We start from the raw sequence: 60,948 nt of genomic DNA, 5'->3' as shown, positions 1-60,948 counted from the left end.
GTCGTGTGCAAAAAAATAGCCATTTTGCTACAAGTTTCATACAAGATTTTTTCTAATTTAGTTATGAAAAGAGAAAAGCACACATTCTAATTAAAATCCTATTTAAATCTGCTATTTCAATAATTTTCCGGGATAATAATACTAATGTCACTTTTTATTACTAGTGATAATATAATGTCACTCTTTTGATTAGTCATTAAATGAAGCACGTTTGACAACTAAATTGACATATCACAATGGTTACTTTTCGTAACTGAATTAGAAAAAAAATAGTACACAATGTACATAATATCATTCAGAGCAGAAAGTCTTTTTATGCCCATTTGCGATCTCGACTCGTCTCGGTCTTCAATCTCTGGGCTTAGCACAAAAAGACTCACTTCTACTCTTAATGATATAATCTATATACTATTATTATTAGATACACCATTGTAAAGTTCACAAAATAACAAAAACCATTAAGATTTAAATTTTAGTTTTGAATTTTTTGAAAATATATCAAGAATGCAATAACTGTCTTATCAATTTTCATTTCTGACGTGTATCTATGAGTCATCATAAAATTAAAAAGTAAACGTTGGTTTTTAACAACTATTTGTTGATAATATATCGTTCGCAATATTAACTATAAAAATTTCTATAATGAAGGCTTCGGTTGTGTCATTTTCACTTCAATTTATTACTGTCTAACGAAAACAACTCATAGTCTTCGTTCACTATAAATATGGGTCGACTGTTAACAGTGTACTTACTGAGTTTAATAATATTTGCTTACATCCCTTCAATTTTAACATGTGTAAGTATTTTTGAGTTGAATAATATTCGTGTTGTAACTACCTAATAAGTATCGAGCGATCAAATTAATTTGTAATCGAGTCATCACGGATTTGAATCCGTATGTCTTTTTCAACTGATACAGGGTGTCCCAAAAATGGCATACAAACTACTTACTACCTTATCGAGGATGTTTAAATGTACATGAAAAAAATATGGAAAAAAGGTTTCCGACAAAAAAAATAATTATTTTTATTATTATTATTAACAGTAATACAATGTAAACAAAGATATATTCGTACATCATTACCTTGAAATGTTACCTTAGTGGATTTAAAATAATTTTTTCGATTTCCAAAGCTTCTAAATTTTCTATTACGCAAGATTAGATATTGGTAATAATAATGAAGAAAAGTAAGAAGCGTGAAAAAAAAGCTGTAGCGTGTCATTTTTTCACTCTGGCATTATGCACATACATGCACCAAAATAGCCGGATCATAAGAGTGCATTCATAACAATTGAAGTTATCTAGCGATTTTGCCTTTAGAAACGTCAAATTTTGTATTTATATTTTCATGTTTGGTTTCTTAGTTGCAGAGGATCGTAAAAAAAAATATTATGTGGAACTGATGCAAAAAGCGTCTTTTTAACTCGTGAGATTGCCGATCAAACCTTCCATTCTTGAAAAGTACCTACTCCTTTACGCATTGCGTAAATTAGATACTGTTTAGTACCATCTTTTAAAAAAATATTTTTCTGAATCAATTTAATGACATTTTTTCGTGTCGTAAAATAATAGTAGTTTATTTAACGAGTTCGTTTTAAAGGCCCACGTGTGTCAAAAACAACCCAATTTACACAAGAACGAGTTGAGTACAACGTTTTTTTGTTCGGCGAACCCCTCAAAGGTCCCAAATCGCTTAAAATCTTTAAAATTAACTTGACGTTTCGTTTTGACAAGTTGTGACATTTATCAAAATCCGTTCACACAGGAGAAAATTCTCAAATTCTGACAGTGTCGAACAAAAAATACTTTCTGCTCTATTTTTTTTTTGTTGGTATTTTAGTTCCTCAAAAGTGTTAGTAGTCCTTTAGGAACAAAACCACAGTCTACTGACTTAATTTATTGATAGTGGATTGTTACATTGACATATTGTGTCATAGTAACAATAAAGTAATGTACGAGTATGAAAAAGAAAAATTACATAAATACAAAATGATCAAAAGAACAAAAGTGAATACCTATATTTATTTCATACTAATATTTACATTTCTATTATAATTATTGCACCCACTTGTATTGCATAATGTTACGTTGACAAGTCAAGAAGAAAAATCTAGTGTGCCTTGTTTGCTTTGTCTTTTTGCACATTTTTCTTTTTCGATTAAATTATTAAATGCTTTAGGTCCTATCCCTCGTGTAATTATTGCTCTCGCTGCGCTTGTCCAATAAACTGACACTTTAAATCAAAAGTTACTCCCTTATCACATAATATACAGTATTTTACAGTTTATATTATAGAGGGTGATTCTGAAATAAGTTTGGAAAAAAACCCGGTAATTGGTGATGATGGGAAGAAGTCATAGACAAAAAAAAAATCTTATAAAAGTGTTTTCGTTTTCGAGATACAAATGATTGAAAATTCGCTTAAAATTGCTAGTACACTGCTGAGATAAAGGTGATAACCTGATTATCTTGGTAGTTTAGCAACAATAATAATCAAAGGTGCCCGTCAGTCACAAACGTAACCTTACTCCTCTTGATCATTTCCATAGAAACATTTACAAAGCAGTATGCTTGCACCTACGACTTTATTGTGGAGTTGATCTAACAATGGTTGCTAATGAAACTAACAAATTCGGACAAATTTTCCCTATTCATAGGCGTTGAAAATACAAGGATATAGGGTAATTTCCATCCTTTTGATTTCACCTCCAAAAGTCATTTATTCACACAAATTTTGCTTAATTTGTTACAAAAATAAAGAAAATCCAAAAAGAATTTCAGATGAAATATCTGGCAGGGCTCACTGATCATTTTCAGTACATATTGTGTGGAAATAATTGTAAATATTTATCCAACACCTGTTTGTTATGAAGTCATAATAATGCTGATTTTGAATATATTATGAGGTCTATAAAACACTAGTGGACTTCTGAACCCATAATTAAATTGTTTTTATAAAATGAACAGATTATTGAACATCAAAAAATGTAATACGTAAAACTAGAACTTTTTTTTTGGCATTAACGAAGTAACCCAACAGTACGTCTTCGCTTATACTAGAAACATCATTTTCTTGTTTCCAGTTATTGAAATCATTTAATTCCTTGTAATAAGGATCTTTGGATTTCTTCGCTAGCAAACTCGATGTGACTTCTTCAACATCTTTCGGTGTTGGATAAAACTATGTGCCTTTTAACAGCAAATAAGTCACTCAAGAAAAATTAGCCCACTCGAGCAAGCTCTCGTGGCTAAACATTTCTTTCGTGACTTATTTGCCTTGACACTTGTATAATAAATAGCTAAAAAAATTTACTTTTGTCGCCATGACTTTATTTTACAGAGACAATGTATTCGGAATATTATATATGACATATAATTACTGTTATGTGCATGTTTACTAAAAGCTTTTGCTTAATGACCAACTAGTGTGATAAGATTATTAGAAAAACTTTCAGAAACTGTGGGCAAAAATAATAATACCTAGTTATTCAATGTAACATATTTATGTAACCTTGGAATCCATATCTTGTTAAATGTAGGTAATAAAAGGAAATACTTGTTATTATCATATTTCCTACAATGTATTTGAACCAGCGAATAGTACCATCTTTGGTTCTTTTTTGAAATAATTCACTCTGAAACTGAACCAATATTTTGCCGTTTTTATTTATTCTTATATTTTTCCAACAGAATGGCTACACTTTTCTTCTCGATGATCTGAAAAACTGTGATCCTAATAATATTGTTAATATTGAAAATGCTGAGATAAAAATGGATGCAGATTGCAACTTAGTCATGTCAGCTTCAGGAAGCTCCCAGGAAGGGTTTCAGAACGCAGAAGTAGGTATTTTTTATAAACGCTTTCTTCGTTTCAACATAATCTTCTTTTAAAGGGAAATTACACAATTACAAATTCTGAACGTGGGGACAAATCAGAAGGACAGAGTGATTTCTGCCAATCTAAAAAGTCGGATAACATATTTCTAAAACTTGCTAAGATGTTCATCACTTTAAATCAAAGTTGTCCAATTCCACCTGTAAGTTTACCGATTTTTGTAATACGTATATCATAATTCGATTTTTCAGGATTCGGTTGAAAATATTAAGTATGAAGCTAATGTCAAGAAATTAAAATATTTTTTTCCTTTGGTTTCTGGAAAGACAAATGTGACAGTTAATATTAATCATGGAGAAGGTGTTGGAAATACTTGTTTGGCTGTTACTTTTTCTTTAACAAAGAATGATTCGTAATATAATATTATGGTTAATAGAAACTATGACCTGTAATTATAATTACAATGATGTATGTACTATGAAACGAAAAATAAAACTAATAATTTAATGAAATAGTTATTGTGTCGACCACGTGGTACTTGTACTACAATTTAGTGATCAACAAGAAAACAAATCAAGAATGCTACCTCATCCATTGTTTTATCGAAACGTCTGTCTTAGCTTAATCGCACACATATCTATACTTCTATACATAGTCGTTTCATTGGTTGCCTAGCTCTTGAAAAATCAATTATTAATTAATTAATAATTAATGCTTTATCTTCAATGGTAAAACTCATTTTACCACTTATTTTGCGATAATTGCTGCTTACAATTATAGGAAACGTCTGCAAACTTTTGCGAAATCGAAAAGTTTTTTCAAGGTTAATATCAACACCGTTGTTTTAAAACTGACGTTTCTTTGACATTTCACCGAAAAATCTGCTTACCAGTGACATCACGTTTGGCAAGAAAGCTGGTAAATTACCGTTGAGGGTACTCTCGTAAATTACCAATTCTTACGAATGTAATGTGTTGCTCTTGTTGATTTTATAAATGTTGTCCATTATCTGATAATGCACAATTATAATTCCAACGTCTAAAATTAAGGAGGTATGATTTATTAGTGTTTCAGACCACAAATTGTGTACGCCCATTAATGCTTATTTTCATAGGATTTCGCTACATGACCGATAATTTGCAAGGTCTGCTCAGATTTGTTTTATTTTTGGTCACAAGTGTGATATGTTTTTGCCCAATCTTTTCAACTGGAAAAAAAGTCGATGAGATCGAATGGTGAGTATTTACAAGGAAATATTATGTTTTGTTTCATTTCTTGTCAATTAAGTATATTTGTAACCGCAGAAATGAAATAAGAAACATTTTTTTCTCAGCACTTTTATTGAATCATATTTCACATATTTTATATCAAATTGTAAAATACTATCAAAACGTCAAATGGTCTGATAATGTGTATGTATTACAATTTTTCATTAAGTGTAAAATTTGACTAAAACACCTACTTAATCATAATTTTTAAACGAACACATGTAGTACACTTATTTACTGTAATGATTTTAACTTCGTCTTTTTTCGTTTAGTGACTAAAAACTAATTATATAAAATTTCGTAAAAACAGAAGTCACTTGATATTAAGATGGCAATCTATATTTATATAATTGAAAACAACAAAAAGAGTAATACCTACATCTTATGATTATTAAAAATTACCATCTAGCTTCGGGAAGAAGTGTCTAAAATATATTTTCGTAACATTTACTCTGGGAATTATTCAACACACCTAGAGAATTGTCAATCTATTTTATTTACAGGCAAGAATTAAATAGTTTGTACTTTAAAAAATTAGTCCTTACGACTTTATGATTGTATCTGATCGTTACTTTGTGTGGTTTCAGTTCTCGTCAAACACTCCGTTGTTTTCGAAAATTCATTGTTGATTATCTTTATCGACCTTAGATCTGGTAAAGAATTTCTCAACATCTTGGCTTCTTTGGTATCCGACTTGCTACCCTTCCTCAATTTCTAGAAGCAAAATTGAAACAATCTACCTCTTCAGACAAATCAGACAAAATATACCACATTGCTAGTTTCGTAACTGGGGCAGCAATGACTCAGTTTGCATCCTTCACCTTGACACTGCATCAGACAAAGCGGTGTTAAATTTTGTGGAGTTTCAGCCTTCGTGTAAAATTCCGGTTGGATGGTTACTTGCGTAATACCATTTTCAATTAAGAACTCCTTAATGTCGTCCATGATTTTGTTGTAACTCTAAAAAGAACACTAGGTCATAGTGTACAATTATTCTCACACCATGGTGATGCAGACAGACCACACTGCATCTCCGTTGATCTTTACCTTTTGATTTTCGAAAATTATGTGTACTGTTGAGATGATTTTTGTTGCTGTCAGCTGCCACACGTGGAAATCGTGAACATTTACAATGTCAGGAAAATGATTTAACAGTTCTTTTTTTAAAACGTCTATGTTGATGGAGTCGGGTATGGTTTGAAGCAAGATTAGGCAGCTTTCTTTCACTGAAAAGATTTTGTTAAGTATAAAAACAAAATGAAATTTTCAAAATTTAAAAAAGCAATAATTAAAATCAATTAGGGAAAACTTTAGTGTTATTTTTGGGCTTTTAGCAGTATTTTGATATGTCATTAAGGATTTGCTTCCGGGATCCTCGTCAAATGTGTTTTAAGTGTTCACCTTCTAAAAAGAATCGGTTGAGTGAAAATCATGCAGTCCACTACTGTAGTTTCTAAATGATATGTGCATTGATTTAATTGACGATGACAACAGCAACAAGCGGTACATATTTATTGTTTGCGTCAAGAGTTTAGCAAACCGTGTACTGCATAAATGATGGTAGTTTTAGCTTTAGACCATGAGCTCAAGTGTCTTTACATAACTTAATGCATTACTAAAGCGGTACTGGTCTTTGTAAATTCATGACTTGTAATCAAGATTAGTTTTATGACCTAACAAAATAAGATTTTAAAGTGATAATTAAGCCAAATACTGCGCATCTTATACAACTTCCTTATCCAGTTGTTGTACTTACTGTGAGGATAACTGAGAAACATTAGCGAACCAGCGGAAACTAAAGACATCAACGGGTCAACATATTTGGCGATATTTTTATCTGTGAAATACACTATCAAGGCACATATAATAACGTAAACACAGCCTAAAAAAATGAAAATTACGTCGAGAAAGCCGTTTTTGTCGCAGAACTGGTACCTATAATATCCCTACACATTTCTAAAAAGCCTTGTCTTTGTCTTTTTGGCGGGGGTGGTACCGTTCTCGTTCTCGACAGTCTTCTTCCTCCTTGCTTCACTAAATCCGGTACAACAACTCTGTCTAAAATCACGTCGCCACTTTCTGTGACGTACAAGAAACTACCTTGATGGAAGGTGTATCCACCAATCAATAAATAACAAACGCCGTTTAACAACAAACCGGCAGCACCGATGAACAGCACTGATAACGGATGATGCATTTCGTCGAAGTGATCGATGTGGACTAGAGTCTGTAATGCTTCGGCGAATACGGAAAACGACAAAGATGCCATAAAAATACAACATATCAGGAGTGAAATTACGTCTATTCGGGCCCATCCAAATGTATTTTTTAGTTTGCTTTCTTGATTGGCTCGTGTGGGGGATTTTTTCGTTTGGTTTGGTTTCTTGTCTGAACAGCCAGTGGGATTTGTCGATAGCTCTTCGCCGGTTACACTGGATTCGGTGCTGACGTCTTTTGTGTTGCATTCGTTATCCTTAATATTGCTATTCTGAAAACAAATACAAAATTATGAACACACATAAATTCGTCTGTAATTATTTATTATCATTTTTACTCTAAAATTATGAATTACGTCTGAATTAGAATATCACCGAATGAATTCACTCGATTTCTAGTTTACAAACCTGATCTTTTTGTTGTACAAATTATGAAATCAATTAGCATATTATTCAATTTAAATCTAAAGTGAAAATTGATATGGCGTGTAGAATAAGTCTAGAAGGCTGAGTTGATTTAGGATGTATCCTGAAGGTGATCTAGGATATTACAAACTTTAAAAGGACAGCTAATTTATGCGCTGTACAAAATGCTTTATTCGAAAAGTTGACCTTACAACATTAAAAAGATCTTCGTTCCTTTTACGAATACATAAACTTGACATGTACGTTTGTATCTATTGTGCATTTAAAATTTCAATGTCACTTAGGGGCATTTTTTACCTATTAATAGCCTCATCAAATGATTAAAATTAATAATTTTGTATTATAATTCAAAATATTTTTCTTGAAATTATGCAAAAATTTTAATTCAGGATCTGTGTTGAAAACTGAACAGACGATTTAATTTAAATAAGTTAAGAAAAAATCATTAAAATTATCTGAATAAGTGAATACAATAATTGACACTATTGACAGTTCACGCCACATTAGAGTTATGTTTGTATAGAGCGGCAAAAATTTCAAACACGAGCATGGTTTGCTTCGACTAGAATCATTTATAATCATCCTGTGGCAATTGTTAACAAACTGTGACTAGAAAATTTTTGATAGAATATTCTAAAAATAAGTCAGTCAGATATTGTTTTATAAAATAAACTGACAATTTCTATTGTTCTATAAAATAAAAGCTGATTTGGTGATTAATTACTCTAGAAATGCGTCAATGTAAATTAATGTTTTTTATTTAACGCCACAGTGAACACATTTATTTGTCTTTTAGTCTTTTCTTTTTAAATTAATATTCTACATAATGACAACACTAGAAAGTAAAAGCAACATGTGCCACTGCAGCCATGTATTAAACATTTTTATTGTGTGTAAAACTGTTAAAATTTTAAATAATTCAAAAACACGCTCATAAAAATTCATCCAAAATATTTCATAACACGTAAGTTAACCATTACCATTAAATTTCACTTGATGTTTCACCCACTTAATTATATAAAGAGAAATTTAATGATATGGTAAATAATAAAACAAACAATTATCGCAGCTTAAAAAATGTTTATGAACGACGATTCATTGTGGTCTGCTAGGACGCAGACAGTACTTCAAGTTCATTATTTATTTACTTGTACTAGTTGTAATCTGCATTGTAATTGTTTCATTGGGCGTAACATGGTGTATTGGTGTCTGTAAAACACCACTTTTTTACAAAAAAAAACAAGGTCATAAACGGTACTTAAAAACATTCAAGGAATATTTGTTTACGCAAGTGTCCTTTAAATATCTATTAATTTTATGCAAAAATTTTTGATACAAGTGATACAAGATCTAGGATTCAAATTAGGAAGTGTCATCATCTTAGTATACCAACAAATAGTTGTCAAGGTTGAAAATGACATTTCTTATAATTATTTTGATTTTGGAGGAAAATGTGGTTGACCCAGTAGAGAAGTTCTAGTTCAGGTACATTTCATTTCAGAAGTTTTTGGAGAAAAAAATTTATCATAATTTGAATGTGAGATAAAAAACGTACAGTTTTCCTAACTGCAAATCAATTAATTTAAATAAGTTTTCTCCAGATTCCGCATTATTATCGGTAATTTTTGCATTGTAAATCAAAAATGTTATGTAATTGATAAAAAAATGTATTTTTTCAAATTACATATCCTGTCGCGGGATTAATTTATTGTAAAACATTAAAAATGGTTATGCATAAATGAGTGTTGCTGTATGTAAACACCGTTCACGTTGTTTTCGAATAATGGGAGGCCATGATTTATTTTTTAACGTTGGACACACTGTTTGATTTACAATCACTAAAGTGCCTGACGTGTGGACCTATCAAAATGAACAAAATGTTGCTGAATTTCCCGCAATGTCTGTGCAATCTTCTATTGCAAACTAGTAAAACTGACAACAATGCATTAGACATTCACGTTATTTATAACCTCAAACTTAGAAAAACATAACCTAATTCAACAGACAGCTTTACTACTCCATCACCTCCCATTATGCCCAAGCAACGTGAATGATAATGAAAAAAATATAAAACGGATGCTCACAATCACGTACAAATTTTTTGAATGATCATGACTAAAACAAGCCTTTGTTCGTAATTTTTTAAATGATGCAGGTAAAATGAATTTTGAAATGTTGATGCATAACTCGGAAAAAAATGTGTAGAAGAACGTTAATAATACAAGAATGAGCACGAATTACATACCTTAATGGTTATAATACAACCAGTCAACGCTAAAATATTGCACAGCATATGATAAGAGTCCATTAGAAGTGTTAAAGCATGTGTAATGTGACTAAAAACTAATTCTGTTATAAAAAACATCACAGTCAGGATTAGAATAACGTAAAGTTGTATGGGTTGCAGACTCCGAAACCATTCTTTCACCGGCATGTTGGTCTGTGTTCTGTAACAAAAAAATTAAGATGTAAATCATGTACACAGGAAATTGTAAAGTCGGGACTATTACCTAGAGTCGCTAAACATGTGGTATTTAATTATTAATCACGACTAAACTAAACTATTTCATATCTCATACGCTACTAGTACGGCAGTGATGTCGGTTTTGTAATACACATACCTATTTAAAATTACACAGGAAGTGCGCCAATTGATCATATTAGTTCTTTAATTGAACCTATTTTCTATTGTGCGGTGGTTCAGATAAGCTCATTGAAATTGCAAAATTATTTTTATGCCATGTTGGGGTAAGATAACGGCTTGCACAGTGAGTAGCTTGATACATAATAAAGTAGCTTTCACAATAAATTAATGCCACCGACAAGTATTTGCGTTTACTGTGGAAATGCCATATCTTTGCTTTAGCGGTCCAACAGGAGTTTTCTTTTAAATATCGAAGAAAAACATTTTGGAATATTTTACTTTCGATTTAATTGAATGGCACATCTACCAAGAACTTCTATCAATTTAGAAACAAGAAATAAACATACTTACAATAAGAAAAACAATTAGGGGAAAGGAAAATAAAATTTCTGACAACGTACCTCGTAACTTAATAATCTGTCACTTGTCAATTTTGACATTTATGCAAATTTTATTTAAAAAATGCGTGTGGAGAAATAAAGAAGAAAAAAGTCTTTTATTAAATAATTTCACAAAATATCGTATAAAAATTTTCCATTGGAAGAATTGCCTATATGCACGCCATTTTTCTGTAGCGTGTGGTTTAATCAGTCAAGAAACGTTGAGTAGTAACATTGGAATGAGGACATTGAGGAGAATTTCCTCATTCTGTTGGTGCTGTTGGAATTCTTTTTGGTTTATGAGATCGAAAATCAATTTTACTAGGAAATTATTTTTAAATGTTTGATTTTCTTTCTACGCAGTTTGAAAAGTTCGTTAAAATCCTTTGCGTCATTAGAGGCCATAAAGTTTAATGTCAAACAGATCATTAACTAATTGTAATAGTTTATTAATGGTATCAATTTAATGCATGTAGAAATAAATATTTCTGGTATGCAATTGTACATAAATCCTTAATATTGTTTTCATTTATTGTTTTCTTTGATATAGTGTTCCGGGAAGTTGCATGTAGTACATTCTTATTTAATGCAATGATTTTGATTTAGAGGACACATGAAAGGCAAGGGAATAACTTGTCCTTTTTAATTTAATTTAAAAAATGTTAATTTCAGGATGTTTTGAATATTTTTAACGTTGTTTATTGTATTTAGAACTTCACAATTATTTGACATACATTGAAACACACTGACTATTATCAATTTGATAACGTGACATTTTAACAAATAAATGCAATTGTCCTTGAAATCAATAATGCACTGCGCAGGCAATATACAGGGTTATTCTAAATGATTGTAGTCGAAGTAGGCGTGAAAACTGAATGTAAAATTTATGGTTGCCGCTTCACATAAAAAAACATCAAAATGATGTGAACAAGTGAGTACACACCGTTCACACACAGGAGTTAAATTGAGTGCAAAACAACTTCATATTTTTAAAATTGATTGCAAAACAACTAAATATTTCTGTATTCAATTGTTAATTTAACAAAAATAAAAAAAAACCTCATCACCGCACTTTTCACCTAAAAAATGACAGTGACAGCGACAAAAATGTAATAACATGGGCATGGGCATGGCCTACATTGACTACAATCATTTAGAAGAATAACCCTGTATAATTTATTCGTGAACATCATCTATTGTAGTTTGAAGGGTAGTAGTCACATTTATTGTTATTGTTATTTGTGTTAATTCCATAAAGTAACAATTCTTAACAAACAAGCGTAGTAATACTTAGAACACATACCTACATATAAAATGTCTTTTCACAACTCGTTACCAGTAATTTATCTAGACTTTATTTACCTTACCTTGATTAGATTTTTTTTACTACTGGACTATTTGTGTTATCTGTTATTTGTAAATTACTTAGGCCCGGTTGCATAAAGCTTAGTTAACATCGTGTCAGCTAACAACGCGTCAAGTCGGAAATCCGTCCATTTGATTGGCTGATTCAAATTCAATGTTAAATATCCCCCAATCAGATCGCTTGACAGTATGTTAACTTTAACAACGAATTGACATCGATTTATACAACCGGCCCTTAAGGTATTTAAGTTGACGTGTCCTGATTTACAATAATTAGGTAACGTCTATTCAAATATTTCTCAATATTTCAATATTTATTTATTTTGTACAGAGAATTTGGGTGGCAAATAACAATTTTAGATATTTGTTAGATATTAACAAGTAAAAAATATAAACTAAACTATAGTTTAGTACCCCGACTCTACACCCTTAGAACCCTATAGCGTTCTAACAGGCCAAAAAAAAATCTCTGGTAACATCTTCAAAATTGGATTTTACAGCTTCTGCTGTTGAAGAACGAATTAAAAGTTCTACGGTGAGATCGAAAAAACAATTAGAGTTGGCTGTGATCAAAAATTTCAGTTGGCAATTCGTTAAAATTTCAATTATCAGATGTCAGTCTTAAAAGTTAGGTTAGTGATTTTGAGAACGTTGAAAATTTTATTTTCATAAAGGTGTGCATTATGTGTGACCTGTCGGTTGTAAAAGAATCATGAGGAGCTCCAATCGTATTTACGAACTAGAGTAAATGTTTGAGATGTCTTCCTTCAGCTTCCAAACATAATGCTACTATCTTCGCTTCATGTTTTCAAATGACCTTCGCAAAGTCGGGACACCAATTAATTTGCAGTTATCAGTAATTACTTGCATTAATTCGGGAATTGTGCCAGGCCTGTTTTTGAACACGTTGTTTTTCAGGTATGGAAAAACAAAATAATCAAGGCAAGTTGTTGGTAAGTGCCTTGAAAGTCCGGAATGACAGTTACTATTGTAATTAATGACATCTGATTACATTTGAATTAAATTTTTACGTGCTGCCAACTAATCATGGCCATCTCGATTTTTTTTATTTTAGATCGCACGGTACCTATAATATACTGCCGTATTATCACAATTTTTTTATTTAATTTGAAAAATTATGTTGTAAAATTGGTACACATTGTAATGAAGCTACTAGATTTTATATGGATAATTTTGTATTAATAACAAAAATTATAAGTAAAGAACGATTTGATATTAATTTTAAATGTTTCGCTTTTTTTTTTGCATGATATTCATCAGTCTTAATTAAATTGAACATTAAACTTTCCCTACATGAATAAAAATGTTGACAATTATCATAACGAATTGGACAGTGACAACTGTAAAGAAAATCTTCTTATTCTTCTCTTGAAGTGGTATTTTAGGAATAGGAATATTAAGGTTTACATCAGCACAAAAATATTTGACGTGACATGTTTACTGTGGAGATTTGTTCGATAATACTGTGTTATACAGGCTGTCCCAGAACTGCCTCCCCAGAGAAAAAAAAGGGAGGATTTGGGTAAACGTGATAATCTAAATTTTAAAGAAAAAAGTTCTATCTCAAGCGATAATCCAGAAAAGACATCCTAAACTTGTCCAATCAGAGTTTAGCACCGACAAGGTAGGATGACCATAATTTTGCGTTGCTGGGGTTTGGAAATCAAAATTTCAAGTAAACTTTTCGTTGATTGTTGTGATATCAATAATTACATTTTATTTTTGCTGTCCGATTTTTAGTAATACCTTTATTTTTTGAACAGCAATTGTAAACTTAAAATAGTCTTCACTTTCTTGTACAAGAATTTGTAAACAATACTTTATTACTACTTGCAAGACTTATTCCATTCTATACAATTGATAATGAATACAATAAACAAATCTGTTATTATCAAGTATTTTCATGTAATTAACTTCTGTTTGTAAATATTTTGTTATATCAAGTGAAAGTTTACATACATACTCGTAATACGACAAAAATAATTTATTACATGTAAATAACATTACTGGGGTCATGATTTAGAGAACTTAAGTCTTTTATAATCTGATTAATTGATTAGGCCTCAGTTTTGAGTATATGTATTTGATACGTATTTGATAGTTGTTACCTTTGCAAACACCATTTCGGACACCAAAGTCCGTAATTATCTTATCGTAACTTATTTCATGAATTTTTAAATACCACCACTTGATTAGTGGCGCTGCCCCCGCGTATTTAAATTCGAATTCTTGTTAGCCTTATCTGTGAAGTATAAAGGAAAACCGTAATATTTTTTCCTTTCCCTCATTCTGTATACTGTTATTTACATAGCCAAGCGATTTGAACTAAATCAACGAAACACTAAATTAATAAATGAAAGTCAAACACTATTTTTCAGGATCAATTCAGAATAAATATTACTTAATCAAATAATAAAATGTTATTATTATTTCACTTTATTATTATTATTATCACGCTCCTTACAAATAAATATCTACTTTTATATGAATATAGAGTTGCAGTAGTTTCTTTTGATTAAAGGGATAATTGTCTTTAGGTCGATTTTGCTGTTTTGCCCCAAAAATCAAAAATTTATAACTAGTCAGGTTACTAATATGAAATGAATATCAAAATCTCTTTACCTTAAGAATTTAACTTTTTCTAGTTAAGTTAACACAAGAACAAGACACTTTATTTCTCCAGGACTAACTGCTGTACTTTGTGTTGGAACACTCATCAGTAAAAGACCGATTGATACATTGTACTCACCGATAAGAAAACTTTAATTGTTTTGTAAATACTATCAACCGTGGAGCTGCGTGCAGAACAAAAAAAAAATCTTAGAAACTGTAAAATGGAATTCATCAACATATGTGTAAATCACAGAAATCGTAATAAACTACGGTGGGTGCTTATATTTGCCGATAAACCAGCCAATGTTTATTTAATTATAATTTTTCATGTTGGTATTTACAAAATTATATCATTAAAGCAAGGAAATGAAATTGTTTGTTTAGCGATAAGATAAAACTGGATAACCCAAATGATTGATTTGTGTTCAGATTTTGTCTTCAATAAAGAGCTTTAGATTAATAAAATAGATTGTATCAGACAGAGTAGCAGACGTCGAAATCTGATTAACATTTTTTTTAGATATTGGTTCAGCAATAAAAAGTTAAAATACAAGGTCCTTTGACCATTTTTGAAATGCAAAATGGACTGTTGTTAATTATACCACTCACTAAAAATAGGACCAATGACTTAAATTAAAATATTATTAAGTTTGTTATGTAATAATTGAAGATGATAAAAATGCGATCTTCGACATCCATCAATAGGACAACGAGTTTCCAGTCTAGTTAGTTTATCAATGTTCTAAAAAATTAAAAAAAAACAACACTATGTACTGCGCTACACAGCTCTAATATAGGGTTATTTTATTCCATTTTATTCACCATAGAGTTCCAGGAAAATTTAATGTTATGCAACACAAAATACAGCTTAAAAGAGCGTCTAGATTTAATTTTAAATAATTTATCATTTGCAATCCATAATGGCAACAATGTTATTATAGAGTCTGACATAGGTAATAAAAAAATTTGTACGTCAGTTTTTATGCGATTTTATCATGTATTCAAACGATGAAAAAATAGATTTCTGATCTTTGATGAGTGCCGTAAAAATGCTGTTCAACCTGCACGTGTTTACTCTTAAAGATACCCAAATAACGTTGATTTCTTACAATATTTCTCCTTATAACCTTACATAGAGAACAAAATGTCATTTTGTCTTTTAAATGTGTTTTGTGTTGCATAACATTAAATTTTCTCGGTATAAAGCAGGCTGGGGTACACGCATTGTAGCTAATTTTCCTTTTTTATCACCATACCTTCTATACTCATAGATAGGTACAATAAAAAGAGAAAATTTTAACGTGTGATTTCCTTTTGAAATCATTTTATGAGAGCGGTTGTGGTTGAAAAAGTGCAAACGTTTGTCATCACCAGCATGACAGAAATGTCATAATCTCCAGTTATATAATATTGAAATTTTGTTTTTATTTGATTATTTCTGGTTTAGGAGAAAGTAGACTAAATGCATTATCCCAAGATATTACGCTGGTGACTTCATCGATGGCCCATCATTATTTATTATATTATTGCTGCTGGTTTTTCCAAACAAACAAGCACGTTTTAAATTTATTTTTTCAGTTTTTGATGTAATCTTTTTATACTTTTAAATATAAAGAAATAATAATATGAAAAACACGAAAACATGTTTACTTTCACTAGTTCAACTATTATTAAATACTGTCGTCAAAAATGTAAGAGTTTATGTAAAAATAAAATACCAACTAAAATATATGCAAACGATTGTTGTACTTGGTATAAATAAACTTAATCACATAAATTACTGAGTGGGTACATGACCTCGGCGTCCTAACACTTACTACAGCAATAGATTTTCACGTTAATGTTGTTGTTGATGATAAATATGAATAAAAGCCAATAAAACAAATTTTGCTGAGGGCATTCATAATAATGCTATAATCATCTGTGGAAAGAGAGGGAATAGCATGATTAATTGCAATAGAAAGTGACGTTATAATATAAATTAGCTTTACAATTATGCCTTGGCATTGAGACAAAACTCTAGTAAAAAGAAAATTAAAAGACCTGCTTACAGTTAACCTACAACATTCTTATGAAAGTTTTTTTAAATTTTTCAGTCATTTATTTAATATTTTACCTAATTACCACTACATGTGATTAGATGACGTAAATCCAGATAGTTCTATAAAAGAGAAAAATTAAAACAATCTCATTGTGTTTGTTCACAGCCATTTTGTATTTTGCATTTGCTCGTTCTGGTTTTTGGCTCAATATAATAACATTCAGTATGCAAAACTTAACAGATAAAACGCGAAATGTACTATGATAATTACAGAAAAAAACTTTCGTTCTCATAATTACGTATTCTTCTTGTGACAGTTACAACATTTCAAGTAATCGAACAATTACAACTTTTGTCGGTTGTTCCAAACAAGTGGTCTTAGAACTACCTAGGTACTGATCGTTTAACTGTTTTTCTGCCAATGCTAAATGACAGCTAGAGACGCAGTCTCTAACATCTCAACGAAATCTGAGAAAACTGTGTATTAAAGCCTTGAACTAAATACAGTTAAGTCATAACTGACGACAACAACAACAATTATAATGCACATAAATATGAATGCACCGGTTCATTAACCTTTCTCTTTCACATTTATTGACAGCATTGTTTTTGTACTTTGAATCTATTTGTACTCAATTTTGTTAATTGATTACGTGAATTGTAAGTGATAATTTGATAAAGCAGAACGTTTTCAGTTATAAATTGTAGCTTTTTCAGCTGCGACGTCAGGTTCTTTTTTTCGTCATACAAGTGTGGTTCATCTTGTTCATTTTTCATAGACATTTAGTTAACAGTTAAAAAAATAATACACGCACTAAATGTACCTATAATGATATGTTATAGTAAGGTGTCAGATCCATAAGAGTTAAAAATATGTTACACATACATACCGGAAGCACACATGTAACAAAAATGTACAAGGTTAGATGAATTAAAGGGAACACCTTCATTTTTTGTTGTTGATGATGTGTCGTACACAAAATTGAGACTATTTATTTAATCAGATATTTCATTAATGGTTCTCTACAGATGAAACGGGAAATCTATTTACATTTTGTCTAAGGGTTTAGCTTCAACAGCATAATAATAATACAGGTGATAAAAAGGACACTTAAATAACCCATGCTGCATTAGACAGTTTTTGAAAGTGTGTCATATATAATTTCTTTTTAAATTTTTAATAATATATTTGAAGCAATGAGAAGGGAAACATACTAATCTGACCTCTCTCTAACTGATTCAAAAATAACATAATTAGTGCACTTTGTTTCCGGACAGCTCATTAAAGTTGTCGTTGAAAGTACAAAGCTAACTATTTTGATATGTTCTTGAAGCAATTCCGTGATGTTTTACGATTCCGCAAATGTTCGCAACTGTCACTTTTATTAACCACACTGAATGCTTAATTCAACGTGTGACATGATTTTTGCCACGGTGCTAAAGTACTATAAAATGGAGGTGCAGCAACAAATTGCGATCATTATGTAGTAGAATTTTAAAATTTTACTGATAACCAAATTGCGTATGCAAACTTTCAAAATGAATGCAAACTGATACCTATAAGTAGTTTGTCACATTTATGTGGACTGTTGGACAATTTAACCAAACATAAAAGAATTCTTACATCATTTTAAGGAATTGCTAAACACGTGGTTACCATGAAAAACTTGATTTATACTACATGGAAAAATACAGTACAAATTATAAACTAATCAAGAGATAATTAATAATTACAAATTTGTGTTCATGTCGAATCAATCATTGATACTTGAATTTTATCGATTTTAATTCTGTTTTAAATATGTAATGTTTAGTTAATTAAATTACGATGAATATATAAACAAGTTAGCTGTGTGTAATTTAATGCTTTAATTATATCGAGTGTTCAAATGAAATCCTGGGCTGGGAAGGCGTTGGAAACTGTCAATTGTTGTGCTTTTTTAAAGCGTCGATTAACTGGAGCATGTTGACAGCTAACCTAAAATTTTGAGCCAAAAAAAAATCTTTTTTTTCTTTTTTTGCCATGTTTTACATGAAAACTAGAATCACGTAACGATTCTTTTTCTCAAAGCAAATATCTACGGGCACCCTTTGCTGAAAACAAACATGGTCAATTATGTCCCGATTAAACAAATGTCATTCGTGTCAAACGGCGGGAAATTCAAACTTTACACTTTTCTAAACGGTTTAATTTTTCCAACGCCTACTCAGCCCAGGATTTCATTTGAACGCGCGATATTATTATTAATTTAATTCCAAGATCGTTTTGCACCAACTTGTCTTACTTTTTCTAGTAAAAGTGGAAACTAATTATTTCATTATTATAATTAATAAGCGAAATGTATATTTATGCCACGAAGAATCACTCTCTAGTATTGCCTTTTGTATGACTTTATGAACAAGTGATCAGAGTTAATGATCAATTTATATACGTATCTATTTTTCACGCCTTGACCCCAATGTGAGATTTTCTGCAATATTTAAACTGATATAAAACATGTCAATAAAAATAAGTGGGTTTATTTTTCAACAATGTAATTTATTCACATTCTTAATGCATTTGTTTCTATGTAACTTGTGACCTGACAATTTTTAGCACTGTGTTAATGTTACTAATCGCGTTAAGATTTTAAATTTTATTGCCCACTGTAAATAGATTTCAGTTAAAGTATAGTACATACAGGGTGTTTCTGAAATACGTGTGTTAATTTTAACCAGTGAAAGAACTCGCCAATTTATGAAACTTTTCTCTATAACATTTTGTAAAATTCGTAAAAGTATTCCAAGATTTTTTGCCCCACAATTTTTACCAAACGAGTCGTTTTGTGTGATTAACTAGTTTCTATTTTTTGTAACCATGAGAATCTAAATTTTGATTATTTATTCTTTTCTATAACAATGGAACTTTTTAACAAAGCTCTGTTTCTATCACAACAGAAAATTTTCGCCCTTACCCATAGGCGGGTATACACTTTGATGGTTAATTTATTCCAAATTTTAAATCAATTTGTATTGCTTTTTCGTAAAAATGTTATAAAGAAAAGTTCCATGACTTGGCGCGTTCTTCCACTGGTTAAAATTAACACACGTATTTCAGAAACACATATGTAATTTAACCACAATAGTTTTCAAAGCTGTTTATTGTTTTTTTTTACAGCATCTCCTACAGTTGTATATTTACATTATTGTTATAGATTGCAATCAATTAACATTTTTATTTAACTCTATTTGTTTATAAGCATGGGCTACAACTGTTATTGGATAACAATTTCAGGCAGGATGTAAGAATATGGATTTGTTATTTAATATTTTTCTAATAGCCGGTAGATTAAAGAAACAGGAAAAAAGCGTAAGTGAAATATGTTTTATTAATATTTTTTAATTCTCTGTAAATCGCGAACGCATACATGATTATTCTAAATTACTTCCGACTTTTCCATTGTTACTATTCAGTACTTTGGAACCGTTGGGAAAAGCTAGATAAATTGTCTTTCACGTAATGAAAGGAAATTGTTCATTTAATGGAAAGAATTATTTAAATTATCGACATATTATAAATAACAACAGTAACGTAAGAGGTTCATACATTTATGTAATTTTTTCTCCACCGTATGTTATTTAAACATAAATACACCTTTTGGGCCGTTTATAAATTTGTATAAATCAACGAGGTGACAAACATTTTTTTTTGAATAAGTTATTATAAAGGAATAATTTTGAATACAAAAAAGTATTATGTTAATAATGGCACCTGGATATTCTATTCCTTATCTTTAAATACAGGTTGCACTTGGTATTATTTTTCTACCTTGCTTGCCTTTGTTAATAATGTAGTCAGTGATAAACATTTTTACATATCACAACACTTAACTGCATGTCTAGTTTTTTCAGCGTATTTACATTCTTCTATCGGATTTTCATTTAATTTCTCCTCAAAGTTGGCGTTGAAGAGTCGATTGTGAACGCACCACGGATTACGGATCAGCTGTTTAAATCTAACCTCACTTTTTGCATTATTTGTGTTTTTACACGGTTTTTACCTTCGATGTTTTTACTCTGCGGAATGACGAGTGGTGCGTTCACAACCGACTCTTCAACGCCAACTTTGCATTGTTTTTAAAATTAACTGTTTTTATTTTACTTGCTTGTTAATTTCCAAAACCACTGGGTTCCTGTACCAATTTTTTGCCCAGAAATCAAGTAAATACTATGGAGTCGCTGTTTTCGAATGATAACGAAATATTGTCAGCATACGAAGAAAAAATTAGAGAAGGATAAAATAAAAATCTTTCATGTTTGTTCACAGCTTAAATGGTGATATTTTTAAATATCTTATCTCTCAATAATTATTTTTGATAGTTTTAATCTATCATAGCCAAAGGAATAATTCACCCTGTTAAATGTAAAATAGTTCTGCATCTTACGTTTACGTTAGATCAAAGAGAGCTCGTAGATTTTTTAAAGATGATAGCATGAAAAAATATGATTAGTAGAGAGAGATAACGTAAATTTTAATAAGCAACAGGTACACTTAAATAAAAAAATCTACTTTTGACTTTTACTGTTATCTTTATCTGATAAACATGTTAAGTCAGTTGGTAGTCTCTTCTACTTTCAAGTGTCTTAAAAAAGATACTTATTAAGCGAACTGCACATCGACACCTTTCTTCGGTGACCTCACTACCTATTTCAGATTCAAAGTGCGAAAACACAAAAGCATCAATTACTAAATAATAACTTCGAATGAATAATTCATACGTCAAAAATCTGTTTCAATCATAAACAATGTAAAAATCTTCACTTATTATTTAAATGTGACACATTGTTGTTCAACCATGTAAAAGCAATTACACGCATATTAAAAGGATTTTGCTTTTAAAAGATTGACATTATCAATTTGACAACAAACAAGTAATCCAACACGATTGTTGCAAAATCGCTCACAGTAGCTTGTCTTTGTTGTTACATGATTATTTTATATTATGTTTTGGATAAAGATAAAGTAATGTTTTGTTTCCGTCTGTCTTATTATGTATTTGACAATCTCTCTCATCATTGTAAGTAAAAAATAACTTTACCTTTTCCTCTTATTCCAGTTTAAGGAAGCACGGAACTATGTCATTCTTCGTTATGCACGAGAAAGTATATAATACGTAAAGTGTAAAAGTTATTATGCAACACAATAAATTTACTAAGCCACTAAACCGATTCCAATCAGATTATTATTTAACACCGCTTGGAAGCCTCTTGCTGGGATATAATTTTTGCATCCATAATTCATCAAAATTTCTCTAAAATTGATCTGCACTGCCGGATAATTTCAGTAATTTCAACATTTTGTTCTAAGTGTGTCAAGTAACGTTTAGTTCTCGGTGGTCACAACACAAACGCGCACATCACACTCACACAACAACAACGAAATTTTTAAAGCACGTGTGATATTGAACGTGAAAAAGTGAAAAGTTTTCTGACCGCTGCCACTATTTGAATAAGAATGAATGAAATCAGTGAGCATGGTGTCGATTCACCCACTCTCACAACATTTCACGATTGGAAGGTATGGGAGGTCGTCTCAAACGACTTTCTTATAAAATTAGACTTTGTCTTGAACTTCAATTGCTCGCTGCAGACTGAACTGTACACTTCTAGCCTACTTTTCAGTAAATCACTTGGATAGACAGCCATCAGCCAATTACCAGATCAGTGTTTAACAGGACGTGTGTGTACCAAATAAATTTAACACTTGACTGAACAATCAACGGTAGCAAAATACGCAAAAATAACTTTAAATTTATGCAAGGAATCTTCCAATTTGACCGTCAGCCGGTTCAAAAATGCGAGCAATGGATCGCGAAGAGAGGTCAGTCGATTGAAGAAATTCATTTTTCCTTGTAATACACATCGTAAATAAATCAATTTGTGCCTGGTAATAATGTTCTTGCGTTGTAATGTTAGCAATAAAAATAACAATAAATTATAGTTGCATTAGCGTCATAACGATATTTTAAAAATCATTTTAATTGCTTTCGCACTTGTTACTGCGCGCATTGTTAGTGATGTGGGGGTGTTATACGTAAGATAGATACAGGGTGTTTCAAAATCATCGGAGGAACTCCTTACAATGATCTGCTTTCAATAGGGGCGCTGTTGAAGTTTCGCAAAACAGTTCTCTTGTGCGAGGCTAGTTGTAGTTTGTTAAATTTGTCATATGTGAAAATGAAACGTCATCGCAAGAAGAAGAAGGAAATACATAGTAGTAAACTCATGCGAGCTTTTACAAATAGAGCGATTGAAACCGAGGAATGGATATAATGGGAGGCTTAGTTAACAACTGTTCAATTAGATTTTTTGGATCTGTGATCCAAAGATGAAATGTAACAAATTTACTGAAATCTGACGTGCAAGAAGAAGAAAGACCTGGTAGCTAACGAGAGAATAGAACTAATAACAAAACTACGAGTTTGAATCAGCCTTTAGGCTATGGTTCTCGACTTGAGTAAAGAGTATAGTGGGTTATTCCAAATGAAGTCTTTTGACGGGACAGAAGTTAGAGTACATAAGTATGCAGTTACAAAAAAATATACATAAATACAGCCAATACAAAAGAACGAATAGATATGCAATGATTGTTCAGAAGTAAACTGCTGTTATCGATTAAACCCCGTCAAGAAATGCTATTCTAGTGTGGTAAATCATAACCATTGTTCTCACAATCATGGTTATGATTATGAAGATTGTTATATAAACTCTTTGGACTGTTTTTCGGGCTCCATTTGGCACCCCCCATTTAATTTTTGTACTAATGCGGTCCACTTTGTTTCAAGCTTGGCTGTTTTTAATGGGTGGCATTTGCCAGTTATTAAAATATGCTCCTTCTCCAACGTCTGGACCATAATTTCTAATTACTGGAAATTGGTCTTATAGCTCCCTTTTTAACATTAGCAGAAGAACGGCAAGAGGAAAAGTATGTTTCAATTAAGAGTTCGCAAAACGTTTTGATAATAGCAATTAAAATGTATATACAATGACTAAGTTGCAGTTACACAAAAGATATAAAATTGTGTCAAAAGATTGTGTGTGTAAATAATCCCAAATATAAGAAGGGGAGGAAAAACGTTAAAACTGACATTGTTAGTGAATCTACGTTGGTGAAACGAAGAAATGAAACTACAAATCGGAATACTGTTACTTCAAGTAGTAAGCATTTTAATTTTATTAAAATACTTCTTTAATTTAATTTATTTTGCAACTATTTTAAAAATAATTCAGTTTTTATTTTAATATTAATGAATGCCGATTGCATAACTGTGTAGCATCAACCGTCCCTGTTATTATTGTATTATACCGGGTGTTATGGAAGTCCACTTAATAAATTTAATCACATATTATATTCCAAGTGCAAAATTTTTTATCGGAAATTTTTTGCTAATGAACGAAAACATCCATAAATGAGGTCAGAAGACCAATTATTAGCAAATAACAGCACGAGACGAAGTCGAGGGCTTTTATTTGATAATAATTGGTCTTCTCATCGAATAATTTATGGATGTTTGAGTTCATTAGCAAAAAATATTTCCGATATTAAAATTTTGCATGAGGGGTATACGGCTTATTATTTCCGGAATTAAATGAAACCAAACGCATTATTTCCAATCCTTTTTATTCAAAATAATAAAAAAAAAAATCAGGTACCGACATTTTTTATCAGATTAATTCCTTCATATGTTTAGCAACCAATTGCGTGACAAATATTGACCAATCAAAACGAGAAAACAAAAAATTACCCGACAAAATTTCTCTAAAATGCACTGTGCAATAATCTGATAAAAAATGTCGGTACCTGATTTTTTTTTTAAATAAATTATTTTGAATAAAAAGGATTGGAAATAATGCATTTGATTTCATTCTATTCAGGAAATAATCAGCCGTATACCCCTCGTGCAAAATTTTAATATCCGCAATTTTTTTGCTAATGAACTCAAACATCCATAAATTATTCGGTCAGACGACCAATTATTATCAAATCTTATTTGATAATATGTCTTCTGACCTCATTTATGGATGTTTTCGTTCATTAGCAAAAAAATTTCCGATAAAAAATTTTGCACTTGGGATATAATATGTGATTATTGCATATGTGCATTTTAGAGACATTTTATCGGGTTATTTTTTGTTTTCTCGTTTTGATTGGTCAATATTTATCACGCAATTGGTTGCTAAACACATGAAGGAAATAATCCCAATAGAACTCGCGAAAATAAATATTTTTTACATATTGATCTTTTTTAATCGAGTATTTTTTTTACATTTTTTGTTCGACACTGTCAGAATTTCAGAATTTTCTCCTATGTGAACGGATTTTGATGAATTTGACAACTTGTCAAAACGAAACGTCAAGCTAATTTTAAAGATTTTCAGCCATTTGGAGCCTTTGAGGGGGCTCGTCGAACAAAAAAACGTTGTATTCAACTCGTTCTTGTGTAATTTGCGCTTTTTTGGCACTCGTGGACCTTTAAAACTCTCGTTTCACTCGAGTTTTAAACTGGTCCACTCATGCCAAAAAAAGCCCAAATTACACACGAACTCGTTAAATAAATAACTATTTTCTAACCGTCTTCGTCCATTATAACAGAAAAAATAATAATTTTATTGTTGCTGCAAAAATTGTATGTGGTCCTCGATTTTTTTAGAAATGTTCAAAATATTGGAATCTGACTATTCTGATGCATCTTTGGTACAAAATGTATTATTAGCAACTTGCATAATTTGTGCACTCTTTATTTAGTGGATCCGTACACAAAACAAAAATTAAACATGTCCTTTTCCACTTAATAAAATCTCGATTTTGATTCTTGTTTTTGTCAATATTTGAATGTAAGATCTGCATAACCATTTCCTGCAGGTATTCGAAAATGGTTATTTGAACAGGTTTTTATTTAATTCACCTTTACATATATTTTTTTTTTAATTGAGCGTAAAACTTAAACTTGACTATTATACACACAACAAAAAACAAAAAATCTAAAATCATTTACTCAACTTCATTGGGAACTAGAAAATTTTATTTATGACATATTTGAAAGAAAATTGTCTTCCAATAAAGACATTTTTCGGTTTTGTACATATTAATTCGTATAACTGTGACAAGTCAGAGCTATAAATAGCAACTTCACCTAATACTGCATAATATTAACAATAAGGAAATTATGTAGCACAGTAGGATTTTGAATGAAACAAATATGTACATACAAGCGTAATCTGGGACAATAATTAAGTTCTTTATAAATAACAATTGCAATTTCGAATGTGTACCTACGTAACCTAAAAAAAACCTTCTCCCACCATTTTTGAACGCTATTTTAATAAAAATATTGTAATGATTTGAATACATTACTTTTTCCGCCAAATATTTGAACCTGCGCAAAACGGTAACAATTGTGGTCGTGATCGTCATCGAATCGGAGGAGCCCTACGTTGTGATTTTCTTTTGGCGGAAAAAGGTTCGGAATGCAAACGGTGAGGGTTCCAGTTGGAAGAGTGCCGCAAATAAAACACACATGTGAGGGACGAAAAATACCTTTTATTAAAAATGTCTGTAATAACTTTGATGAAAAAGAAATTGGAACGAATACAAAGGACAGAACTTAAGTTAACGAAGTACAAGAAATTAACTAGTTGAGTACATCACAAAGATAAACGACCAGATGAATGCAACAATATTTAACATAACAGAAAAACGGGCACATGACAGACAAAATGACAGTTAACGCTTGCAAAACAAGTAAACAAATTATGGTGCAGTTATTACAGACAGGGACGGATGAAAAACCCTCTTCAAAAACCGTATCCCAGGTATTACTCATATTTTACAAAATAAAATCTACAACATACCCTTACCCCGTGGTCCTGGTCCCAAAACAAAACACAAAAAAAAAAGCAACTAAAGTGAGATAAATTACCCAGGTGAATTAAAAACGTTGAATTCTTCACGGGGACACAAAATATCTACTCGGAACGGTAGTGTAATCGGTTCAGATGTAACTTACAGATTTTTGGAATATTGGATCGCTCTTCGCAAGGGCTGTTCGTTTCGAAAAACCAAACAAAAGTGACCTACCCCCGTCAACCACCCGCGCGGGCCCGTTTCACCCCCCGCTATGTTTCCGCTCGTAGTGCCTAGTCTAGCCGCTAGTACCTTCACATTTGGCGCGCTGTTGTGGCGGTACCGGAAATTTAAATTTAAATTTTAAACTGGGTCACTACAATATCAAATAATTTTTTAATTCACTTAGAGCCGGTTGTTATAATGGAGATATCATTAAGGTACAACGTACATTATAGACTTGATGTAAATGTAACTGAATTTTGATTTAATATTGACACACTCCTTTTAATATAATGCCACTGCTTTCTTTTTTTAATTTTATTTTAGTTGGGTTATATGAAATAGTTTAATTTTGAATCCTTGTCATCTAAGATTCAATAAATCCTTGAGAAAGTAATGACTTTTTGTGTCATATTAACATTGATTATTATTTCAAACATTTATTCACATTTGAGCTAAATGTATTTTAAAATGATCATGTAAATGCAAATAAGACTTTTGCACATTAGGAGACTATTTAAATATAACAACACGAAGATGCTGTTTAAATCTATTTTTATTTATAATTAATACACCACTGAATAACATCTCGAATGTGCCATTATTTTATGCATCTTATAAATATTTATATTGTAAAAAAAATTTGTTGCAACATACATCATAACATGAACTTTAAGCTATATCAACAAACTGACTAAATTTGGAAAGCTCATGACAATTATTATGGGTTAATTTTTGAGTAGTAGGTAGTTCATTCTAGAGAAAAAATAAGAAATTTGCAACGTATAATTCGCCTTAAAAAAATGATTCTATGATGTGATTTATTACTATTAAGCTATTTCAGATTTATATAATTCAATCGCGGGAATTAAGAAATTGCAACACGACAAATAGTATCTGTAACAAAAACCTACAATTTCCTCATCGTACAAACGTTACAGATGCCTCTGCGGTATTAAACCACCTTTTGAAGTGCCCCCTTGAATTGCCTTGCAAGATAAATCAAACGAAGGACTTAAAAAAATGCGACAATACAAATGGTAACTGCAATGGAAAACAACAGTTTTTAAAAACTATAGTATATAAAAAAATAAGACCAGTAATAGACCAACGACAAAAATGTGCTCCTGGATTGCCTTGCAACGCTAATGAAACCAAGAAAGTCAATAATTGTAACGCTGTAGATGGTAACTGCAATGGACTCTACCCTATTCACAAGGGGGAGAATGAAGTGCATTTAAATAAATGTAATAGTTGTAACGTAAGGAATGTCATAAAGTTCTGCACAGAAAAAATTTTTCGCACTAGGATGTGTTTAACAGGTTTACAAGAAAAGGATCGTAATAAATATATTTTCATTTCACGCTCAATAAATTGTAAAAGATACGACAAATGCATTTCGCAATATCTTCGTAAAGGGTATAGACAAAAACAGTATAGGTGCCCTTTTAGATACGATTTGAAAACACCTGGAAATTGCTGCAGTCAACAAGTTTGTAATTCAACCAGTCAAAGATCAAATATAGAAGCGTTGACTTCAAATTTTGAAATTTTCAACATCAGCACTGAAACATCGCAAACAGTTGAAGTTAGCATAGCTGTTAGTTCAACACAGCTTAGAGACAGCACTATTAGTAGAACGCCAAGTTCAGACGGTTCTACAATTTCAACACCATTTAGTGAAACTTTAGGGGTCAAAACATCAAGCGCATCCGAATATGGTGCATTAAAGGAAATCCTTTCGACGTCTACTACTACTTCACAGGCGGATGACGTCAACAGTTCCAACGGAATTGTTTCCACTACGCCATTGTCCTTTTCAATATTTGATGAAGTAACAGCAACTGCGGTGGAAACGACAAGCAGTAATAAATATAGTTCTTCAATTATTACCAACGAAAAGTCTTCCGCGACTTCCATGATCGAAAACGCTGGACTAAATCCTACTGCGTCCATCGATTCTACCACATCATCAGTTAAAATGTCAGCTCAAACAGTTGAAAGCACTACCACTAAACCGTCATTTGCAAACGAAGTTATAATTCCCGACGAATCTGTTTCTGCTATAATTGACAAGTTGATATTGACAAATCAGGAAAATACAACACAAGCAACAAGCTCAGTCGAATCGGTTACACCATCACAACGCGACTTCTCATTGGGTTCTAAGTCTGAATCTTTTATGATCAGCGGTGTCACAGAAACATCAACCACTAGCACATTAGCCAGTTCCACATGGATTGGAAGGAGTACTACTGACAGAAATTTAAGTTCAGACAGTTCTACAACTTCAGCGCCGTCCAGTTCAATAGTAGATGTGAAAACATCAAGCGTACCCGAATTTACAGCTTTAAACAAAAGAATTTCATGGTCTACTACTATTTCACAAGAAGGTGAAATCAATAGTACCAATGAAGTTCCTTCGACTGCGTCATCTGTGACGAACAATAGAACTGTTACACAAATATCAGGTAGGTACAACAAATCAAATGATAATTTAAGTGGCATATTAAGTAGAAAAGAATCTACCTTTAAAGGTTTTACGAAAAAATCATCAAGTCCGATTCGATTAACAAGTGGGTATACATCTCTCTCCACGTTAACTGAAGTAATAACAGAAGAAATCATAGCTACCGCTGAAACGTCCAGCAGTACTAGATATAGTACCCCAATCATTATCAATGAAACGTCTCCCTTGATTGAAAACACTACCCTAAATCCTACTGCACCAACAATTGTTACAGCGTCATCAACTAAATTTTCAGCTCCAATAGATGAAACCCGCAATGCTACCCAATCTTTAACCCCAAACGATTTTGTGGACATGAATAGGAATTTTTCTATTTCGGTTGGCAATTTGGTAAAAGGATCAAACACAATCGAATCGGTTACACCGTCAAAAGTCCATTCGGCTCTGGTCACAAATTCTGAATCTCCCAGTGTCAATACTAAGGCAAATACTCCAAAGACAGTTAAATTTAGCACAGCCGTAAGTTCGGCACATACCGGATACAGCACTACGAGCAAAAGTTCAGATACCTCTACAACGTCAACATCATTCGGCGAAACTTTAAGTGCATTGGACGAAAGCACTTTGTCGTCGATTACAACTTCAGATTTTGTCGAAGTAAACAGTACTAATGGAATTCCCTCTATTACGCCATCCACGACCGGCGAAGGAATTGTTACAGAAATATCAGGTATAAAAAAAATCAAAGGATAATTCAGTTGTTACATTAAAGGCAACAAATTAATTTCACAGGTTTCACGAACAAATCGTCAAATACGATCGGATTAATAAGTGAACCTATGTTTTCATCAACGCCGCGTGATAAAGTAACAACCGTAAATTCAACAGTTGGCGTTGAAACATCAAGGGTCCATAAAAACAGTTTTCCAACCACTAACAAAGAAGAATCCTCCACTTCCATGATTTCTACAATGGAAAATATTAATGTAAATTTCACAGTGCCTATTACAATAGGTGGAAGCATTTCCACAGATCCGTCAGTTTCAAATGATCTTCAATCAGCAAGTCCAACTAAATTAACAAGCGAATCCACACTCACCCCAAGAGTAACTGTAGAAGTAGAGCCTCTAGCTTCAACAAACGTCGTTGAAACGTCAACCATTAACGAATATAGTGTTTCGACCATCATTAACGAAACATCTTCAACTTCGACCCCACTAAATTTCACTGTGCCCATAATTTTTACCTCATCATCACCTACAATCTCAACTACGACGCAAGAAAGTATTCCCACGGAGAATAAAATTGTTTCATCACCTCCTGCTAATTTGATTTCGACTGAATACAAATCGACCACGGAAGGACCAAACGAAACGTCTTTGCTAATTACTAGTTCATCGCAGGTTGCAGACAGCGCCACAACCGAAACGTTAAGAAGTTCAAAGAGGTCCACAATTTCAACACAATTCAGCACAACTCTAGTGGCTGAAACGTCAAAAATATCAGAATCTACTGTTGTAACTGAAATCATTTCATCTTCGATTACACCGTCGAAGAACAATGAAGTAAACAGCACCGACAAAATTTCCTCTATTACACCATCCACGACCGGCGAGGAAAGCGTCACAAAAATATCAGGTATAAAAAAGCAAACGATTATTCAATTGTTGAATTAAACGCAACATATTTTAATTTTACAGATTTCACAAAAAAATCGTCAAGCACGATCGGACTAATAAGTGAACCTATTTTTTCATCAACACCGCTGGATAAAGTATCAATTGTAGAATCAACAGTTGCCGTTGAAACATCAAGCGTCCATAAAAACAATTTTCCAAACAATAACAAAGAAGCATCCTCCACTTCCACGATTTATAAAATGGAAAATATTACCCCAAATTTCACCGTACCTAATAATTTAAGTTCAACATCAACTGAAGCTTCAGTTTCAATAGGTGGAAGCATTTCCACCGAACCGTCAGTTTCAAATGATCTTCAATCATCAAGTGGAACTAGATCAACAAGCGAAACCACACTCACCCCCACGATAACTGAAGTAGAACCGTTAGATTCAACAGACGTTGTTGAAACGTCAACCAATAATGAATACAGTGTTCCGACCATTAATAACGAAACATTTTCAACTTCGACGCAACTAAATTTCACTGCGCCCATCATTTTTACCTCATCATCAGCTACAATTTCATCTGCGACGCAAGAAAACATTTTCACGGAGAATAAATTTGTTTCGCTACCTTCTGCCAATTTGATATCGACAGAATACAAGTCGACCACGGAACGACCAAACGGGACGTCTTTGGTAGTTACTAGTTCAACGCAGATTGCAGACAGCGCCACAACCAAAACGTTAAAAAGTTTAAAGAGCTCAGCAAATTCAGCACCATTGAGCACAGCATTAGTGGCTGAAACGCCAAAAATATCTGAATATACTGTTGTAACTGAAACCATTTCATTTTCGATTACAGCTTCAGAAATGAATGAAGCAAATAGTACCGACGAAATTCCCTCCATTACGCCATCCACGACCGGCGAAGAAATTGTTATAGAAATATCAGGTAATAAAAAATCAAATGATAATTATACAATTACATTGAAGGCAACATATTTTAATTTTACAGATTTCACAAAAAAATCGTCAAGTAAAACCGGATTAATAAGTGAAACTATGTTTTCATCAACGGCGCGTGATAAAGTAACAACCGTAAATTCAACAGTTGCCGTTGAAACATCAACCGTCCATAAAAACCGTCTTCCAGCCACTAACAAAGAAGCATCCTCCACTTCCATGATTTCTCTTATGGAAAATATTACCCTAAATTTCACCATGCCTATTAATTTAAGCTCAACATCAACGGAAGCGTCAGTTTCAATGGGTGGAAGCATTTCCACCGAACCGTCAGTTTCAAATGATCTTCAATCATCAAGTCAAACTAGAGCAACAAGCGAATCCACACTCATCCCAACAGTAACTGATGAACTAGAGCCTCTAGCTTCATCAGACGTCGTTGAAACGTCAACTAACAATGAACACAGTGTTTTGACTATCAATAAAGAAGTATCTTCAACTTTGATCCCACTAAATTTTACTGCACCCATCATTTTTACCTCATCATCATCTACAATTTCATCTACGACGCAAGAAAGCATTCCCACGGAGAATAAAATTGTTTCATCACCTCCTGCCAATTTGATTTCGACTGAATACAACTCGACCACAAAACGACCAAACGAGGCGTCTTTGGTAGTTACTAGTTCAACGGAGATTGGAAACACCGCCACAACCAAAAAGTTGAAAAGTTTAAAGAGCTCAGCAAATTCAGCACCATTGAGCACAACACTAGTGACTGAAACGCCAAAAATATCCGAATCTACTGTTGTAACTGAAACCATTTCATCTTCGATTACAGCTTCAGAAATGAATGACGTAAATAGTATCGACGAAATTCCCTCCATTACGCCATCCACGGACGGTGAAGAAATTTTTACAGAAATATCAGGTATAAAAAAAATCAAACGATAATTCAGCTGTTACATTAAAGGCAACATATTTTAATTTTACAGTTTCCACAAAAAAATCGTCAAGTAAGACCGGATTAATAAGTGAACCTATGTTTTCATCAACGCAGCGTGATAAAGTAACAACCGTAAATTCAACAGTTGCCGTTGAAACATCAAGCGTCCATAAAAACAGTTTTCCAACCACTAACAAAGAAGCATCTTCCACTTCCATGATTTCTCAGACGGAAAATATAACCCTAAATTTCACCGTGCCTTTTAATTTAAGATCAACATCAACCAAAGCCTCTGTTTCAATAGGTGGAAGCATTTCCACCGAACCGTCCGTGTCAAATGGTCTTCAATCACCAAGTGGAACTAGATCAACAAGCAAATCCACACTTACCCCAACAATTACTGATGAAGTAGAGCCGCTACTTTCAACAGATGTTGTTGAAACGTTAACCAATAATGAATATAGTGTTTCGACTATCAATAACGAAACATCTTCAACTTCGACCCCACTAAATTTTACCGCACCCATCATTTTTACCCCATCATCACCTACAATTTCATCTACGACGCAAGAAAGCATTTCCACGGAGAATAAAATTGTTTCATCACCTACTATCTATTTGATTTCGACTGAATACAACTCGACTGCGGAACGACCAAACGAGACGTCTTCGCTAATTACTAGGTCAACGCAAATTGCAGACAGCACTACAACCGAAATGTTAAGAAATTCAAAGAGCTCAACAAATTCAGCACCATTCGGCACAACATTAGTGGCTGAAACGCCAAAAATATCCGAATCTGCTGTTGTGACGGAAACCATTTCATCTTCGATCACAGCTTCAGAGATGAATGAAGTAAACAGTACCGACGCAATTCCCTCCATTACGCAATCTACGATTGGTGAAGAAATTTTTACAGAAATATCAGGTATAAAAAAATCAAATGATAATTCAACAGTTTCATTGAAGGCAACATATTTTAATTTTACAGATTTCACAAAAAAATCGTCAAGTACGATCGGATTAATAAGTGAAACAATGTTTTCATCAACGCCGCGTGATAAAGTGACAACCGTAAATTCAACAGTTGCCGTTGAAACATCAATCGGCCATAAAAACAGTTTTCCAACCACTAACAAAGAAGAATCCTCCACTTCCATGATTTCTAAGACGGAAAATATTACTCTAAATTTCACCGTGCCTTTTAATTTGGGCTCAACATCAACCAAAGCCTCTGTTTCAATAGGTGGAAGCACTTCCACCGAACCGTCCGATTCAAATGGTTTTCAATCACCAAGTGGAACTAGATCAACAAGCAAATCCACACTTACCCCAACAATTACCGATGAAGTAGAGCCTCTAGCTTCAACAGACGTCGTTGAAACGTCAACCATTAACGAATATAGTGTTTCGACTATCATTAACGAAACATCTTCAACTTCGACCCTACTAAATTTCACTGCACCCATCATTTTTACCACATCATCACCTACAATCTCATCTATGACGCAAGAAAGCATTTCCACGGAGAATAATGTTTCCTCACCTACTGTCAATTTGATTTCGACTGAATACAACTCGACCACGGAACGACCAAACGAGACGTCTTTGTTAATTACCAGTTCAACGCAAATTGCAGACAGCACTACAACCGAAACGTTAAGAAGTTCAAAGAGCTCAACAAATTCAGCACCATTCAGCACAACATTAGTGGCTGAAACGCCAAAAATGTCCGAATCTACTGTTGTGACTGAAACCATTGCATCTTCGACCACAGCTTCAGAGATGAATGAAGTAAACAGTACCGACGCAATTCCCTGGATTACGCAATCTACGATTGGCGAAGAAATTTTTACAGAAGAATCAGGTATAAAAAAATCAAATGATAATTCAACAGTTTCATTGAAGGCAACATATTTTAATTTTACAGATTTCACAAAAAAATCGTCAAATACGATCGGATATGAAACAATGTTTTCATCAACGCCACGTGATAAAGTAACAACCGTAAATTCAACAGTTGCCATTGAAACATCAAGCGTCAATAAAAATAGTTTTTCAACCACTAACAAAGAAGCATCCTCCACTTCCATGATTTCTGAGATGGAAAATATTACCCTAAATTTCACAGTGCCTATTATTTTAAGCTCAACATCAACTGAAGTCTCAGTTGCAATAGGTGGAAGCATTTCCACCGAACCGACAGTTTCAAATGATCCTCAATCATCAAGTGGAACTAGATCAAAAAGCGAATCTACACTCACCGCAACAATAACTGATGAAGTAGAGCCGCTACTTTCAACAGATGTTGTTGAAACGTTAACCAATAATGAATATAGTGTTTCAACTATCAATAACGAAACATCTTCAACTTCGACCCCACTAAATTTTACTGCACCCATCACTTTTACCTCATCATCACCTACAATCTCATCTACGACGCAAGAAAGCATTTCCACGGAGAATAAAATTGTTTCATCACCTACTATCAATTTGATTTCGACTGAATACAACTCGATCATGGAACAACCAAACGAGACGTCTTTGGTAATTACTAGTTCAACGCAAATTACAGACAGAACTACAACCGAAACGTTAAGAAGGTCAAAGAGCTCAACAAATTCAGCACCATTCAGCACAACATTAGTGGCTGAAACGCCAAAAATATCCGAATCTACTGTTGTGACTGAAAGCATTTCATCTTCGATCACAGCTTCAGAGATGAATGAAGTAAACAGCACCGACGAAATTCCCTCTATTACACCATCCACGACCGGCGAGAAAAGCGTCACAAAAATATCAGGTATAAAAAAAGCAAACGATTGTTCAATTGTTGAATTAAACGTAACATATTTTAATTTTACAGGTTTTACAAAAAAATCGTCAAGCACGATCGGACTAATAAGTGAACCTATTTTTTCATCAATACCGCTGGATAAAGTAACAACTGTAGAATCAACAGTTACCGCTGAAACATCAAGCGTCCATAAAAACAATTTTCCAACCAATAACAAAGAATCATCCTCCACTTCCACAATTTCTAAGATAGAAAATATTACCCTAAATTTCACCGTGCCTTTTAATTTAAACTCAACATCAACCAACGCCACTGTTTCAATAGGTGGAAGCATTTCCACCGAACCGTCCGTTTCAAATGATCTTCAATCATCAAGTCAAACTGGATCAACAGGCGAATCCACACTCATCCCAACAGTAATTGATGAACTAGAACCTCTAGCTTCATCAGACGTCGTTGAAACGTCAACCAACAATGAATATAGTGTTTCGACTATCAGTAACGAAACATCTTCAACTTCGATCCCACTAAATTTCACTGCACCCATCATTTTTACCTCATCATCTCCTACAATTTCATCTACGACGCAAGAAAACATTTTCACGGAGAATAAATTTGTTTCGCTACCTCCTGCCAATTTAATTCCGACAGAATACAACTCGACCACGGAACGACCAAACGAGACGTCTTTGGTAGTTACTAGTTCAACGGAGATTGGAAACAGCGCCACAACCAAAACGTTAAAAAGTTTAAAGAGCTCAGCAAATTCAGCACCATTGAGCACAACATTAGTGGCTGAAAGGCCAAAAATGTCCGAATCTACTGTGGTTACTGAAACCATTTCATCTTCGATCATAGCTTCAGAGATGAATGAAGTAAACAGTACCGACACAATTCCCTCCATTACGCAATCCACGATTGGCGAAGAAATTTTTACAGAAGTATCAGGTATAAAAAAATCAAATGATCATTCAACAGTTTCATTGAAGGCAACATATTTTAATTTTATAGATTCCACAAAAAAATCGTCAAGTAAGACCGGATTAATAAGTGAACCTATGTTTTCATCGACGCCGCGTGATAAAGTAACAACCGTATATTCAACAGCTGCCGTTGAGACATCAACCGTCCATAAAAACCGTTTTCCAGCCACTAACAAGGAAGCATCCTACACTTCCATGATTTTTAAGATGGAAAATATTACCCTAAATTTCACCATGCCTATTAATTTAAGCTCAACATCAACGGAAGCCTCAGTTTCAATAGGTGGAAGCATTTCCACCGAACCGTCAGTTTCAAATGGTCTTCAATCATCAAGTGGAACTAGATCAACAAGCGAATCCACACTTACCCCAACCATTACTGATGAAGTAGAGCTTCTAGCTTCAACAGACGTCGTTGAAGCGTCAACCATTAATGAATATGGTGTTTCAACTATCAATAACGAAACATCTTCAACTTCGACCTCACTAAATTTTACTGCACCCATCATTTTTACCTCATCATTACCTACAATCTCATCTACGACTCAAGAAAGCATTTCCACGGAGAATAAAATTGTTTCATCACCTACTATCAATTTGATTTTGACTGAATACAACGCGACTACGGAACAACCAAACGAGACGTCTTTGTTAGTTACCAGTTCAACGCAAATTGCAGACAGCACTACAACCGAAACGTTAAGAAGTTCAAAGAGCTCAACAAATTCAGCACCATTCAGCACAACATTAGTGGCTGAAACGCCAAAAATATCCGAATCTGCTGTTGTAATTGAGACCATTTTATCTGCGATTACACCTTCGAAGATGAATGAAGTAAACAGAACCGACGAAATTCCCTCCATTACGCCATCCACGACCGGCGAAGAAATTGTTACAGAAATATCAGGTATAAAAAAAAAAATCAAACGATAATTCAGCTGTTACATTAAACGCAACATATTTTAATTTTACAGTTTCCACAAAAAAATCGTCAACTAAGACCGGATTAATAAGTGAACCTATGTTTTCATCAACGCCGCGTGATAAAGTAACAACGGTAAATTCAACAGTTGCCGTTGAAACATCAAGCGTCCATAAAAACAGTTTTCCAACCACTAACAAAGAAGCATCCTTCACTTCCATGGTATCTAACATGGAAAATATTACCCAACATTTCACCGTGCCTACTAATTTAAGCTCAACATCAACTGAAGCTTCAGTTGCAATAGGTGGAAGCACTTCCACCGAACCGTCAGTTTCAAAGGATCTTCAATCATCAAGTGGAACTAGATCAACAAGCGAAGCCACATTCACCCCAACGATAACTGATGAAGTAGAGCCGCTAATTTCAACAGATGTTGTTGAAACGTCAACCAATAATGAATTTAGTGTTTCGACTATCAATAACGAAACATCTTTAACTTCGACCCCACTAAATTTCACTGCACCCATCATTTTTACCTCATCATCACCTACAATCTCATCTACGATGCAAGAAAGTATTCCAACGGAGAATAAAATTGTTTCATCACCTCCTACCAATTTGATTTCAACTGAATACAACTCGACCACGGAACGACTAAACGAGACGTCTTTGCTAATTACTAGTTCAATGCAGATTGCAGACAGCGCCACAGCCGAAACGTTAAGAATTTCAAAGAGGTCCACAATTTCAACACAATTCAGCATAACTCTAGAGGCTGAAACGCCAAAAATATTCGAATCTACTGTTGTAACTGAAACCATTTCATCTTCGATTACACCTTCGAAGATGAATGAAGTAAACAGTACCGACGCAATTCCCTCTATTGCGCCATCTACGACTGGCGAAGAAATTGTTACAGAAATAGAAGGTAATAAATATCAAACGATAATTCAACCGTTTCATTAAATGCAAAATACTTTATTCGGAATTGTATTGTAATATGCACATTCCTAACCTTATACAAGGGCGGAAAGTTAACAATTCCTTTTTATTTTTACTTCCCTGTCTTGGTCAGTAATAGGCGATTTTCCGCCCTATTATAAGGTTTTTCCAGTGGCGTACTTACTGAAAGTCGAAAAACAGTAGAAATGAAACTGCATCAAATTAATTGTTTATTTGCTAAAAATGTAATGATTCCAAATAAAATAGTATACAAACCTCGGTGGAATGTGTTTCATTCCTGTCTCGAGCATTAGTTCACCTCGGCTACGCCTTGGTAAATTATCTTAGCTCTCGACAGGAATGAAACTCTTCCCACCTCGGTATGTAATCTACTATTACTTTTACAGATTTCACAAAAAATTCGTCAAGCACGATTGGATTAACAAGTGAAACTAAGTTTTCATCAACGCCGCTTGATGAATCAACAGTTGCCGTTGAAACATCAAGCGTCCATGAGAATAGTTTTCCAACCATTATCAAAGAAGCATCCTCCACTTCCACGATTTACATAGTGGAAAATACTACTCAAAATTTCACCGTGCCCATTAATTTAAGCTCAATATCGAAGAAAACTTCAGTTCCAATAGACGAAAGCATTGTCACGGAACCGACAGTTTCGAATGATCTTACACCATTACAAGTTGGCTTGACGTTGACTGCTAATTCTGAACCTTCCAGTGTTAGCAGTGCCAGAGAAACATCAAACACACTTAAATTTAGCACAGTTGTTAGTTCAACCGAGATTGAAGAGAGCACTACCACCAGCAACACTTTAAGTTTAGATACTTCCACAGTTTTAACATCACTCGGCGAAACGTTAATGACGGAAAGATCAAATATATCCGAATTGACAATTTCAAACGATAGTATTTCACCATCTATTATTACGATAGACTTGGAGGAAGTAAACAGCACCAGCGAAACTCATCTAACTACGTTATCTTCTACTCGTCAAAGAACTGCTACAGAAACATCAAGTATGAACAATTCGAATGATGGTTTACCTGACATGTTAAGAACGACTGAATCGTTCCCCACAATTTTCTTGAAAGAATCATCAAGTGGATCCACATTATTCTCGATGATAACTGATGAAGTGGAACCGCTAGTTTCAACAATTGTAGCTGAAACGTCAACCATTAAAGAATATAGGGTTCCGATTATTAATAACGGAACAGCTACAATCTCATCTACGACGCAAGAAAACATTCCCACGGATTTGATTTCGACTGAATATATCTCGACTACGGAACAACCAAACGAGACGTCTTTGCTAGTTACTAGTTCAACTCAAATTGCAGACAGCGCCACAATCGAAATCTTAAGAAGTACAAACAAGTCCACAACTTCAGCACCATTCAGCACAACTCTAGTGGCTGAAACACCAAAAATATCCGAATCTGATGTTGTAACTGAAACCAATTCATCTTCGATCGCAGCGTCAGCGTTGACATCCACAATCGGATTAACAAGAGAACCTATATTTTCATTAGCGCCACTTGATAAAGTAACAACTGCAGAATCAACAGTAGTTGAGACATCAAGCGTCCATGAAAGTAATATTTCCACTACTAATAACGAAACATATTTTATTTCGACGAGATCCACAGTGGAAAATATTGCTCTAAATTCCTCTACATCTATCATTTTTACTTCAGCTATAACAGATAAAAGCATTGTCACCGAAGCGCCGATTGTTAACGATGTTACAGATGAACAAGATACTACAGGAATCTCAATCACAGTGGAATCTGTTACACCAACAAAAACCGATTTGTCGTTGAGTTCTCAATCTGAAGTGAACAGCACTGCGTCAGAAATGTCGAAAACTGCTTTGTTAACTGAAACATCAAGCGTATCCGAATTTAGTATTTCAAGCGATGTGATCTCATCGTTGGTTACTGCTTCAACGTCGCCCGAAGAAAGCAGTGCTGAGGAAACCATTTTTTCGCCTAAGTTAACCGAAGAAGTGAAGACTGTAGAATCAATAACTATTACAAATAAATCTACCTCTTCAAGTGACTTGATTACCAGAACGTCGACGTTCATAAGTGAAACTTCCAACACAAATACAGATGTTACAACGAAAATGTCAAATACACCTCCAAATAATCAAGGTATGATCACTAAAACAGGTATTTATTTCAGGACTTCAATAATTGCAATGTTTCAGATAAAATCGCTTCTTTACAGCGAGCCACGAAGACCACGATCGACGGAAGCACCAATGTCGTTTCAAACACCTTTCATGAAAATGGTTCAGTTGTTAGTGAACCTACTCAAGTGTCACCACCTGTTTTTCAGTGTCCAGGCGTTGGACAATACCCTGATTTATCGGACTGCCGAAAATTCCATTTGTGTAAAAATATCATTTCGGTGGTGATCGACGTCAAAAAGATGTGTCCGAAGGGAAGCTTGTACGATCCACAAAAAAAGCAGTGCACAACAAGACAAGTGCAGTGTGCTTGTAAACATATTTTAAGCTGTGACAAGGCAGGAACATTTGAGCATCCAAATGACTGCAACAAATATTATACATGTGTTTGGTCAAGCAAACAAGATAGATACACAGCAAAGGAATATCGCTGTCCTTCCAGGCATAAATTCAATATAAAAAGGAAATTATGTGTGCCATCTAAAACCTGTGGTTCACCGAAAACCACAAATTCAATTGTACCATCGAATTCAGTTGGCGATATTATTTCTAACATTTTTGGTTTGGTAAGTTCGCAAGGGGCAATTAGTCAAAACAAGCAAAAAAACTTTTTCGCAATTTTAAATAACGTTGCTATTAATATAATAAGCAATTCCTCTGTACTGGCTGCTCCGTGTACGCGAGACTGTCGAGATAAAAATTCCGCATCCCTTGCATTTAAATGTCCAGATATTGGTAAACATCCTGATTCGTCAGACTGTGGTAAATTCTACCTGTGTAAAAATTCTCCGTCTGGAATGATAGATGTCAAACGATCTTGTCGAAATGGAACCTTCTACGATGCATATAAGAGGAAATGCACAACCACCCGGATCCAATGTCCTTGGAGGGACCAGTTAATTTGTAACGAGGAAGGTACATTTGCGCATCCGACAAAATGTAACGAGTATTATAAATGCGTCAGGAGCGGAAGCAATGGATATCAACCTAAGCAATATCGATGTCCCTCGAGTTACAAATTCAGCGACAAAGCAAAACTATGTTTGCTCTCAAAGACTTGTCAGTCTTTACCGAAAATATTTACTTCAACAAACCCCACGAACGAAGTGTTGGGTTCAAGTGAAATTTCGTCAGAATATGTACCAATTTGAAAACATACTTTATCAATTTAAGTATTGTAACAACTATTGTTAATGTTAGATACAATTTTATAAATGTAAATAATTATTATAATTCACTTTTTACTAGTTAGGTACAAGTTTTGTATTTTACATATATTGAATAAATAAATCAATGAGAAAACTTGATTTTTTTGTAATTATCAGACAATGTAGTAGGTAAAGCTTTTTGAGTCAAAAAAATTGACATTTCAAAAACTTTGCAAATAGAACAAATAATAGACAAAAATGATTTAAAGTAAAAATCAAAAGTAAGAAATAATATGTAGCACCATCTTTTGAAGACTGAAATGCTTCAAATGACCTTACTTTTGACTGGGTCGAACCGTCTTTAGACATTTCAACTCCTTGGATTTGAAGTGTTTCAAGTCCGGTTACAAAAAAAGCCACTTCAAGCGTTTCTATGGCGATACACAAATGCACGATTTTCGACCGCTTGAAGATAAAGGATTTTTTTTACGACGATGGCATTAACTGGATACTGTAACGAGATTAAATGTATTATGATTTTATTTTAATAATTCGTGTTCTAATTATGTACTCAAGATAGACCTTTGCTCCCGACAATGGAAAAAAGGAAGAAATGGGAAATTGTTAAAATTAAAATGTAAACGTTGTTTATTGATGAGCAAAGACAAATTTCAACCCAAATCCCCTAAGATTCGCAACACCTAATTCAGATAAGTGCCAGATAAAACTATATCACTCTTACACTTAATGTAAATGGTGCAAACTGTTAAAATATTTACGAAAAGATGACTCACACCCAATTATCAAGTTCTGAAAAAAATGTTTAATGAAAGAGGAATGTGGTGGGATTTTCGCAATTTACACACCAACACAACACAGAACGAACTATTTATAACCACAGTTTCAGTTTCCAGAGAGTACTATACTTGTCCAGTAGAGTCAGTGAATTGAGTCCGCTCTTGGTCAAGAAACATATTTAGTTTAACTAAAACTAATTTTACTATAAGTATAGAAATAAAACAGATTAATTATGAAACTGTTCATTAATTTCATTGTAGTTCTGATTCTGGTAAGTATCTCTTTGTGGTTGTAGTGTCGTCTAGTGATGTGCAAATTTTAGGTGGAAAGTCTTGTCAGCAAAGAAATAGCGTGTCACTCTAAAGAATTTATCTGCTACGATCAAACACGATTCCATCAGTGCGTGCAAATTGGAAACAATCGTAGAATAGTGATGGGGCGAATACAAAATTGTCCAAAGGGATTAGTTTGTAAAAATAACGCAGACTTCGAATGTGAAGACCCTGACAACATATTACTAACTTAACGTTTCTATGGATTTTTAACAATTGCTTATAATAATTTAAGGGCGTATTTTTTAAATAGTAAGTTTGTCATGACAATATTTTTGAACTGCATAAAACATTGTATTAAAATTTGGTACAACTACTTTTTTGTATGTCCATTATAAAAATGTTATTATAATGTCATTATAAAAATTAGGCAGAAACCGAGTTGAGCATTCTTTTACGTGGACTACGCTTATCTTTCCTTGAGATTTTTATTAGCAGAACACACGGTGTTGAGTAATAATGTTGATTAATGATAGCTGTCAGAAATTTCTTGTTCTTGATTTTTCTATGAACTTCCTTCCTATTTGATGGTTGATATGGTTACTGACTTCACAAAATAACTGTTGAAAAGAGGCTATGGGAGCAATAAATAAACTCAGATTACCGAATAAAATGGGAGATTTAATTGGCAGTAGTTTTTGAGTTATAAAAAATATGTTCAACACAACAGAACCATATTTTTTTTTAGGTTATGTTGATAGGAACTTTTCGCCCTCTCTATGAGCTCTTTAGAAACGTAAGTTGACGCGGCAAAATATGAATAATAAATTTAGTTCATTTCAATAATATCAACAATAACACATTGACAATATTTACTCTTTCACGGCCTTTGCCAGACTTGGAGCTGCGAAGTCTTATGCTAAAAATCATTCGTTGTTAGAAATTTCATACGTATCTGCAATTAACGTGTTGCAACTGGAAAGATCTAAATACTATTAGAGCTTGTGCCAACTGTCATGATCGATGACCTTGACAAAAGCTGCGCGAAGGCGGAGCCCAATTTTGATAAGTGAAACGTAAAAACGTCGGTCGTTTAGTTCAAATTTTCAGGGTGGCGGCAAATTTGCATTTTACACTGTTCAAGGATTTGGATTAGAATGTCCGACATTATCTAAGGACTTGTCGGCTTCTCGCCAAATAAATATCAACATAAATTAGCTCACAAATATGTAAAGCGTGACAAAATGGTACCGATGTTTTTAGTTCAAATAGTACAGACGCTTCGGTACGCATTTTGGTTTCTGCGTCATCGATCATGAGAGTTGGCACGAGCTCTACCACTCTGGAGCGTTCGAACTGTCGAATCCATCTTCGGGACCGGTGTCGATTTGTGGACCGATGCCTCTTCCACGCCCGATTGACTTTGGAAAGAGCCGGTTGGGTCCCGCCTCTCGAGATTTAGGTCGTTTCGAAGAAGAGCATCGTCTTTTTGTCCAGCTCGCTTTTGCGGAGCCGAAGTCTTTTTTGTAGAGGGAGAGGAGAGGGGTGAACGAAACGAATACGTTTAGAGCGTGAACGAAAGTGGGGCGAATTTCGACAGGCTCCACCTATTTATCGGAAAGTTGGGACCAAAGGCGTTGGTCGGCCAGTGAGCGGGCAGAGAACCCTGAACAAAACCGGAACGCGAACGATGTCCCGGTATCCATATGTGAAAACAATATATGACTATAAGTTTTGACTTAACATGCCACTTTTTTTATTACAACGAAATTGTTTGATATCGTATGTCTTGTTGATTTGTACTTGCAGCATCATAATATGTATTAGAAAAGCGAATAAGAAATTACCGATGACGCTTTTTTAAATATTTTTGAGCTCACAAGAACTAAAGCGCTCAGAAAAGCAATAGCGAAGACATTCCTAAGGTCAAACAGTATCTGCAATAAAGTGACTGCACAATATTTTTTATACGGAAATACTTAACGCCTAAAGAACGTATGTTTTTCTACTTCGACACTGCCTGGTGCTACCTTCCTCATGGATTACCACCTATATGATAAGAATGCGTGGGATTAAATAAATAAATACAATAAAAACGCAGTTAACAAGAAATATTTATATCCAAATGAAATATGAAACATAATTAAATGAAAGTAATTAGTCGACATAAATTTGAGTGGAGTTTTCGTGATTAACATTGTAAATTATTTATTCTTAAGTTATACAATGGAAAATTATGACATTTAATATTATCAAAATAAATATTAATTAGGAAAATTTTCCCAGTTGCTAAATAATTACTTAATTGTTTTCTGCACAGTTATCACAATCATAAAACGTGCACTTTCTTAACTTTTTTATTAATGAAAAAACGAAAACTCGTATATTTGAAAACACTTATTCTATATTATAAAAACGTTACATAATGTAAAAGGTAAGCTTCAGTTATGCAAAATATTATTTGTAATAAATATTTCGGAAGTAATTGGAATTGTACAAATTCACGGATATATCTTATGTTTATTGACAGACGCGGAGACACGTGATCACACTTAGCTATGGTACGCAATAAAAAGTAGAACGACGCGTAAAAATTCATCGTATTATTCATCTTAGAGTAAATAATTGCAACAACAGTTTATAACAACTAAAAAGATTTTTACCGAAAATTGCTTCAGACAAACCGCTATCAATCCATCAAGTAAACAACGTGCGCATAGGATTACCTACAAATGGCGCCAATTGTTCTGCAGGGCTACCAACGGTATACTGAACAATTTGAAACAATTAAGGTGCGTTTAGTATTTTTTACTGCGTTATGTTTTGGAACTTGAATTTAAAAACGTAAAATCTATCAGTGAATGGAGTTCGCTTTGCCGTCTACCTCATCCGACCAAAGATTTTGAACGATTTTTCAAACCCTTAAGCAAGACAATACTTGAAGAAATTCAATTTTGAAAAATTAAAATAGAACCAGTATCAACACATTACTATTTCCGTTGAGAATCATCGTTAAAAATCCATAAACACAACCAAGTTGTTCTATTACACAGCTTTAGATAAGAGTAGTTTGTGTTTTTTGCAGTAATGTATTCAACGATGTTACAGTCTCTTCGATTTCTTTGTAATGATGGGATATGTGAAGTGAAGGAGAGATAACAAGAAATTTCAGAGCAAACCGAGAGTTAATCTGTCAAGGTGAACATCAGGACAAATTTAGGCCCCAAGGATTTGCTGTAGCCCATGGTCAGGGGTCTTGACCAATAAAGGATGCCTTTTCCGTCCCAAGGGCTCAGCGAAAAAACCGTCTGCCAAAACCGACAAAAAATTGTGTTATATTTGAAATACTTAGATAAAGCTAACCTAGAACAAATGATGACCGTGATCCTTTATCAAATCATATTACAGAATCAAGTTCAGCTGATGTGAAAGTATGTTATTATTTATTTAAAAACTTAGGTGATGAAGTAATTTTCTCTAATCTGAATTTAGTGATACTCAAAATTTTTGCAAAGATGAAAGAAAACGTTTCTAACTGACTGCTGTGATTTATTGTACGAAACAGATGACTTTCAAATTTAAGTGTCGTCAAATTAAAAAAAAAAAATATGTAGCTATCAACTTACTTGCAACATTTAAATAAAACGATGTATTTACCAGACCTTCGCTTCATTTCTACTTAATCTTAATATTTTAATCCGGCCATAATTCATTTTCTATACCTCCTACATGTAGTGTTTACCAATTCTTCGTAATTTAGTTGCATATTTTACGTCAACTAAAATAAATAAAATGGAACTGAAATGAAATTATATAATGGATACAGACTATTTCAAAACATTCCTTTGCTCTTTTACCGTAAAAGACAAATGGATGCAACAATTCAGTTGCCAAGTCAATATTCTACAGAGAATTCTGTAAAAGTAACGTCAAGTAATTCCATTGAAATTAAGGATTTGCAAATGTAAGATAAGATACCATATTTATATACCATTTAAAAGGACTTAGAGATAACAATAGAAAATTGCTAAAAAAAATGGAATTATATTGAATAAACATAAAAAGTTTAATAATTCAAAAACTTGTTTAGTATCAAAGTGATGTGTGACGTGGTAAGATGAAACTAGAATGGGCGATAATATTACTTAATTTGGTAAGGTTTTCACAATCCAACTTTTTGAGATGGACTACCAGAGTCAAAATCGATAAAAACCAAATGTATCGTATTTGTTAACAAAATTTGTTTTGATGTGAAAATGACAGATGTTCATATTTGTAAAGATGTGTGATTTAGACTCTGGTTTTTAAACTGTAATGTATGCAATTTTCCAGAAATTAAATATATTTTTTAATCTAGGACAAGCAAAATTAAATCTTGAAGGTGCGTTATTATCTTGACACAATAATGCTCCTTATTAAAAAAAAAACTATACATATACATAGTTAATTATTGATAAATGTGCTATTATTGACGGGAAGGCTATATCAGTTATCTTCTCCCATTTACATTTGTAATTTAGCAAATCTAAATATACATTTTTTAAATAATTTGGAATAAGAGAGTTTTGTTATTAGTTCAGTTAACTTTTCAAGATTACAAATATTGAGGAAAGAGTATTGAAATAACAAAAGTAAACCAGTCAACAACATCAATTATGTATGCTGACTCGAAACATTTAAGTCCTAGCAAATTGTTTCCAGTTTTACTTAACATTAAATTTAGATTTTTAGACTACAAATATTAATCTAATTTTAGACGCAACACAATGCAGTTAAGACATTGCATTAATAACTTCCAAAACCTACGTAATTTATCTAACAAAATGTAGTTTCTATTCTGTATCCAAGCGTATTACGCTCTTACTGGTGTCTATGTTATAATCAACAAAAGAGACGCAGAAAACAATATCTAGGAATAACATTGATTATTGTCAATTTAACTCTCTTTTGTTCTAAATTATAGCACATTTAGATCAAATAATCGTTAATTGTAAGCATATTTATGTGCAAGATCGACAGTGTCGTATGTACAGCAGGGCCCCAGAGGCGCGCACTTCTGATGTGGGAGCATGCAAAAATTGGTTGGTCTGTACTCCCACCAAACATTGGTGTTTGTTGTCATTAGGTTTTTCGTCTTAACTATTAATTTAATTTGGGGGCGCAAAATAAGGTGCTGGGTACCAAGGTTATGACACTGAACCAACAACTGTGAACCGATTGTTTTTGAAACACGTTTCTCAGAATTATTTTCTTATCACTTCACGATATGAAAGCAATCTTTTGATTCTTCTTACAAATAAAACCAAATAACTTATTATTTGATAGTTTGCGATAAAGTTTAAAAAGGTTATTAAAGTCCAACATAAAATTCATTCATAAAGAAACTGAAGAGAAATTAAATTCAACTACACGACATAATCTACAGGATATAAGATGTGGTAAAAGTTTAACTACATCACGTGATCACTTCGATTATTAATTCCTAGACCACTTATACCTTCAGCAACATGGAAAATTCATCTTGTTTGTCTAAAGTGTTCTAGAAGCTATAACATTGCGAAAAAGAATATCTTCCGGTCTGGGAACTATATAATACATCCAGGTTGAAGATATTACAATGGATGAGAACAAGCAAATTTTAGATTTTGTAGGTACTGTTACGTTATTTATTTTCCCTTATGGTGAAATTTTCTCAAAATAACGATTTAACAGACATCGGGTCGAGATGTACTGGAGACTGCTCGAGAGTACAACATAAATGTGGGGGTGGGTGGTGATAACCGGAAGAAAGAAAACTCCGAGTGGTTTAAACGAAATGAATATATTTTCACTCAGTCCTACACATGTACAAATCTGATTATTTGATAACAAAAACGTTTCTCGCACTCAATAATTATGTACAAGAACGAAGGGTTGTGCCCTCGCCGCGACGAAAAAGAAAAGGAAAACTCTCGAAAAGTAAATTGAATTCAAAAAGTAAATTAAAAAAAAGGGGGGGAGAGCCGTAAGCGAAGCCCGATATCGTCATCGACGCTATTCTTCTACGCCGCCCACGATCGGCGGGACCGTTCCCTCGGGCCTCACCTCGTTTCCCAAAAAAAGCTAAATTCAAAATAGAAAAGGAAGTCGCGCGGCGTACGAGGACACAAAAGATAAAGAAATAAAATAAACAGGAACTCTTACAAAAAAAACTGTTATCGGCCTGACCGGCCGTTTGCAGGCGAGGTCACCAGCAGACCGATAATTCAAACCCGAACAAAAAAAAAAAACGTTCTGCCTAAAACGACGCGCTGGCTTCGCGAAAACTAATTTTTTTTTCTATCACCCTGGCCTTGATCGTCACGGGTCGGTCGACGTCTCTGGAGACCTGGACGTTCCTCGGGGACTTCCTCGGGCCCACGGTGGACGACGAAATGCGGGCGTGGAATTTGACTCCGCACTCCGGCGTTTGGTTCTTCACGAACCTTCCGTCGGGGTTCCGTAAATCCGCTCCTCGGCGTCTGGGTTTGGACTTCCTGGACTCTTCTTCCAGCCTCACCCTCTTCGGACACTCGACGTCTCCACACCCTTTTCTCGCCGTTCAACCACTCGCCGTTTCAGCCCCTTTCACAGTCCCGCACCGATCTCACGTCCCTGACCAAAGACCGAAGACCAAAAAGCCCTTCCCGGCACTCTCTCCTGTGTTTTATAGTTTCGCCCCTCTCAATTCGGGATTTTATTATTTCTGGCGGAAAACGGACTCGCCGCGAGTCGTGCGCACGATGATCGAATCATTGAGAAAATACGTGCATTTTTTTAAAATGTAACAGTACACATATGTTTTCACGAAAACACTAAATTCAGTCTAATCCTTTTTATAACAAAAAAAAATGCAATTTAAGCCAAGGCGTAAAGGATATATCCCAGAAATAATAAATGATAATTATAGCAGGATCTGGAACTACGAGGGTCAGCCGGAAAGTAAGGTTACAACATTTATGTAGGATCGAGAAATGCTTGTATTCAATTGAAATTCACAGTATACTTCACAAATATATCAAACTATTTTTCAAAGCAATCGCCGCCGAGATCGAGACATTTCTGCAGTCGGGGCACCAGCTTTTGTATGCCAGTGTCATAGACCTCCACCGCCAGCTCTTTCAGCCACTTCCTTGACCTCCTGATTGTTGGAAAAACGTTTCCCACCCATAAACTCCTTTAGTTTAGTGAAAAAGTGATAGTCCGAAGGCGCCAAGTCGTGTGAATACAGGGGTGAGTGACAATATCCCAACCAAACGATGTCAGCAGCTCCTGTGAAACTGGCGCGGTATGGGGCCTGGCGTTGTCATGCAGGAGGCTGACTCCCCGGGTCAGCATTCCCCTTCTGCGGTTCTGAATGGCTCTTCTGAGTTTTTTTTTAGGGTATTGCAGTAAGCCTCTGCATTTTTAGGCATAAAATCCACCAAAAAAACCCCTTACGGTCCCAAAAACAGATGACATGACTTTTCCGGCTGAATGGCTCGTCTTGAACATTCTGGTGGCTGGGGAAAATGAATGACGCCACTAAAGGATTGACTTTTGGATTCTGGGGTGTAGTGACACACCGACGTCTCATTCCCCCGTCACGATAGAATCCAGAAAAGCTTCTCCTTCCTGTGCAAAACGGAGGTGGCGGGAGCGCGCGACGACCTCTCCATCGGAAAAATTTATTGTGACTGAACAAAATGGCCGACAAACACGCAGGACCAAACAAACTGACAACTAAGATCCCCCCTACATGCCAGGTGTGCCAACTTTGAAACAAAAAATTTCCCCCGGCCTCAGGAGCCCTTGTAACCTTACTTTCTGGATGACCCTCGTATTAAGAGAAAGTTAAACACAAAACTTTAAGGCTAATATTAATTTTGTGATAATTAATCGTACGATATACACCAAGGTAGAGAACATATGTATTTTTCTAAGCCGAGCTAGATTATTACAATAATGTAAGCGAGGCATATAAAATGTTCTCTACCGTGGTTCATATATCAGTTTTTTCACTTCTAGATGCGTTAAAACCCTTTCTGATAATATTTCCCTCCACCACCCGGAGGCACGGCAATTTAGCCGGAGTACATACACTATTACGAATATTACTATCAAGTAATAGTGCAGTGCTAATCAACACAATTACCGGCGTTTCCCCTCCACATTTTGGAATGCATAATTTAGTGCAGTGCTAATCAACATAATTACCGACGTCTTGCCTCCACATTTTTATAATAATTATTAATAAAATTATTTTGACGAATGCGACGACACAAGTTACCATTTACAAACGGCCTCCATGAAAATCGTCTATGTCACCTATGAAATAAACGACTTTGCTTTCGTTCCTAGATGACGGTTGTTTACTATTTTTTAACCACTGGTTAATAATAAAAAATTATTAATCAGTAGGAGAGAAATTCTACTTCTGGGTTCGAATCAGGAGTAAATAATGACCCCTTCTAAGACCAGTAGTGAAAAAAATTATATATTACGTATTGTTCTCTAAAAATTCAATAAACCTTTCACCATCTAATCTATTTTGAAAATTATTAAATTTTTATACAGCTTAATATTTTTAGGTTTGCTTAGATCAAGCCAAAGAATTAATAGATTGCCACAACAAAGGTTTCATTTGCTACGATGAAACACGTTTCTATCAATGTGTAGAGGTGGGAAATACCACAATGATTATCGGATACCCTCAAGAATGCCCACCTGGACTAGTTTGTAATGATAAATCTGATCTGGAATGTGATGAACCATGGCCAGTTACAACAACAACAGAACATAGTGACACAAATTATACGTCAAAAATAACTGAAATTACCAATCCCACTGGCAAAGTTACAAGCTCAACCACAACAACTACGCTTTTCAGTGAAAGCACAAGCTCCGAAACATCGAGCTCCACTGAATCTACCACTCCCACTGGCACATTTACGAGCTCAAGCACAACAACTACGCCTGTCAGTGAAAGCACTAGCACCACTGAATCCACCACTCCTGCTGGCACGTTTACGAGCTCAACCATAACAACCACACCTTCCAGTGAAAGCACGAGCATCGAAACTACGAGCTCCACTGAACCTACCACTCCCACTGGCACAGTTATGAGCTCAACCACAACAACTACGCCTTTAAGAGAAAGCACGAGCACCGAAACTTCGAGTTCCACTGAATATACCACTACGACTGGCACAGATACGAGCTCAAGCACAACAACTACGCCATTGAGTGAAAGCACGAGCGAGGAAACTTCGAGTTCCATTGAATCTACCACTCCGACTAGCACAGTTACGAGCTCAACCACAACAACGACGCCTTCCAGTGAAAGCACGAGCACCGAAACTTCGAGCTCCACTGAATCTACCACTCCCACTGGCACAGTTACGAGCTCAACCACAACAACTACGCCTTTGAGTGAAAGCACGAGCACCGAAACTTCGAGTTCCACTGAACACACCACTACGACTGGCACAGATACGAGCTCAACCACAACAACGACGCCTTCCAGTGAAAGCACCAGCACCGAAACTTCGAGCTCCACTGAATCTACCACTCCCACTGGCACAGTTACGAGCTCAACCACAACAACTACGCCTTTGAGTGAAAGCACGAGCACCGAAACTTCGAGTTCCACTGAATATACCACTACGACTGGTACAGATACGAGCTCAACCACAACAACGACGCCTTCCAGTGAAAGCACGAGCACCGAAACTTCGAGCTCCACTGAATCTACCACTCCGACTGGCACAGTTACGAGCTCAACCACAACTACGCCTTTGAGTGAAAGCACGAGCGCCGAAACTTCGAGCTCCACTGAATCTACCACTCCCACTGGCACAGTTACGAGCTCAACCACAACAACTACGCCTTTCAGTGAAAGCACGAGCACCGAAACTTCGAGCTACACTGAATCTACCACTCCGACTGGCACAGTTACGAGCTCAACCACAACTACGCCTTTGAGTGAAAGCACGAGCGCCGAAACTTCGAGCTCCACTGAATCTACCACTCCCACTGGCACAGTTACGAGCTCAACCACAACAACCACGCCTTTCAGTGAAAGCACGAGCACCGAAACTTCGAGCTCCACTGAATCTACCACTCCCACTGGCACAATTACGAGCTCAACCACAACCACCATGCCTTCCAGTGAAAGCACGAGCGTCGAAACTTCGAGCTCCACTGAATCTACCACTCCGACTGGCACAGTTACGGGCTCAACCACAACAACCACGCCTTTCAGTGAAAGCACGAGCACCGAAACTTCGAGCTCCACTGAATCTACCACTCCCACTGGCACAGTTACGAGCTCAACCACAACCACAATGCCTTCCAGTGAAAGCACAAGCACCAAAACTTCGAGCACGACTGAAGCTACCACTCCCACTGGCACAGTTACGAGCTCAACCACAACAACTACGCCTTTGAGTGAAAGCACGAGCGCCGAAACTTCGAGCTCCACTGAATCTACCACTCCCACTGGCACAGTTACGAGCTCAACCACAACAACTACGCCTTTCAGTGAAAGCACGAGCGTCGAAACTTCGAGCTCCATTGAATCTACCACTCCGACTGGCACAGTTACGAGCTCAACCACAACAACTACGCCTTTGAGTGAAAGCACGAGCGCCGAAACTTCGAGCTCCACTGAATCTACCACTCCCACTGGCACAGTTACGAGCTCAACCACAACAACTACGCCTTTCAGTGAAAGCACGAGCGTCGAAACTTCGAGCTCCACTGAATCTACCACTCCGACTGGCACAGTTATGAGCTCAACCACAACAACTACGCCTTTGAGTGAAAGCACGAGCGTCGAAACTTCGAGCTCCACTGAATCTACCACTCCGACTGGCACAGTTACGAGCTCAACCACAACAACTACGCCTTTGAGTGAAAGCACGAGCGCCGAAACTTCGAGCTCCACTGAATCTACCACTCCCACAGGCACAGTTACGAGCTCAACCACAACCACCATGCCTTCCAGTGAAAGCACAAGCACCGAAACTTCGAGCTCCACAGAATCTACCCCTCCCACTGGCACAGTTACAAGCTCAACCACAACAACTACGCCTTTGAGTGAAAGCACGAGCGTCGAAACTTCGAGCTCCACTGAATCCACCACTCCAACTGGCACAGTTACGAGCTCAACCACAACAACTACGCCTTTGAGTGAAAGCACGAGCGCCGAAACTTCGAGCTCCACTGAATCTACCACTCCCACTGGCACAGTTACGAGCTCAACCACAACAACTACGCCTTTGAGTGAAAGCACGAGCGTCGAAACTTCGAGCCCCACTGAATCTACCACTCCGACTGGCACAGTTACGAGCTCAACCACAACAACTACGCCTTTGAGTGAAAGCACGAGCGTCGAAACTTCGAGCTCCACTGAATCTACCACTCCGACTGGCACAGATACGAGCTCAACCACAACAACTACGCCTTTGAGTGAAAGCACGAGCGCCGAAACTTCGAGCTCCACTGAATCTACCACTCCCACTGGCACAGTTACGAGCTCAACCACAACAACTACGCCTTTGAGTGAAAGCACGAGCGCCGAAACTTCGAGCTCCACTGAATCTACGACTCCGACTGGCACAGTTACGAGCTCAACCACAACAACTACGCCTTTGAGTGAAAGCACGAGCGCCGAAACTTCGAGCTCCACTGAATCTACCACTCCCACTGGCACAGTTACGAGCTCAACCACAACAACTACGCCTTTCAGTGAAAGCACGAGCACCGAAACTTCGAGCTCCACAGAATCTACCACTCCGACTGGCACAGTTACGAGCTCAATCACAACCACCATGCCTTCCAGTGAAAGCACAAGCACCGAAACTTCGAGCACGACTGAAGCTACCACTCCCACTGGCACAGTTACGAGCTCAACCACAACAACTCCGCCTTTCAGTGAAAGCACGAGCACCGAAACTTCGAGCTCCACAGAATCTACCACTCCGACTGGCACAGTTACGGGCTCAACCACAACAACCACGCCTTTCAGTGAAAGCACGAGCACCGAAACTTCGAGCTCCACTGAATCTACCACTCCCACTGGCACAGTTACGAGCTCAACCACAACCACCATGCCTTCCAGTGAAAGCACGAGCGTCGAAACTTCGAGCTCCCCTGAATCTACCACTCCGACTGGCACAGTTACGGGCTCAACCACAACAACCACGCCTTTCAGTGAAAGCACGAGCACCGAAACTTCGAGCTCCACAGAATCTACCACTCCGACTGGCACAGTTACGGGCTCAACCACAACAACCACGCCTTTCAGTGAAAGCACGAGCACCGAAACTTCGAGCTCCACTGAATCTACCACTCCCACTGGCACAGTTACGAGCTCAACCACAACCACAATGCCTTCCAGTGAAAGCACAAGCACCAAAACTTCGAGCACGACTGAAGCTACCACTCCCACTGGCACAGTTACGAGCTCAACCACAACAACTACGCCTTTGAGTGAAAGCACGAGCGTCGAAACTTCGAGCTCCACTGAATCTACCACTCCGACTGGCACAGTTACGAGCTCAACCACAACAACTACGCCTTTGAGTGAAAGCACGAGCGCCGAAACTTCGAGCTCCACTGAATCTACCACTCCCACTAGCACAGTTACGAGCTCAACCACAACAACTCCGCCTTTCAGTGAAAGCACGAGCACCGAAACTTCGAGCTCCACAGAATCTACCACTCCGACTGGCACAGTTACGGGCTCAACCACAACAACCACGCCTTTCAGTGAAAGCACGAGCACCGAAACTTCGAGCTCCACTGTATCTACCACTCCCACTGGCACAGTTACGAGCTCAACCACAACCACCATGCCTTCCAGTGAAAGCACGAGCGTCGAAACTTCGAGCTCCCCTGAATCTACCACTCCGACTGGCACAGTTACGGGCTCAACCACAACAACCACGCCATTCAGTGAAAGCACGAGCACCGAAACTTCGAGCTCCACTGAATCTACCACTCCGACTGGCACAGTTACGAGCTCAACCACAACAACTACGCCTTTGAGTGAAAGCACGAGCGTCGAAACTTCGAGCTCCACTGAATCTACCACTCCCACTAGCACAGTTACGAGCTCAACCACAACAACTCCGCCTTTCAGTGAAAGCACGAGCACCGAAACTTCGAGCTCCACAGAATCTATCACCCCGACTGGCACAGTTACGGGCTCAACCACAACAACCACGCCTTTCAGTGAAAGCACGAGCACCGAAACTTCGAGCTCCACTGAATCTACCACTCCCACTGGCACAGTTACGAGCTCAACCACAACCACCATGCCTTCCAGTGAAAGCACGAGCGTCGAAACTTCGAGCTCCCCTGAATCTACCACTCCGACTGGCACAGTTACGGGCTCAACCACAACAACCACGCCCTTCAGTGAAAGCACGAGCACCGAAACTTCGAGCTCCACAGAATCTACCACTCCGACTGGCACAGTTACGGGCTCAACCACAACAACCACGCCTTTCAGTGAAAGCACGAGCACCGAAACTTCGAGCTCCACTGAATCTACCACTCCCACTGGCACAGTTACGAGCTCAACCACAACCACAATGCCTTCCAGTGAAAGCACAAGCACCAAAACTTCGAGCACGACTGAAGCTACCACTCCCACTGGCACAGTTACGAGCTCAACCACAACAACTACGCCTTTGAGTGAAAGCACGAGCGCCGAAACTTCGAGCTCCACTGAATCTACCACTCCCACTGGCACAGTTACGAGCTCAACCACAACAACTACGCCTTTCAGTGAAAGCACGAGCGTCGAAACTTCGAGCTCCATTGAATCTACCACTCCGACTGGCACAGTTACGAGCTCAACCACAACAACTACGCCTTTGAGTGAAAGCACGAGCGCCGAAACTTCGAGCTCCACTGAATCTACCACTCCCACTGGCATAGTTACGAGCTCAACCACAACAACTACGCCTTTCAGTGAAAGCACGAGCGTCGAAACTTCGAGCTCCACTGAATCTACCACTCCGACTGGCACAGTTACGAGCTCAACCACAACAACTACGCCTTTGAGTGAAAGCACGAGCGCCGAAACTTCGAGCTCCAGAGAATCTACCACTCCGACTGGCACAGTTACGGGCTCAACCACAACAACCACGCCTGTCAGTGAAACCACAAGCACCGAAACTTCGAGCTCCACTGAATCTACCACTCCGACTGGCACAGTTACGGGCTCAACCACAACAACCACGCCTTTCAGTGAAAGCACGAGCACCGAAACTTCGAGCTCCACTGAATCTACCACTCCGACTGGCACAGTTACGAGCTCAACCACAACAACTACGCCTTTGAGTGAAAGCACGAGCGTCGAAACTTCGAGCTCCACTGAATCTACCACTCCGACTGGCACAGTTACGAGCTCAACCACAACAACTACGCCTTTGAGTGAAAGCACGAGCGCCGAAACTTCGAGCTCCACTGAATCTACCACTCCCACTAGCACAGTTACGAGCTCAACCACAACAACTCCGCCTTTCAGTGAAAGCACGAGCACCGAAACTTCGAGCTCCACAGAATCTACCACTCCGACTGGCACAGTTACGGGCTCAACCACAACAACCACGCCTTTCAGTGAAAGCACGAGCACCGAAACTTCGAGCTCCACTGTATCTACCACTCCCACTGGCACAGTTACGAGCTCAACCACAACCACCATGCCTTCCAGTGAAAGCACGAGCGTCGAAACTTCGAGCTCCCCTGAATCTACCACTCCGACTGGCACAGTTACGGGCTCAACCACAACAACAACGCCTTTCAGTGAAAGCACGAGCACCGAAACTTCGAGCTCCACTGAATCTACCACTCCGACTGGCACAGTTACGAGCTCAACCACAACAACTACGCCTTTCAGTGAAAGCACGAGCGCCGAAACTTCGAGCTCCACTGAATCTACCACTCCGACTGGCACAGTTACGGGCTCAACCACAACAACAACGCCTTTCAGTGAAAGCACGAGCACCGAAACTTCGAGCTCCATTGAATCTACCACTCCGACTGGCACAGTTACGGGCTCAACCACAACAACCACGCCTTTCAGTGAAAGCACGAGCACCGAAACTTCGAGCTCCACTGAATCTACCACTCCCACTGGCACAGTTACGAGCTCAACCACAACCACCATGCCTTCCAGTGAAAGCACGAGCGTCGAAATTTCGAGCTCCCCTGAATCTACCACTCCGACTGGCACAGTTACGGGCTCAACCACAACAACCACGCCTTTCAGTGAAAGCACGAGCACCGAAACTTCGAGCTCCACAGAATCTACCACTCCGACTGGCACAGTTACGGGCTCAACCACAACAACCACGCCTTTCAGTGAAAGCACGAGCACCGAAACTTCGAGCTCCACTGAATCTACCACTCCCACTGGCACAGTTACGAGCTCAACCACAACAACAATGCCTTCCAGTGAAAGCACAAGCACCAAAACTTCGAGCACGACTGAAGCTACCACTCCCACTGGCACAGTTACGAGCTCAACCACAACAACTACGCCTTTGAGTGAAAGCACGAGCGCCGAAACTTCCAGCTCCACTGAATCTACCACTCCCACTGGCACAGTTACGAGCTCAACCACAACAACTACGCCTTTCAGTGAAAGCACGAGCGTCGAAACTTCGAGCTCCATTGAATCTACCACTCCGACTGGCACAGTTACGAGCTCAACCACAACAACTACGCCTTTGAGTGAAAGCACGAGCGCCGAAACTTCGAGCTCCACTGAATCTACCACTCCCACTGGCATAGTTACGAGCTCAACCACAACAACTACGCCTTTCAGTGAAAGCACGAGCGTCGAAACTTCGAGCTCCATTGAATCTACCACTCCGACTGGCACAGTTACGAGCTCAACCACAACAACTACGCCTTTGAGTGAAAGCACGAGCGTAGAAACTTCGAGCTCCACAGAATCTACCACTCCGACTGGCACAGTTACGGGCTCAACCACAACAACCACGCCTTTCAGTGAAAGCACGAGCGTCGAAACTTCGAGCTCCACTGAATCTACCACTCCGACTGGCACAGTTACGAGCTCAACCACAACAACTACGCCTTTGAGTGAAAGCACGAGCGCCGAAACTTCGAGCTCCATTGAATCTACCACTCCGACTGGCACAGTTACGAGCTCAACCACAACAACTACGCCTTTGAGTGAAAGCACGAGCGTAGAAACTTCGAGCTCCACTGAATCTACCACTCCGACTGGCACAGTTACGAGCTCAACCACAACAACTACGCCTTTGAGTGAAAGCACGAGCGTCGAAACTTCGAGCTCCACTGAATCTACCACTCCGACTGGCACAGATACGAGCTCAACCACAACAACTACGCTTTTGAGTGAAAGCACGAGCGCCGAAACTTCGAGCTCCACTGAATCTACCACTCCCACTGGCACAGTTACGAGCTCAACCACAACAACTACGCCTTTGAGTGAAAGCACGAGCGCCGAAACTTCGAGCTCCACTGAATCTACGACTCCGACTGGCACAGTTACGAGCTCAACCACAACAACTACGCCTTTGAGTGAAAGCACGAGCGCCGAAACTTCGAGCTCCACTGAATCTACCACTCCCACTGGCACAGTTACGAGCTCAACCACAACAACTACGCCTTTGAGTGAAAGCACGAGCGCCGAAACTTCGAGCTCCACTGAATCTACGACTCCGACTGGCACAGTTACGAGCTCAACCACAACAACTACGCCTTTGAGTGAAAGCACGAGCGCCGAAACTTCGAGCTCCACTGAATCTACCACTCCCACTGGCACAGTTACGAGCTCAACCACAACAACTACGCCTTTCAGTGAAAGCACGAGCACCGAAACTTCGAGCTCCACAGAATCTACCACTCCGACTGGCACAGTTACGAGCTCAATCACAACCACCATGCCTTCCAGTGAAAGCACAAGCACCGAAACTTCGAGCACGACTGAAGCTACCACTCCCACTGGCACAGTTACGAGCTCAACCACAACAACTCCGCCTTTCAGTGAAAGCACGAGCACCGAAACTTCGAGCTCCACAGAATCTACCACTCCGACTGGCACAGTTACGGGCTCAACCACAACAACCACGCCTTTCAGTGAAAGCACGAGCACCGAAACTTCGAGCTCCACTGAATCTACCACTCCCACTGGCACAGTTACGAGCTCAACCACAACCACCATGCCTTCCAGTGAAAGCACGAGCGTCGAAACTTCGAGCTCCCCTGAATCTACCACTCCGACTGGCACAGTTACGGGCTCAACCACAACAACCACGCCTTTCAGTGAAAGCACGAGCACCGAAACTTCGAGCTCCACAGAATCTACCACTCCGACTGGCACAGTTACGGGCTCAACCACAACAACCACGCCTTTCAGTGAAAGCACGAGCACCGAAACTTCGAGCTCCACTGAATCTACCACTCCCACTGGCACAGTTACGAGCTCAACCACAACCACAATGCCTTCCAGTGAAAGCACAAGCACCAAAACTTCGAGCACGACTGAAGCTACCACTCCCACTGGCACAGTTACGAGCTCAACCACAACAACTACGCCTTTGAGTGAAAGCACGAGCGTCGAAACTTCGAGCTCCACTGAATCTACCACTCCGACTGGCACAGTTACGAGCTCAACCACAACAACTACGCCTTTGAGTGAAAGCACGAGCGCCGAAACTTCGAGCTCCACTGAATCTACCACTCCCACTAGCACAGTTACGAGCTCAACCACAACAACTCCGCCTTTCAGTGAAAGCACGAGCACCGAAACTTCGAGCTCCACAGAATCTACCACTCCGACTGGCACAGTTACGGGCTCAACCACAACAACCACGCCTTTCAGTGAAAGCACGAGCACCGAAACTTCGAGCTCCACTGTATCTACCACTCCCACTGGCACAGT

At 36.5% G+C, this 60,948-nt stretch overlaps 3 protein-coding genes and 2 long non-coding RNA genes across 12 annotated transcripts; 4 read left to right on the top strand and 1 right to left on the bottom strand.

Moving 5' to 3' along the window:
- Window positions 1-637: 637 nt before the first annotated feature.
- LOC138132801 (uncharacterized) lies at window positions 638-4,348 on the top strand. Its single transcript, XR_011160184.1, has 4 exons — window positions 638-796; window positions 3,692-3,841; window positions 3,895-4,038; window positions 4,088-4,348. It is a non-coding gene; the product is annotated as an uncharacterized lncRNA (long non-coding RNA).
- A 1,233-nt stretch (window positions 4,349-5,581) lies between these two features.
- On the bottom strand, window positions 5,582-46,764 carry ZnT77C (Zinc transporter 77C). Of its 5 annotated transcripts, none has more exons than XM_069050454.1 (7): window positions 46,628-46,764; window positions 9,992-10,193; window positions 7,040-7,592; window positions 6,861-6,986; window positions 6,152-6,330; window positions 5,873-6,064; window positions 5,582-5,818 (listed from the first exon to the last, which is right to left on the bottom strand). In XM_069050454.1, the coding sequence occupies exons 1-7, from the start codon at window positions 46,672-46,674 to the stop codon at window positions 5,654-5,656; spliced, it is 1,464 nt and encodes a 487-aa protein (XP_068906555.1). In that variant the 5' UTR covers window positions 46,675-46,764; the 3' UTR covers window positions 5,582-5,653. The 5 variants fall into 5 exon arrangements, with proteins under 5 accessions (XP_068906555.1, XP_068906559.1, XP_068906560.1 ...); XM_069050458.1 differs by lacking the exon at window positions 46,628-46,764 and adding an exon at window positions 21,892-22,336; XM_069050459.1 differs by lacking the exon at window positions 46,628-46,764 and adding an exon at window positions 14,909-15,033.
- Window positions 23,905-42,085, top strand: LOC138132831 (serine-rich adhesin for platelets-like). 4 transcript variants are annotated; one of them, XM_069050494.1, is made up of 14 exons: window positions 23,905-24,010; window positions 27,763-29,389; window positions 29,456-30,118; window positions 30,181-31,026; window positions 31,089-31,964; window positions 32,028-32,906; window positions 32,971-33,849; window positions 33,913-34,788; window positions 34,852-35,724; window positions 35,788-36,666; window positions 36,730-37,608; window positions 37,676-38,554; window positions 38,976-40,745; window positions 40,802-42,085. In XM_069050494.1, the coding sequence occupies exons 1-14, from the start codon at window positions 23,975-23,977 to the stop codon at window positions 41,932-41,934; spliced, it is 13,095 nt and encodes a 4,364-aa protein (XP_068906595.1). In that variant the 5' UTR covers window positions 23,905-23,974; the 3' UTR covers window positions 41,935-42,085. The 4 variants fall into 4 exon arrangements, with proteins under 4 accessions (XP_068906595.1, XP_068906594.1, XP_068906596.1 ...); XM_069050493.1 differs by having other exon boundaries at window positions 23,966-24,010; window positions 27,754-29,389; XM_069050495.1 differs by lacking the exon at window positions 32,028-32,906 and having other exon boundaries at window positions 23,966-24,010; window positions 27,754-29,389.
- LOC138132832 (uncharacterized) lies at window positions 42,669-43,438 on the top strand. Its single transcript, XR_011160194.1, has 2 exons — window positions 42,669-43,000; window positions 43,052-43,438. It is a non-coding gene; the product is annotated as an uncharacterized lncRNA (long non-coding RNA).
- A 321-nt stretch (window positions 46,765-47,085) lies between the features above and the next one.
- On the top strand, window positions 47,086-58,287 carry LOC138133137 (mucin-2-like). The gene is made up of 3 exons (XM_069050942.1): window positions 47,086-47,154; window positions 51,590-58,134; window positions 58,251-58,287. Exons 1-3 carry the CDS (start codon window positions 47,119-47,121, stop codon window positions 58,285-58,287), a joined length of 6,618 nt encoding a protein of 2,205 aa, XP_068907043.1. The 5' UTR covers window positions 47,086-47,118.
- The last annotated feature ends 2,661 nt before the right edge of the window (window positions 58,288-60,948 follow it).

The sequence above is a fragment of the Tenebrio molitor genome, chromosome 6 (genome assembly GCF_963966145.1).
Source record: "Tenebrio molitor chromosome 6, icTenMoli1.1, whole genome shotgun sequence".
NCBI lineage: Eukaryota > Metazoa > Arthropoda > Insecta > Coleoptera > Tenebrionidae > Tenebrio > Tenebrio molitor.
The sequence above is the reverse complement of the archived record's forward strand: the minus strand, read 5'-3'. Positions and strand labels throughout refer to the sequence as shown.

Excerpts from the sequence above, each read along its gene's own strand:
- ZnT77C (XM_069050454.1), bottom strand. The coding sequence starts at position 46,674 with ATGAAGCGAAGGTCTGGTAAATACATCGTTTTATTTAAATGTTGCAA. Across the intron at positions 7,593-9,991 it reads GTTGTATTATAACCATTAAG|AATAGCAATATTAAGGATAA; the intron begins GTATGTAATTCG and ends ATTTGTTTTCAG. Across the intron at positions 6,065-6,151 it reads TAATTTTCGAAAATCAAAAG|AGTTACAACAAAATCATGGA; the intron begins GTAAAGATCAAC and ends TGTTCTTTTTAG.
- LOC138133137 (XM_069050942.1), top strand. The coding sequence starts at position 47,119 with ATGAAACTAGAATGGGCGATAATATTACTTAATTTG. Across the intron at positions 47,155-51,589 it reads CGATAATATTACTTAATTTG|GTTTGCTTAGATCAAGCCAA; the intron begins GTAAGGTTTTCA and ends TAATATTTTTAG. Across the intron at positions 58,135-58,250 it reads GAAACTTCGAGCTCCACTGA|TTACGGGCTCAACCACAACA; the intron begins ATCTACCACTCC and ends CGACTGGCACAG.
- LOC138132831 (XM_069050493.1), top strand. The coding sequence starts at position 23,975 with ATGAAACTACAAATCGGAATACTGTTACTTCAAGTA. Across the intron at positions 35,725-35,787 it reads AAGCGTCACAAAAATATCAG|GTTTTACAAAAAAATCGTCA; the intron begins GTATAAAAAAAG and ends TTAATTTTACAG. Across the intron at positions 36,667-36,729 it reads AATTTTTACAGAAGTATCAG|ATTCCACAAAAAAATCGTCA; the intron begins GTATAAAAAAAT and ends TTAATTTTATAG.